This window comes from Notamacropus eugenii, chromosome 1, assembly GCF_028372415.1.
Source record: "Notamacropus eugenii isolate mMacEug1 chromosome 1, mMacEug1.pri_v2, whole genome shotgun sequence".
In the NCBI taxonomy this organism is placed as follows: Eukaryota; Metazoa; Chordata; class Mammalia; order Diprotodontia; family Macropodidae; genus Notamacropus; species Notamacropus eugenii.
In genome coordinates this window covers 433,195,636-433,267,724 of record NC_092872.1, presented here as the reverse complement: position 1 = coordinate 433,267,724, position 72,089 = coordinate 433,195,636, and the positions used below count along the sequence as shown (strand labels likewise).

The 72,089-nt window shown below is 40.4% G+C and overlaps 1 protein-coding gene across 1 annotated transcript; it reads left to right on the top strand.

Moving 5' to 3' along the window:
• Nucleotides 1-32,239: 32,239 nt before the first annotated feature.
• On the top strand, nucleotides 32,240-71,066 carry NSFL1C (NSFL1 cofactor). The gene is made up of 9 exons (XM_072631711.1): nucleotides 32,240-32,695; nucleotides 34,614-34,711; nucleotides 39,716-39,790; nucleotides 43,265-43,430; nucleotides 44,549-44,641; nucleotides 46,637-46,746; nucleotides 50,215-50,352; nucleotides 67,718-67,882; nucleotides 70,646-71,066. Exons 1-9 carry the CDS (start codon nucleotides 32,255-32,257, stop codon nucleotides 70,806-70,808), a joined length of 1,449 nt encoding a protein of 482 aa, XP_072487812.1. The 5' UTR covers nucleotides 32,240-32,254; the 3' UTR covers nucleotides 70,809-71,066.
• Nucleotides 71,067-72,089: the final 1,023 nt, after the last annotated feature.

Genomic DNA, 72,089 nt, shown 5'->3' with positions numbered 1-72,089 from the left:
TTTATAGTTCAGAAATCAGCAATATGACAAAGTGAAGCCCTGATTTATTGCTGTGTTAAATGTTTGGACTTAAGAAACTGATGGAGAATGTTAATAATACAGATTACACTTCAAAATGTATATTGTGTATACATTTTTTTTTTCAGAAAGCCGGTTGTTAAACAATGACCAGCACACCACTGGCTCAACCCCACTGGCTACTGAGAGTATCTGAGATTTCTGGGGTCAGCGGATACAATGGAGAAAAAAGCATAGGTATTAGAATGGAGACCAGGGTTTATATTCTGGTTACTTATTACCTGTGTAATCTTGCACATCTCATATCTACAGTTTGGGCTAATTTGTAAAACAAGGATGTTGGACTACATGATTTCTATGAACTTTCTATTTCTAAATCCAATGAAATTTCCAAAACAGATATAAAGAAATGACCCTGTCTGGAAGTGATAAGAAACACATGTGGGTTCATTCATTCATTGTTGTCCTTCATAATCAAACAGAACCAAAATGACATCATGATGTCAGGGTCGATATATAGTGTGTCTAACTGTGACTGATCAAAACAGTATAAGCTCAGCAGGCTCTACCTACCGCAAGTCAAGCTCAAACAGTCCAAATGAACATTTGGAGTGAAAATGTCTCTAAATTTGCTCATCTCACATTTCTTTTGAGCTATTGCAGTTCTGCTTTGCTCACAGAGCACAGTGCCTTCTTTGATGTGGCAATCATCAAAGGCAGTCCTGTGCCAGTGTACGTGGGTAAGACTATACTGGGGGGAGGCACCAAAAACATCATAGGAATTGTCAAGGAGACATAATGTCGAGGAGAGAACATCAGACTCAAAGTAAAAAAAGCAAGGGTTTGAGTTCTGACTCTGACTTATAGAATTCTAAATTTAGAACTGCAGGAGACCTTAAATGGCAAAGGAATGAACTCCTTTATTTTACAAATTAGGAAACTGAGGCACCAAGATGTTAAGTGACTTGCCCAGAGTCACACAGAAATATGGCAGGTCTTCCTCTGTAACCCTGACCAAGTTATTTCCCTGCTCTGAGTTTGTTTCCCCATCTATAAATTGAGGGTGGTAATCCTTACGCTATCTACTTCACAGGATTGTGTTAAGGAAAGCTTCACTAGGCTATAAAAATGTGAACTATGACACATTTCAGCTCAATATGAGAAAAAAAACTTCTAACAATAGAGCAATCCTAGAATGCAATAGGCTGACTCTGGAGGTAGGAATTAAGCCTGGAAGCCTTTAAGCAGGGGCCAGAAGACTACTTGTCAGGTTATTGTAGACTTGCCCTGCTCTTTTATGAATGGATTGAACTGCTTGGCTTCTGAGGCTTCTTCCTGTCCTTTGGGATGACAATTCTATGATTGTAGAATCTCTCACTAGGTCCACTGACCACAGCTGCCCCAGAACCATTCCCAGCTAAGGAAATCCAACCATGCCACCTCTTCTTGACTGCAGTCTTTCTGGGGTGGAAGATCCTGCTTCTGATGGCCCTTTGTGCCCACTGCATCTTCAGAAGATTGGTGTGACTGGTGAGAAGGGGCAGGAGCTTTTGGAAAGGATGACCTTTGTGATGAAACTCCACAGAGGAGGAATTTGACCTCAACCTTAGAATGTTTTACACATGCATACACACACACACACACACACACACACACATATACCACTTCTGCCATTAGAAGCAAAGACAGCCTAGACATGTCCTCCCTAGTCCTCATCCAACCAAAATAAAATAAGCAAATAAACTAAAGTGGATATTTCAGTCACGCATTACTAAGTCGTTATCATTTTCCTCCCTTTCCTTCCCCACTTCTTTTCAATTTCCAATTTGACTGTGAGGAGCTAACAATTTCTAGTTTCCCAACCAGAATAAAATTCTTTCCTTAGGATGAATAATATCACCTGGGCCTTCCTTCAAGTCCAAGCAAAAAATCTCCCTTTCTACAGGAAACCTTTCCTAATCCCCCTTAATTCTGGTGGCTTCCCTCTGTTGATGATTTCCTCTTTATCCTGTACATAGTTTGTAGAGTTGCATGATATCTCCCCTGTTAGATGTCAAGCTCCTTGTGGACAGGGACTGTCTTTTGCCTTTCCTTGTAACTCCACTGTTTAGCATGGTACCTGACATACAGTAGGCCCTTAATAAGTGTTCATTGACTGATTATGTTACTAACATAGGGAGCCAGAGAGACATAAAATTTCTGTACTGGAACCAATCATTTATCGGACATTTATTAAATATTTACAATGTGCTGGGCATCGTGCTAACCTTTGAGGAAAGAAAGAAAATCAGGGGGAAAAAATCCGTCCCCTCCCTGAAGTTCACTTTCTAATATAGAGATAACATATATGCATATATATACACACATACAAAATACATACAGGAGATAGAAGAGAGCTTTGAACATAGGACACAGAATGCTATAAGAGATGCACAGACATAAAAAGTCAGAAACAGCAGAATATGAAACATAGGATATTAAAGGTGCCCTTCCTCTTTCCAAAGTAGATCTATACTGGAAAGGGTATGATCCATGGGGTGCAGTCTAACCAGAACCCATGGAGAGGTTGGTCTGATTATATCCATTACGTGGAATATACAAATTTGTAGATAGCATGTAGGTGCCCCTCACTACACAAAAATTAGTTTTCCAGGATAGTTTTATGCGAACGGATTTTTGACAATTTGGTAATTTTAAATAGAGTAGGAAGACTTTGCCCCTCAAAGGAATACTATAATGAATTATTTTGTAAAACTAAAAAAGATTTTTTAAAGTAAAAAATAAAATACATTACTGATAATATACAAAGAAAGTGGCAATGCTACATTCCGCCTCCATGAATATTGCAATAAAATATTTTAGAACATATAGGTTCTTTTTCTTTCTCTCTAGTCATCTTAGGAAATAGACCAAGTAGTGGCATTGTTGGGTCAAAGGGCATAGGTAGTTTAATAACCCTTCGGGCATAATTCCAGATTTCTCTCCAAAATGTTTAGATCAGTTCACAGTTCCACCAACAAAGAATTAATGTCCCAATTTTTCCACATCCACTCCAACATTTGTCACTTTCTCCTTCTATACTTTTAGCCAATCTGGTAGGTGTAAAATGGTACCTCAAGGTTTTAATTTGCTTTTCTTTAACCAATAATGATTTAGAGCATCTTTTCATATGACTATAAATTATTTTGATTTCTTCATTGGAAAACTGCCCATTCATATCCTCTAACTATTTATCAATTGGAGAATGACCCATTTCTTTATATATTCATATTGTTCTTTATATATTTTAGATACGAGACCTTTATCTGATAAACTATAAAAAATTTTTCCCAATTTTCTGTTTTCCTTCTGATCTTGGCTATATTTGTACAGAAACTTTTTTAATTTAATGTAATCAAATTATTCATTTCATACCTAAAAACAAAAAGTCAAGAACAAAGGAAATAATTTTCAAAAGTGTAAAGTAAGGATATTTAACAGTACACCAGAACTTAAACTATATTATAAGGCAGTAATTATCAAAACTATCTGGTACTCGCTAAGAAATAGAAAGGTAGATCAATGGAACAGAGTAGACTGGCAAGTTACAACAGCAAATAAACATATTAACCTTATATTTGACAAGTATAAAAATTTAAGATTTGGGGATAAGAATTCATTATTTGGTAAAAATCTTGAGAAAACTCGAAAATAGTATGGCAGAAACTGGGCACTGACCAATATCTCACACCATTTACCAAGATAAGGTCAAAATGGATACATGACCTAGACATAAAGATAGAATTTACAAAAAAAAAAATTAGAGGGGGTTGGAGCCAAGATAGCAAAGTGACAGCACAGATTTTCTAGCAGGCTCCCACCAAGCCCAGTCAAATACCTGTAAAAAAATGGCTCTAAACAAATTCTGGAGCTGCAGAAGCTACAAAATCACAGAGTGAAGCAAATCTCCAGCCCAAGACAGTCTGAAAGGTCACCAGGAAGTGTCTATCTCACCATGCTGGGGGTAAAGTGCAGTTTAGTGTGGGCAGCAAGTGTACAGACCTGAGCAGGCCTTGGGGAGACTGAATCTCTCACACCTGTGGAGGTTTCCAGACTTCACAACTCCAAAATGCTGAGGATAAATTGGAAGGTCAGTGGGAAAAGCCTGTGGGACCAGTGTAGGAGAGTGGAGTGGCCTGGCCCCAGCCCCAGGGCAGCAGAGGAGGGAGGGGGCAGAGGAACCTGCAGCAGCCACAGCAGCAGCAGGGGCAGCTGCAGTCACTCCTTCTGGAGCTCCAGGCCCACAGGTTGTGGGGGGATCTAGTGGCTGACAGTACACCCCCCCACTCCCACTGGAAGCTGAGAACTACCTTGACAAAGAGTTCAAAAGTCAAGTAAATGACTGGAGAAATGAGCAAAAATGGGAAAAAGAATTAGACTATAGAATCTTACTTTAGTGACAAGGAAGACCAAAGCATGCAAACAGAAGAAAACAAAGTCAAAGCTCCTCCATCCAAAGCCTCCAAGAAAAACATAAATTTGTCTCAAGACACAGAAGAGCTCAAAAAGGATTTTGAAAATCAAGTAAGAGAAGTAGAGCAAAAATTGGAAACAGAAATGAGAGGGATGCAAGAAACTCATGAAAATGAGTCAACTGCTTGCTAAAGGAGACCCAAAAAATGCTGAAAAAAATAATACTTTAAAAAATAGACTAACTCAAACGACAAAGAGATCCAAAAAGCCAATGAGGAGAAGAATGCTCTAAAAAGCAGAATTGGCCAGATGGAAAAGGAGGTTCAAAAGCTCACTGAAGAAAATAATTCCTTAAAGATTAGAATCGAGCAGATGGAAGCTAATGACTTTATGAAAAATCAAGAAATTATAAAACAAATCAAAGGAATGAAAAAATAGCAGACAACATGAAATATCTCATTGGAAAAACAGCTGACCTGGAAAATAGATCCAGGAGAGACAATTTAAAAATTATGGGCCTACCTGAAGCCATAATCAAAAAACAAAGAGCCTAGACATCATCTTTCATGAAATTATCAAGGAAAACTGCCCTGATATTCTAGAACCAGAGGGCAAAATAAGTATTGAAAGAATGCACTGATCACCTCCTGAAAGAGATCCCAAAAGAAGAACTCCTAGGAATATTATAGCCAAACTCCAGAGCTCACACGTCAAGGAGAAAATATTGCAAGCGGCCAGAAAAAAACAATTCGAGTATTGTGGAAATACAATCAGGATAACACAAGATCTAGCAGCTTCTGCATTAAGGGATCGAAGGGCTTGAAATATGATATTCCAGAACTCAAAGGAACTAGGATTAAAACCAAGAAGCACCTACCCAGAAAAACTGAGTATAATACTTCAGGGGGAAAAAAATGGTCATTCACTGAAATAGAGGACTTTCAAGCATTCTTGATCAAAAGACCAGAGCTGAATAGAAAATCTGACTTTCAAACACATGAATCAAGAGAAGCATGAAAAGGTAAACAGGAAAGAGAAATACTAAGGGACTTACTAAAGTTGAACTGTTTACATTCCTATATGGAAAGATAATATTTGTAACTCTTGAGACTTTTCTCAATATTTGTGTAGTTGGAGGGATTTTATATATATATATATATATATATATACAGAGGGCACAGGGTGAGTTGAATAGGAAGGGATGATATCTAAAAAATAAAATTAAGGGGTGAGAGAGGAATATATTGGGAGGAGAAAGGGAGAAATGGAATGAGGAAAATTATCTCATAAAAGAGGCAAGAAAAAACTTTTTCAATAGAGGGGAAAGGAGGGGAGGTGAGAGGGAAAAAGTCTTATTCTCATCACATTTGGCTTAAGGAGGGAATGACATGTACACTCAATTTGGTATGGAAATATATCTCACACTACAGGAAAGTAGGGGAGAAATAGGGTGTGGGGGGAATGATAGAAGGGAGGGCAAATGGGACGAGGGGGTAATTAGAAGTAAATACTTTTGGGGAGTGAAAAAGTCAAAAGAGAACAGAATAAATGGAGGGCACGATAGGATAGATGGAAATATAGTCTTTCACAACATGACTTTTATGGAAGTCTTTTGCATAATTACACATGCATAACCTGTATTGAAGTGCTTGCCTTCTCAGTGGGGATAGGTGGTGAGGGATGAAGGGAGAGAAGTTGAAACTCAAAGTTTTAAAAACGAAGGTTAAAATTTATTTTTACATGCAACTGGGAAATAAGAAATACAGGTAATGGGGTATAGAAATCTATCTTGTCCTACAAGAAAACAGAGAAGATGGGGATAAGGGAATGGAGGGGTGTGATCGAAGAGAGAGTAGATTGGGGAAAGGGATAATCAGAATGTACAGTGTCTTGGGGTGGGGGAGGGGAAAGATGGGGAGAAAATTTGGAACTCAAAATCTTGTGGAACTGAATTTTGAAAACTAAAAATAAATAAATTTTAAAAAATAAGAATGCAAAAAAAAATTAGAGCATGGAACATATTACTTATCAGACTTATGGATAGGTGAACAAATTATGAATAAACAAGAGAAAGAGAGAGCAAAGTTAGGTGTAAAATGTGTATTTCTTCCTGGGTCTAAAAGAAGGGATGAATGAATAAATGAAAAATTAATGAATGCTAAGGAATTTATTAAGCACCTGCTATATGTCCGATACTGTATGCCAGGAGCTAGAGATGTAAATATAAAAGTGAAAATGTCTTAAACTTCAAGAAGCTTACATTCTAATACAGGAGACAAAATGGAATAGGAGGCAGGAGAAAGAGTTTTGGTCTGGAAAGTCATGGGGATAGTGAGTAGAGTCATGGCACAGTCCATTGTCAGGCCAGAAATAATGGTAGAATTGATTACTGATCCCAGAGCAAGAGGTAGAATCATGGGAGAAAGGGCCCATGAAGGAGTCCAAGGTAGACGGATTCAAATGTATCTGAGACAAAAGTCCCTTACATCACTCTGAGAGTTTGTTTATGTGTCTCAGTGGGGATGAAAAGATTCATAGGCTTTGGCTTATTAAGTAGCAAATAAAAGCTAGCTTTAACTCATTCTGTTGCTTTCTATCGGTATATATTTTAAGGCTTCCCCAGAGCCCACGAGCAATAGAATAACGAGAGCAGACACCTTCCCCTCAGAGTCCTACTCACTCAGCTGCCTTCTTTCTCCCTCTGTGGTGAAGTTGGCCAGGTTAACCTCTCACCTCCTAAACACTGACAGTATAAAGCAATGCCTGGGATAGGTGCCAGGAATCCACTCTGAGTGGCCAGAAGGGAAAGAGGCAATGAGATTTAGTGAAAAGTGTGTAGAGTTGGAGTTCAGACACCTAGGGTTCAAGTCCTGACATCTACTAGCTATGTGACCCTGGGGAAAAAAATCAAGTGAGAAAATATATGTAAAGTGCTCTGAAAACTTTAAAGCTCTTTATAAAGGAGTTATTAGCAAGTACCTTCATTTCTCTTGAACTGTCTCCTCATCTATAAAATGGGAATAAAAATACAGCCACTACCTAACTCATAGGATTATTGTATGGAAAGTGCTTTGCAGACCTTAAGGTGTTATAGAAACACAAGTTATTATTATCATGTTCATTATTTATGTTCATTCACTGGGCATCTGGTAGCTATGGAGGGAGGAGAGGGGATATCAGAAAGCAGGAAAGGAGGCAGAAAACATTACCTCATTTTAATCTCACAACAACCTTGGTAAGAAGGTACTATTACAATCTCCATTTTACATATGAGGTAACTGAGGCAAACAGTTGTAACTTGTCTAGGGTCATACAACTAGTAAGCAGCTGAGATCAAATTTGAACTTAGGTCTTCTTGACTCCAGGCCCAGCTCTCTATCCACTGAGCCCTCTATTGAGCTATCTCTTGAGCCCAGTCCTTCTTGGTTCAGAAGCCATCTCCCTATCCACTAAGCCATATTACCTTTCTGGCATCATTTCCCATTAACCCTTTCCACATACCCCCTGTTTCAGCTGGTCTGGCCTATTAGTTGTTCCAATCTCATTCGGTACTCTCTTGCCTCTGCTGCATTTACCCACACATCTACTCCTGTTCTATCTCTGTCTGTTGAAAGCCACCTCATTTCCTTCAAGATTCATTTCAGACACCAGGAATTTTTTTACTGATATACCCCACATACACATGCACACACATACACACGCACACACATACACACACACACACACACATCCCTCCCTAATATTCCCACATACATACACATACACATACACATATGCACACACTCCTACACACCCCTTTCCCCAAATCTCCTCCCTCCAACAGCACCAAGGCCAACAGAAAGAAAAATCTCTCTTCTCAATTTTCTTAGTTTGGACCAGCTGTGTACTGTCTGAACTGGCTGTGTAACTGGGTCATAATGACATTTATTACTCACTGACCAATTTTATGTATCCTAGACTTAGATATGCAGGCAGCCAGGTGGTGCAGTGCATGCAGCACCATTGCAGGAGTCAGGAGGACCTGAGTTCAATTTTTATCTCAGACACTTGACACTCACTAGCTGTGTGACCTTGAGCAAATTACTTAACCCCAATTGCCTTATCCTGGGTCATCTCCAGTCATCCTGATGAATATCTGATCACTGCATTCAGATGGCTCTGGAGGAGAGGTGAGGCTGGTGACCTGCACAGTACTCCCTCACTCAAAACAAAGTCAAGGGCAAGTCATGTCATCATTTCTCTGATGGCATGGTCTTCTTTGGCAATGAAGGACAAACATACACACAGACTTAGACATATGTACCTTACGTTTATCTTGTCTAACAAGACATTGATGAGAGCAACCTGGTATTACTTAGTTAGTCCTGACTGTTAGTTGACTTAGTGTTTCAGGCCTAAAACCACACCTCTATGCCCCCTCACTTTGGGCTATTTCCCAATGAACTCTGTGTAAAATACCTTAGCAGTAGATACTAAAAGTGCATGTTCTTTTAGGAACTAAGCACTCCCTAATCATGCCTTGAATCACCTAGGTAGCATGTTTGGCACATATCTTACTACAGAATATCCTATATAAACTTTAACTATACCCCTCTAAGTTTGCAGGTTCCCTTAAGAACTCTTGCCTGCTGAAAAGTGTAATAAATCTTTACCACCTTGACCTCAAGAGTGCTTGAGTCTGTGAATTCTTTTCCTGGTGGCCCAGACATCTTGGGTTCAGTCTTTGGGTTCATCTATCTTTCCAGCATTCATTAGAATGGATACAAGAATTTGGGCTTAATGCTTTGGGGGTGGAATTCACCTAGATTTGATTCTGTTTACACTTTATACTGAGGTAAAGTCTCCTACTTGGGTGGGTCCCACATGCACCATGCTCAAAAATTCAAACACAATAGGTCCCAGTCCAACCACTACTTAATGGCTCTCTTTTGGGCCCTCCTGCCTCAGGGTGAATGTCAGTAGTAACTGTTTCTCTTTTGACCACCAAACCTATGAGTCTTCCCCTCCCAGCCTGATTTTTTTTAATTAAAGGGGCCCCTTGAGTCACTTCTTAAAGAGGCCTATTCACTGAATGGGTGTTACCTCACTCAAAGTGAGAACCTGAAAAGCCCTGAGCCTAAAAGGGCCAGGGTCTCCCATTGTACCCTGGGCCATCTACAGTTGTCCTCAAAGATCTGACCACTGGATCCAGATGGCTCTGGAGGGGAAAGTGAGGCTGGTGACCTTGCACAACCCTCCCTCATTCAAATCAAAGTCAACTGCAAGTCAGGTCATCATTTCCCTCAGTGATGGTCCTCTTTGAAAATGAAGGACAAACACAACATGCTCCAGAAGCATGTTCCTGGAGAATTTGTGGCAATCTCATCTATCAGCCTTGTCCTTCAGAGATTAGCTGACTGAACTACAGGGGCTGGTCCCTGAATGAAGAAATAAAGAGAAAGAGTCTTAATCCTAATTTAATAATTGGTTATTAATATAGTAGAAAAATAATCACTTCTCTTGCCTTTAAGCTCTTTGAGGACAAAGACTAATGACCTTTTTCATCTTTGCATTGTCACCAGTTCTTAAGTAGTTCAATGAATAAAGCAGGCCTGGAGTCAGGGAGACCTAACCTTGTACACTGACCAGCTGTGAGCCTCTGGGCAAGTCACTCGACCTCTGTCTGCCTCAGTTTCTTCCTCTATAAAATGAGGATGATAACTGCACCTACCTCCTAGGGTTGTTGTGAAGATCAACTGAGATATTTATAAAGCACTTTGCAAACTTTGAATTATTACGTACCAGCTAGCTATTATTATATTAGCAGGTACTCATAAAACACATTTATTGGTTGAATTTTATGCACAGAATGGAGAACAGGGAAGGTGTACAGATAAACATAAGACACCCACTAGATTGTAAGTTGTTTGGGTATAAGGATAATGTCTTATCTTTCCTTGCCTCTTCCTGCCACTAAGGATAGTGTCTTATGTTACATGTGGGGCTCTCAAACTACCTTCAAGGATGATAGGGTGAAGTCTCAGACAGATGGCACATTAGTTTCAATTCTAGATTGTTTCAGGAATTTTACATATATGTGTGTGTATACGTATATATGTATGTATCTGTATGCATATGTGTATGTATATTATATGTGTTATATGTGTGTATACACACACATAAATACATATAGCCTCACCTAATATGGAAAGACAGATCTCTAAGCAATAGAGACATCCCACACATAGCTACAGTACACAAGATTCAGAGAGGTGTTCAAGAAACATATATGCATGTGGACACCCCCCAGAGCAATCATCCCAAGGGTCAGTATCTCAGGAAATACACATAATGACTCACTCCTGTCTGGGTAGTCTTCTAAGGATGCCAATAATGCAAAAACACCTATCCCAAACTCCTAAAGCTGAAATGAGTCTGTGTCACTGTGGTGGGTAACTGCTAACAGCTTTCCTAACTTTGGGCATCAGGTGATGTAAATGACTGGCATATCATAGACAAGGAATATAAAAGGAGGTTTATTTAGAGTACAAGGAGATAGTTATCAAACACAAGGTAAAGGAGCATGTTGGGAAGACTGGCTCTGATTCAGCTGAGTTCAGCTGAGCACCAAGACCTTCCCTTGCCTCCCTTTTTCTCCACGGAGATGACACTGGAGTATGGGGGGGGGGGGGAGGGGAGGGGGACATCTCATGGTGTAGAGAATCTACCAGGTCTGAGAAGGCAGGAAGCTGCCTAGTTGGGTGTTTGTTTGTTTGTTCATAGCATCAGGCAAATACCAGGAAGCACATCACTGGTGCAAAGCTACCTATGTGCTGGGGGCTACTGGTAAGCAGCATTCCCTGATTCCCGTGGAGTTTGTAACCCTCGCTGCTCCACAACCTACAACCGTCTTCCTTAAGACACCTTCTGCATCACAGCACCTGCTCAGCTCCAGGTAATGCAAACAGGTCTGGCTGTGGCCAACCACAAAGGTCACCCTCCAAAGACAAGCCCAACTGCTACAAGACTCTATAATGGTAGCAAGTCTATAATCACCTGCAGTGAATTTTTATTCTTCTTGAAACCCGTGGCGACCATGTCACACTTTTCCCCCAATAAACTCCACTGGTTCTTTATTCCCTCCAGGATCAAAGATAATGCCTTGGTTTGTTTGACCTTTACAGCCCTTTATAACTTGGGCCCTTCTTTCTTACACATTGCTCCTTTCCACATACTCTGATCCATGAACACTGGCTTGCTCGCTTTTCTCAAACAAGATACTCCATGTCTGGACTCCAAGCTGAGGTCTCTCTTTCTCTCCTCATCTCCTCCTCCTGGCTTCCCTGGCTTTCTTCAAATCTCAGCTAAAGTTCCACCTTCTGCAAAAAGACTTTTCTAATCCCACTTGATATCCCAGTGCCTTCCCTATGAGATTATCTTCAATTTATCATAGACAGATAGATAGATACAAAGATATAGTTATATACATATATAAAGATATATCAGAGGTATATATCTCTGTATATATGTATATTTAGATATGTATGTAAGTATGTATAGACATAGATATATATATATATAGGCCTATAGATATATCTGTAGAGAGAGACATATAGAGAGATATAGATAGATCTTTGTCCATCGCTATCTGCATATTGCCTCTCTCATTACACTGTAAACTCCTTGAAAGAAAAAAACTGTTTTGCCTTAGTTTTTATCCCCAGCACTTAGAGAGTTGCCTGTGGGTACAGAGAGGTTCAGTGACTTGCCCAAGGTCTCAAAGCCAATATATGTCAGAGGCAGGACTTGAATTCAGATCTTCTTTGCTCTATGGTCAGCTCTCTATTCACTATGCCATGACGCTTCTGATAACAGTTTTTTTTTAAAGAAGTGAATGAAGAAAGGTCAGACATGATCTGGCCCTGGCAACTGTAAAATCTGGTTGAGAATTAACTCAGATTTTGAAAGTCAAACTAATCCAGTTTTGTCCTCACATCTAGGTTCATAAGGGAAATTGATTAGTTTCTGCAAACTGTTGTTCTCCATTAACCACAATGAGTTTTTGAGGCCAAAGCACTGATGTTTCTCCCTTCTTCATTTTCATTGGGATTGGCAAATTGAGTTATTGAGGTGAGCATGCTGTGAGTAATCCTTTTTCTATTTTTCTCCAAGCGTTGCTGATAGACTTCTGGAAGTTTTCTCCCTTGCCAGTTCATGATAGACACAAGGAAATTTGTTTTGTTTCTAGTCCTATGATGTAAATAAAAGCTTGTAATTGTTTAAAAATAAATGTTTGTTGACTTGGCAGTGTCACTCTCTTTCCATAATGGAAGCATAATATAACTCATCTGCATGTCCCTTGCATTTGTGCTGGCTCAGCTCAGTCCTCACCCAACTCATCTCCCCTGGTCCAAGCAATTATGTTTTTTAAAGCTGATCTGTGATTTTCTTGTTGTAGAGGAAACGCTGTACACTTGCACATCAGCACCTGTTTTGAGAGTCATGGTCTTAGAGAATTGCCTGGAAGCACAAAGAAGTTCAGTGATTTGTCCAAGGTCTCACAGCCAATATATGTCAGAGGCAGAACTCGAATCTAGGTCTTCCTTTCTCTGTGGCCAGCTATCTATTCACTATGCCATGATGCCTCTGAAAACAGTTATTGTTATTATTATAATTCTAACTACCTGTGATTTCATTGATGAGATTACTCTATCCCTCAACACAGACCTCAGCCTCATCACACCTAACAAGACTGTTCAATGAATTTTTAGTAACAACAAATTCATCTTTGATGACCAGTGAGGAGCCTTTCCACACTTTGGTCCCTGATCAGCAGACAGCCCTTCAGTGGTCCTGTATGAGAAGTTTTTCTGACTTTTGCCTCCTAAAGCCCACATTCCACTGGCTGAAGTTGTGAAATCCATGGATTTCTTCAGGCAGAGGCCTGAAGACCATTTGTTCAATATGTAATAGTCAGGCTTCCTTTCTGCAAGAAATGAACTAGATGGTTCCTGAGTTCCTTCCAACCCTCAAATTCCAAAGTTCTATGACTTGAATTCTCCATTCAATTCAACAAATGTATTCAGTGTTAGATACAAATTTACTACCTTCCCTAGGCTGTCCTTGGGGAATTCAGAGGCCAAAGATGGGTGGGGGGAGTTTGGTTGCAAAGAAAGCCTCTCTTAGATGCCACAGGGGTATAGACTCTATGGGCTTCACCTCATCCTTCCAACTCCTTTTAGAAGCTTAGGTGAATGTGTTGAGGTATTAAGTTTTCCCTGATGAGGAAGAAGCATCTTCATTCTCTCTTCCCTGTCACTAATTATGCCCACACTTTGGGTGGGCATAACCTCTCAAATAGTTATGAGGCACATAAAAATGCAGGGGGATGGCAGGACCAAGGATAAGCAGAAAGGGAAGTTTTCTCATCTATAAAGTAAGAGGAAGGGTAGGACTAAATGATATCTTAAGGTCTCATTTCTACCTCTAAGCCCTATGAATCCATTCTTCTCCCTCTTACCATCAATACCAATGGTTTACTGACCTCTCTCCAGTATTCAGCCAGTCATAAGTGGTTTTGTTTGGTTATTATGTTACTTACTGACAGCTCCACCAGCCAATGCCAGAGGATTCAGGGACACTGGAACTGTCATCTTCCACCTCCATCTCTCAACCCATGAAGAAGAAGAATACAGGCAGGTGTGAAGAAAAGAAATATTCACAGATGGCAGGAAGTATTCAAAAAGTGGCAGAGTGAAAAACATCCACAACCAAATCATCAGGCCATAGGCCACAGCTCAGTATCACCTTTGTCACCTCATAACTGGACCAACTGCTAATCCCCAAATAGGAGAACTCCCTAGATTAGTTATAGCTATGCAGTTCTAATCTTCCTGTTTGATGGTCAACATTCTGATGGGAATAGCTGACCTAGCAGAGGAAGCTGTAGTATAGTGAAACCTTGGGTTTTAAATCAGAAGACCTGGGTTTGAATCTTGTCTTGGCCATTGACTATTTCTCCTCTGCAACATGAGGAGAATGGGCTAAATTACTTTGAAGTCCCATCCAATTCTAGAATTCTGTGTTCTAAGGTACCTTCCTGAAAATCTCATGACCTTCATCAGCCTGACCATACCCTCCTTACAACACAAATCAAGCCATCCTGAAGGGGCTTTATAGCAATCCTTCCCATTTCCATACCCCACATACATTCCAGAAATGGTATTAATGGTAATTAAATCAATCAAGAAAACAATAAAATTATGTAAGAAACAGTTTTTCATTTATCTTAGATGCTGGTGCCAAAGGAAAATTAGATAATCAATTAGAGAAAGCTGATGGAGACTTCTATGAAGAATGTAAGAGAATTCTGAGAATCAGAGAAGGATAGCATTGCTTATCTACTACATCCATTATTCTTAAGAACTCACCTTCTTTTACCTTAATACTAGTTTATCAGTAATTCTACTCTGATGCATTTAGCCACAATTAGGATTGTTTGCAGGGGTAACAAATGGAAGAAAGAGATCCAGGAAGATTTACCTGAAGTAATTGGAAAACAATTAAGAGAACACATGGAAACAATAGCAGAGCTGAATGGGGCCATAGGATATGGAATGACAGAGGCAGGATGAATCTGAGAACATAGAATACACAATGTAAGATCTGAAAGAGACCTTAGAACATTAGGGCATGCAGAGCCAAGACAGAGGAGTAAAGGCAGAGATTCGTCTGAGCTCTCCCCCAAACCTCTCCAAACACCTTTAAATAATGGTGCTAAACAAATTCTGGAGTGTCAGAACCCACAAAAAGACTAAGTGAAACAATTTTCCAGCCCAAGACAACTTACAAGGTTGGCAGAAAAGGCCCGTTGTACCTGGGTGAGAGAGGAGCACAATCCAGCACAGGCCACACCAGCATAGACCAGGTCCCAGCAAACCAGGACAAGCCTGGGGCAATTGAATCAGTTGTAGCACTGGTGGTTTCCAGACCTCTCAGCCCACAGACATTAAGGGCATTGGACTACTGGTCAAAAGGAGATTTACAGAAGTCCCTTTGCTGGCACCAGGCAGGACTATATTACATTGCCTATATTTGGTTCTGGGTTGCAGTCCTGGGTCTTAGTCCCAGAGCAAGAAGGAGCACTAGCACAGCACAGTTTGCCACCACAGGGGAGCAGGGAAACACACTTCTCCCTAGATCAAAACAACTTGGAAGAGCCAAAAAACTTACAGGTCCCTAGAATTACCTGTGAAAATAGATGCGCAGAAAACCTAAAGCTTAGGATAGTGCCTCCCCTTGACTAAGAAAGCAGAACCCACACTTTGGAGTTAAAAGTCAAGAAATTGTCTGGAAAATGAACAAACAACAAAGAAATCCTGACCACAGAAAATCACTATGGTAACAAGAAAGATCAAAACACATACTCAGAAGAAAATAAAAAAGTCAAACTCCAGCATCCAAAGCCTCCAAGAAAAATATGAATTGGTCTCAGGCCATAGAAGAGCTCAAAATAATTTTAAAAATCAAGTAAGACAGGTAGAGGAAAAATTGGGGAAAGAAATGAAAGGGATGCAAGAAAATTATGAAAAAAGAGTTAACACCTTGGTAAAGGAGACACACAAAAAAATACTGAAGAAAAATAACACCTTAAGAAACAGAATAGGTCAAATGGTAAAAGAAGTACAGAAAAAAGCCAATGAAGAGAAGAATGCTTTGAAAAGCAGAATTGGCCAAATGAGAAACAATATACAAAAATTCACTGAAGAGAACTCTTTAAAAAGTAGAATTAGCCAAACGGGAAAAAAAAGATACAAAAACTCACTGAAGAAACTAATTCCTTAAAAGTTATTGGGCAATTCCTTAAAAGGATTGGGCAAGTGGAAGTTAATGACTTTATGAGACATCAAGAAACAATCAAACAAACTCAAAAGAAAGAAAAAATAGAGGAAAATGTGAAATATCTCATTGGAAAAACAACTGACCTGGAAAATAAAGATGAAATAATTTAAGAATTATTGGACTACCTGAAAGTCAAGCTCAAAAAAAAGAGCCTAGACATCATCTTTCAAGAAATTATGAAGGAAAACTGCCCTGATATTCTAGAGCCAGAAGGTAAAATAGAAATGGAAAAAATTCACCAATTACTCCTGAAAGAGATCCCCAAAGGAAATCTCCCAGGAATATTATGGCCAAATTCCAAACCTCCCAGATCAAGGGGAAAATACTGCAAGCAGCCAAAAAGAAACAATTCAAATGTTGTGGAGTCACTGTCAGAAAACAAAATTTAGCAACTTCCACATTAAAGAATTGGAGGGCTTGGAATATGATATTCCAGAGGGCAAAAGAGCTCACCTACCCAGAAAAACTGAGTATAATCCTTCAAGGGGGAAAATGGATATTCAGTGAAATAAAGGAGTTTCAAGCATTCCTGATGAAAAGAACAGAGGTGAATAGGAAATCTGACTTTCAGATACAAGATGCAAAAGAAGCATCAAAAGGTAAATATGGAAGAGAAATCATAAAGGATTAGATAAAGTTAAGATGTTTATATTCCTACATGGGAAAATTATATTTATAACTCCTAAAAGCTTTCTAATTATTAGGTCAGTTAGAAGGAGTATACATAGACAGAAAGTGGAAGTGTGAGTTGAATGTGATAGCATAATTATCAAAAAATAAAATTAAGGAGTGTAAAAGAAGAATGCACAGGGAGAAAGGGAAAGGGAGAGGTAGAATGGGATACATTATCAGATATAAAAGAGACCTGAGGAGATTTTACAGGGGAAGGGAAAATGGGGGAAGCAGGGAGGTGAGTACATGAACTTTACTCTCATTGGAACTGATTCATAGAGGGTATAATATATACCTGGTTGTAGAAATTTATCTTACCATACAAGAAAGTAGGAAGGGAAAGAGATAAGAGAAGGGGAAGGAGAGGTGATGGAAGGGAGGGCAGCTTGGAGGGAGGTAAGAGTCAAAAGGAAAACACTTTTGAGAATGCACAGGGGAAAAGAAGAGGGCAAGTAGGACAAAAGAAGGAAATGAAATGGAGGAAAGTGCATAGTCTGTAATTCTTTCTGCGAAAAAAATATTTTTACAGTTAGTTTCTCTGATAAAGACTTCATTTCTCAAATGTGGAAAACTGAATCAAATTCATAGAAATAAGAGCCATTCCTCAATTGATAAATGGCCAAAGGATATGAAGAGGTGGTTTTCAGACAAAGTAATCAAAACTATCTATAGTCATATAAAAAAATGCTCTAAATCACTATTGATGAAAAAAATGCAAATTAAAACAACTCTGAGCTACTATTTCACATCTGTCAATAGGCTAATTTGACAGAGAAGGAGAATGACAAATGTTGGAAGAGATGTAGGAAAATTGAAACACTAATATACTATTGGTGAAGTTGTATTCCAATTCAGCCATTCTGGGGAGCAACTTGGAACTATGCCCAAAGGCTATAAAGCCATGCATACCCTATGACTAAGCAATACCACTACTAGGTCTATATCCCAAAGAGATTTTAAAAATAAAAAGGAAAAGAACCTATGTGTACAAAAATATTTATAGTAACTCCTCATGGTGGCAAAGAATTGGAAACTGAAGGAATTAGGGAATGGCTGAATAAGTTGTTGTATATGATTGTGATGGAATACTATTGTGCTTTAAGAAATGATGAGCAGGATGCTCTCAGAAAAACCACTTGCATGAACTGATGCAGAGTAAGGCGAGCAGAACCAGGAGAACACTACGCAGTAATGGCAATGTTCTATAATCCACTGCGAAAGACTCAGCTATTCTCAGCAATACAATGATCTAAGATAACTCTGTGGAACTTATGATGAAATGTTCTGTCTCTCTCTAGAGAAATAACTGGTAGAGCCTGGGTGCAGATCAAAAATAATTTTTCTTTACTATTTTTTTCTTGGATTTTTTTTGTCTGCTTTCTTTCACAGAATGACTTACATAGAAATGTGTTTGGCATGACTATACATGTATAACCTATGTCAAATTGCTTGCCTTCTCAATGAGGAGTGGGGAGGAGAGAGAATTTGAAACTCAAAATTTGAAGAAAAAATAAAGAATGTTGAAATTGTTTTTATTTGTAATTGGGAAAAATAAAATATTAAAAAAGATCCTCATGGCAGCATAATATCATAGAAAGAACACTGAAATTTGAGGGTTTACCAAAAGAGGGTGGGGTTGGTTACTTGACTCTCTCAACCCTGAGTACTTCCTCCTTGTGACATAAGAGTACTCAGCTCTAATGTAAGACAGTAAGTCTAGAGTACTAGGGTGGAAGACTCTTCAGCAACTTCAAGAGTTTTCCCTTTCTAGGGAGGCCTCAACTCTAGAGTACATACTTTAAATGTAGAGGCATTCTGAATGCACAAAGAATCAATACAGATGAGAAGAAAAAGTAGAAGTTGTCTAAAGTGACCAATGTAACTGTAGGAAATGAATCAAATTTTAGATTTTTATGAAACATATATAGAGGAGATGGAATTGTGGCCAAGTAATAACAGATGAATACAGAAGCATTGCATGGTCTTTTAAGAATAGTGTCAGGTGTGTTGAATCTCAAAATGAACTGAAGTTAGTGAAGAACATGAAAGGGAATAAAAATAGCTTTTTTTTTTCAAAGTTATAACTGAGGAATCAAAGAAGCCTTACGTCTGCTTCTCAGGGTGAATAGGACACCGATTACAGACAATGGGGAGAAAGCAAAGCTGCTCAACTTCTTTTGATTTTGTTTTCCATGCCAAAACAAATGATCATTGGCCTGGAAAGAACAAAGTAAACACGGGTAAATATGAGTTGGCGTTCAAAATAAATCAGGAGAATACAACACCTTTCTGCCCTTGTTAGATTCAAGCCCAAGTCAACTACATTCCAAGGGACCAAAAGAGTTGGCAGATGTGGTTATTGAGCTATCATCAGTGATTTCTGAAAAACTGAAGATGATGGGAGAGAAGTACCACAGGACAGAAGTAGGTAAATGTCCCAATTTTCAGAAAAGAAAGGAAAGTCTGCAAAACCACAGGCCCATGAGCTTGACTTGGATTCCTGGCAAAATTCTGTAACACATTATTAAGAGGAGAGTAAATTGACCACTTAAAATGGAAGTGGGGGTGATCACAAAAAGCCAACAGACTTTCATCAAGAAGAGGTCCCATGCCACCCTAAACTCATTAAATGAGAGCAAGTCAATTTCTCTGGACCTGAACTTCCTTCTCAATGATTAATCTGTGTGAATTTATTAAATACTTACCATGTGCCAGGCACTGTTCTAGGAGCTAGAGATACAAATACAAAAGTGAGAGAATCCCTGTCCTTAAGGAGTTCGCCATCTATTTTACTGGGGGTGATACAATATGTTCACAAATAAGGAAATACTAAATATATACAAAATAAATAAAAAGTGATTAAGAAGAGGCACTAACTAATCAGGAAAAGCCTATTAAAGGAAGTAGCATCGAAACTGAGCCTTTAAAAAGCCTTTCCAAGAGACAGAGATCTGAAGGACAGGATTCCAGGCATACAACAGGCTCTGCAGAGAAGAAGTATGGAATGCTGTCCAAAGGCAACAGACAGTAGGAGCATATTTGGCTGAAGCACAGAGTGTGTGAAAAGAGGGAATCATATGGCATCAATCTGAGAAGATAGGGTGGAACCAGTTTGTTACTATTGTCACCAATTTAACAGCTGTGTGGGGAACACCCTGGGAAAAAAGAGAAAATGGATACAGGGACGCTAATTAAGAGACTATTACAATAGTTCATAAAGGTTTGTGAACAACCAGAAAACAACCAATGGACAAGGGAAGTCTGAAAATTAGGGAGAGAAAAGGGGAAGATCAGATGCAACCCTCTGGAGGAGACAGAAGGGAATGGGATTAAGGGCATAAGCAGAAAGCCTGACATTAGTGAAAAGAAGGGCCACCTCATCTTCTGAGACCGGAACAGTAATGGAGAAGGTGGGAAATGATGCTGAGGACTTCTGAAATGTGGAACTGGGCAGTTGAGTCATCTTGCAGCAGTTGGCCTCAATTTTTTTTGCTCTGTAAAATATATCTCTACCAGAACCTAGTCCAGCACTCTACATCCCCATTCTCTGAAAAACAGTAGGTGCTAAATAAATCCTTGAAGTAAATATTAATAAATAAATATTCATTGACTTTTTGTTATTCATTCTATTGAATGCCTTTATCGAGTACCCGTTTATGTGCCAGGGGTTATGCTAGACTCTGGAGACACAAAGACAAAAACAAAACTGTCCCTACCTTCAATCAGCTTATATTCAATTGGAAAACAACACACATACATAGATATAAATAAATGACAAAACATATACAAAATAATTTTCCTGGGAAAGAAACTATGAAAGGGGGGAAACGTGACAAGTTTCTCGTAGGAAATACCTACTGAGCTGAGCTTTGAAGAAAACTACAGAATTTTGAAAGGAAAGGTAAAGAGGATATACACTCTAGGCACTGAGGGACAACCAGAAAAAGTCATGCAGACCTGAGATGGAAGGTCCTATATAGAGAAATGCAAACAGGCCAGTTTGGAAGGAGCATAGTAGGCATGGAGGGTAATGTACAAGTAGCTCAAGTCAGATTGTAAAATTACACTTTAAATGCTAAACAAGAGATCACATTTTATTCTAAGAGCAAGAGAGAACCCATTGGAGTTTCTTGAGCAGAGACATGGTTGGGCCTGTGCTTTAGCAATATCAATTTGGCTGCTGTGTGGAGTACTGAGTGGAGGAAGAAAAGGCAAGAAACTAATTAGAAAGCTATTGCAGCAACTTAAAACACAGATGTTAATGATGGGTATGTGATTAGAGAGAAGCGGCAAGAGATGGAGAGGTAGAATGTGATAGATGTTATGGGGGTAGAATCTACAATATTTGGTGTAAGATTAGATATGTAGATGAGGGAAGAATGAAGAATAAAAGATGACTTGAGGTTGCAAATATGGGTAAATGGAATAATGGTGGTGGCATCAACAGATATAGGAAAGCTAGGATGAGCAGTGAGTTCTGAGGGGAAAGTTAATGGGTTTTGGTTTAGACTGTTAAATTTAAGATATATCCAGGGCATCCAGTGGGTGATGTCTAATACTCAGTTGACAAGCTTATATCAAATGCCAGGCACTGTACTAAGTAAGCACTGAGGATACAAAGAAAGGCAAAGGCAGAGAGAAATAATGAGCTTGAAGATCTTAGAAAACATGGATAGACTTGAATGAAATAATGAACAGTGAAATAAGCAGAACCAAGAGAATGTTGTATACAGTAACAATATTGTTTTAAGAACAACTTGGAGAGACTAAGTCATTTTGACTATTATAAATACCCAAAATGACTACAAAGGAACTGTGGGGGAAGATGCTATCTGCATCCAGAGAAAAACTGATAAATAGAAGTATGGATAGAATTGTTTTACATATAAATGCATATAAATGTACATATTTGCATCTAATGGTAGCCATCTCTGTGGGGAGGAGAGAAGGGAAGAAAAAAAGGGAAAAAAAGAAAGTTACCAGATAAGTTTATTATATATTTAAAAGAAGTAGCAAGTTCTACATAATAGATTTGCAGTTTCATGTGTAGTCAATCATCTTTTTTTCTATCCTACTATGTTATGGAAATGTTTGTTTTATTTCTTAAGTTCAAAATAAAATTAATTAATTTTTTTAAAAAGTCTCTACCTTGAAGAAGATTACATTTGAATGGAAGAGATACCATGTTAAAATCCTGCGCATACAAGTTATATACAAAATAAATCACATGAGAGGGGAACAGTGGTAGCAGCTGGGCGACCAGGATGGTTGATAATAAGCACTTGGAAATCAGGAAAGAGACTGGATCTGGAAATATAAATCTGGGAGTCATCTGCCTAGAGGTGAAAATTGAATCCTTGTGAGTTTATGAGATCACTGAGAGAGTGAGAAGAACAGAGCTCAGGACAGACCCTTGGGATATGACCATGCATAGAGTTCATGGGACAGAGATACTGATCCAGCAAAGAAGAATGAGAGGTAGCAGCAAATAGATAAGAGGAGAGCTAGAAAAGAGAAGAGCTAGGAAACCCAAAGGATGAGGGAGTGTCTATGAGAAAAGAGGGAAGCCAAGGGCATCAAATGGTCCAGAGAAGTCAATAAGGATGGGAAAGCAAAAAGGACAATTGGATGTGATCAGTCACTGGTAATTTTGGAGATAGCTGTTTCAATTGAGTGATGATATTAGAAGCCAGATGACAAAAGGCTAAGAGAGGGTGAAGTAAGTAAATAGAGAAAATGAGTATGGACAACTTTTTCTAGGAGTTGAGTTATAAAAGGGAGGAAAACTATAAAATGGTAAGTTTGTTGTCTGTTTTTAAATGAAAGGATTGGACTAGATAATCTCTGAAGACATCTGCAGCCCTGACATCATATACTCTTGTGTCATAAGGCATACCAAAGAGGTACGTATGTGGTACTGGCATTTATGTAGGCCTGAAGTTCAGGAGACAGATTATATCTGAACATTTAGATATGAGACTCACCTACCAAGAGGTGATAATTGGATCCAGGAGCGTTGATGAGATCATCCAAGCAGAGAGCACAGGATGGGAAGAAGGCCTAGGACAAAGCCTTGGGAAGCCTCCATATTTAGAAGACAGAAAATGACTGATGAGCCAACAAAGGAGATGGACAAGGAACAATATAGAAGTAGAAAGACAACCAAGAGGGAGCAGTGTCATTAAAAATAAGTCAGTAGAAAAGATATAAGCGGAAGAAGCGCCGAGTGGCAGTCAGTGGCAAAAGCTACCAAGCCAGTCAAGCAGAATGAGGACTCCATAAAGGTAACTAGATTTAGCATTTAGGAGATTACGTGTAAGCCTGAAAGCTATGTTTTAGTGGGATGCTGATTTCAAAACCAGATTGAAAAAAGAAAGAGGAATGAGGGTTAAGAGAATGGAGGCAGCCAGTGAAGATCTTCTTTCTAGTTCAGCAGTGAATGGGAGGAAAGGTATAAGATGCCGTTTGAGTGGTTGTCAGGGTCAAATTAAGTGTTTTTTAAAGATGGGGGAGACCTGAGCATGTGTGTGGGCAGTGGGGAAGAAGTCAATAAGAAGGAGGGAGGAAATAAACATTTAAATAATACCTATTGTGTGCCAGATACTGTGCTTAGTGCTTTTATTTTTTTACTTATTATTTATTTTTTCAATCACAAGTTGGTAAGAAAACACTGAAGGAGAGACAACAATAAAGCCAACTCCAAGAGTGTCCAAGGGAGGATTGGATCGGAGGCACAAATAGAGGGGGCAGCTTTGGCTAGGAGAAGGACTGACATGCTCTGAGACTGCAGTGAACGAAGAGAGGATGAATGAGGATAGAGGTTTTGAAGATTGTTATGAGAATCAAGTGAGATGATGTGTATATAACATATTGGAGATCTTAAGAATGTCAACTGTCCAATCGTTTAAAGGTTTCTACTAGCTCTAACTCTATGCTCTATGTTCTAAAGGTCCACTTAGTTCTAACATTCTATGTTCTAGGTCTCCTTCCAGCTCTGGCCTCTCATATTCTGAAAACCTCTCTGCACTGAGATTACTCTGATTCCATTAGGAGAAAGGGAAGGAAAATCAGAAGGGAAGGAAAAAAGAGAGGCCAGGAATAAAAATAAGAAGAAACTATAGAAAGTAAAATTGGTGCTTGCTTCTCCTCCCCCCAGCCTGGTTCTGAACTAGCCTGTTCATTTCCAAAGGTTTATTTAAAGTGCCACTGGCTCCAGAATGAATCCCCACTAGACCTCATTACCTGAGTCTTCATGCAAGCTGGGACTGCAGAGTCAAGTCTAATTTGGACCAAAGGAAATTTATTTGGACATCGCCTTTGGCCTTGACTTCATGAGACAGCATGATATAAGCAGAAAGAGTCCTGCTCTAGTTGTCAGAAGACCTAGGACAAAGTTCTGATTCTAGAAAGTCATGTGACCTTGGGGAAATTATTTAATATTTTGAGCCTCAGTTTCCTTTCTGTAAAATGAGTCATAATGTACTTTAAATGTTAGAATTTTCATTTCTAATATTCAATGTGTCTGGGATCTGCTTTCTTTCACATAAGGGTATGTGGAGTCCAAGAGCTCTGAGTTCAAGAAGAAAGCAGGATGTGAAAAAGTAAGCTTCTTCTGTGGCTATCGTCCCCAGGACACATTTAAAAGGCAAAAAGGTGACTCAGTGGATAGAGCACCAGGTCTGAGTTCAAACGTGACCTGTGACACTATGTTAATCTCTGTCAAAATTTCCTCATCTGTAAAATAGGGATGATAATAGCCAAGGGTTGTTGTGAGGATCAAAAGAGATACTATTTATAAAGCACTTAGCACAGTGCCCAGTAGATAATAGACACTATGTAAATACTGACTTTTTTTCCTTAAATTTTTGTTTCCATCATGACACTTGACATTCTTCCATGGCATGCAGCAGCTCTGAGTCCTTTTCATCACTCATTTCATCTTTCAGAGGAGATAATCAGGATAGAAAGTGATGGTAATATGCTGCCACCAACCAGTCACTGCCATCCTTCTAATTAGCACAGGCTCTACCCCCACCTCTAGGACCTGATAAGTGAATGTCTGGTGTCCAAGAAAGAGGCTTAAATTCCCTTCCCTTACGTAAAGGTCCTTCCCCAGCCTGGAATGCTGGCGACTCCCCCACAAAAAAAACTGCTCAGCTTTCATCCTAGGAATCATCCTACCCTAACCACACAATTTAGCACTTTGTTATAAACTGTCTTAGATTGTTCGCTAATTACTGAATGTGTGTAAACTAAACTGTGAGTTTCTTAATGGCAGGGAACAGAAAACTGCATGACTAGGAGGAACTTTAAGCAATACAGTTGCTGAAAGACTAACAGAATAGATGGAGTCAAAATCAATCAGTAGATCAGCAAACATTCATTAAGGTGCCCTGCAAAGCACTGGGGATACAAGGAGAGGCAAAAGAGGGTCTGTCCTCAAGGAGTTCCCCTTCTAATGAGGGAAATAACATGTAAACAAATATGTATAAACAATCCTTTGTCAAATAAATAGGAGACAGTAACAAAGGGAAGGCACTAGAGTTAAGAGGGGTTGGGAAAAGATTCCTGTAAACCATGGGATTTTAGTTGCGACTCAAAGGAAGCCAGGGAGGTCAGTAGTTAGAGCAGAGGAGGAAAAGCATTCCAGGCATTCCAGCCTGAGAAAATGCCCAGATCCAAGAAATGGAGTCTTATCTGTGGACCAGATAGAAAGCCAGTGTCACTGGTTGGAAAAGCACACAGTGGGGAGTAAGGGTGTAAGAAAACTGGAAAGGCAGGAGGGGAGTAGATTATGAAGGGCTTTGAATGCCAAACAGGACATTCTGTATTTGATCCTGAAGACAACCAAATGCCACTGGAGTTAATGGAGGAGGGCGGTGGGGAGTGGGGAGTGGGGCAGACAGTCAGGCATGTACTTTAGGCTGAATGGAGGATGATTTGGAGTGGAGAGGGATGTGAGGCAGGCAGATCCATCAACAGACTTGTAATGTTCTAATGTAATGTTCGAGCATGAAATGATGAGGACCCAAGTCAGAGTGGTGGCTTGAGTTGAGGATGACCTTGTGATTTTTAGCCCAAAGGACTAGGAGATTTGTATTTCCCTCTTCAGTAATAGGTAGAGTAGAACAGAGAAGGGTTTAGGGGGAAAGATAATGAGCTCCACTTCCAATATGTTGAATTTAAGATGTCTACTGGGCCTCCATTTCAAAATACCTGAAAGGCAATTGAACATGTGAGATTGACGGTCAGCAGACTCTGGGGCAGGATAGGTAGATTTGGGGACAGCTACATGGAACAGAGAATATTGCCCCAAGTCTGGAGTCAGGAAGAACCTGAGTTCAAGTCCAGCCTCAGACACATTAGCTGTGTGACCCTGAGCAAGTCACTTAATCCTGTTTGCCTCAGTTTCCTCATCTATAGAATGAGTTGGAGAAGGAAATGGCAAATCATTTCAGTATCTTTGCCAAGAAAACCCCAAACAGGACCACAAAGAGTCAAATACAACTGAAACTACTGAACAACTACCAGTAGATTTGAGTATCATCAGTATGAAGATGGTAATTAAATCCATCAGAGCAGGTGAGATCACCAAGTGAAGTAGTATAGAAAGAGAAGAGAAGAGGGCCCAGGACAGCACTCTGAGGGATACCTTTGCTTCGAAAACATGATCCAGATAAGCATTCAGCACAGGAGATAAGGAGCCTACAGAGCTTAGAATTTAACGTTTAGCTCATTCATTCACAGAATCACAGAATCTCCGAGTTAGATGGGAGCTAAGAAGTCACCTCATCCAACCCCTTCCTGAATCAGTCTATTTACTATTGCATACTCTCTAAATGTTTGTTTGATTTATTGGTTTCTTAAGCAGTTATCTAAAGTCCTCTAGAGGCCTGTTGGCTACAGACATTGTTCTTATTGTTGGTTAGTGTTCTGTCCCAAATGCGGTCATGAAGAATCAGACACAGCTGAAAAAGGACTTAACAACCACTGACCAAGGAAGGGAGTCTGGTGAGCCAATGGGAAAATACCAGAAATAACTGGGGGGGGCAATGACAAGATGGCCTGGCTAATCAGACAGCATGAAAAAGCAGCCGCTTCTGGAGCTAAATGGACTACTTAGCATTTCATCATCAATCAAGGGCAAAGAGTTCCAGAGATGAATGGATTAACTTCCCTCAAAGACTTAAGGTCATAGGAACAGAGCTGGACAGCTAGAAAGGGACCTTAGAGCTCCCCTGGTTCAACCCCGTCATTACACAGATGGGAAGGTTACACACAGAGACTGTAAATAGTAAAGGTATACTTCAAGAAAGAATGGACTGTAGTCTATATCAGATTGCACATCATCTTGGGTAGGGGGGAGGAGGGCAATTTAGAACTCAAAACCTTAGAAAAGTAAATGTTTAAAACTAAAAATAAATATTTTTAAATAAAATTTTAAAATACAAAAACAAGGCACATGCTGTCAGTCATAAAAAAAAAGGAATATACTTGTTTGCACATGTATAACCTATATCAGATTGCAATCTTGGGGACAGGGGAGGAGCAGGGAGGGAGAAAAATTTGGAACTCAAAATCTTTCCAAAAAAATGAATGTTGAGAATTGTCTTTACATGTAATTGTAAAAAATAAAATACTATTTTTTAAAAAAGGAATGTACTGCTGCTTCAGTGGGATTTGAGGAAATCCCACTAAAATGCTACTAAAAACAGCCAGTACTAATTTTTCCAAAGCTAGAAATATTATAAAAACTCATTTATGTAGTTCTATGTAGGCTTCAGAATCACAGAACTGAAAGGAACTTTAGAGGCACTCTCAACAGTCACTAAACTTGTTTAGTACAGTATATATAGGGTTGGAGGAGGGGAATGTAAATTGGCATAGGGACATTTAAAGCAGATTCTTGTTAGTTTTCAGCACAAATTTGTTATATATAAGGATGTAGGTCATTTTTATTTTCAGTTGCAGCATAAGAAAGAACTTGTTCTCTTATGGAGAAAGGAAAAAAAGAAAGAAAAAAACTTTTAACTTTTGTTGACATTTGGAATGCTTCTAAGTAATCTATTTTTTTTTATTTAAATAAAATCCTATGATCCTTATAGCCACTGTATTCATTCATTCATTTATTCCTACAAACATTGTCAGGCACTTGTGAGAGTTGTTCAGTTGTTTCCATCATGTCTAACTCTTCATGACCCCATTTGGGGTTTTCTTGGCAGAGATATTAGACATGCTCTATCCACTTAGCCACCTAGCTGCTCACTTGAGACAGACACAAATATGAACAAGACATAGCTACGATTCTCAAGAAGCTCACAGCTTAGTAGGAAGAAATAAAATATCTACATGAATCAAGTAAGCAAGCATTTATTAAGCACCTGCTGTATGTCAGGCACTGTGAATAAGGCCATAAAAAGAGCACCAAGTGCTTGGGGACAGTGGCAATAGATCAGGAAAAGCTATTGGAAAACGTACCTGAGTTGAAGCTTGAAGAATAGGTAGAAATTCAACAAATGGAAAGGGTGAGGAGGGATACTAAGCACAAGAAATGCCAGGAACATGGCACTTAGCCATAGGAAAATCCTTGCTGACTGATTAGTTAAAGTATAATGCTAGACTCTCAGTTGCTTTTCCCTGAAACCTTTTTTTTTTAATCTTGGGATCAACAGGTAAGAGAGAAAGGTACTCCGTGGGAAAGGTGGTGCTTTCATATCTCTCTCTTTCTCTCTCTCTCCCTCCTTCTCTCTCTTTCAGGGTGGGTGCTGGTCTCCTAAAGTAAAGCCTCTGTGTTTTCATCTATTCACCCAGGCTCCTGAGGAACTCTTGTCCCAGCCTCTGCTAGATAGAAGTCCCTTGCCCTCTCCCCTGGCGTTGGGAGTAGGTGCTGGGAATGGAAGCTCAATTCCATGTGGACAGTCTCGGGCGGGTAAAGGTGGGAACTTCTAAATCTTAGAGTTCTCACGAGGCCCCCCATAATAACAACAGGGAATCGAGGAGGAGACCAAGCTATCTTGTGTATTTCCGCCTCTTCCCGTGAGATACATGATGGGAGGAGCATCCCCGCTCTCGAGGCTGTCCCGGATCTGGGCACACCCATTGTTACCTAACAGGCACGGTATTCAGATGCAAACTATGCGGCTGAAGAGCTTAATTGGAGTCAGGAAAGCCTGAAAGCTCTCTTGGGCGGAGGGGCCACGTGTGAGGACAGAAGGCTCCGCTTTTCCTCTCTCCGCTCTCCCCTCCCCCTCTCTCCCCACTTACACTTCTGCTTCCAATCTCTTATTGTAAGATCTTTGCCTCCTTGGGAGATCTTTCTCTCTCCCTCCTAAGGAAGAATTCCCCCTGCACTTGTAACCAGAACCCTGAATAAAGCTCAACTCTTGTTCGACTCTGATAGGTCTCTTCTCTCATACGAGTATCCCGTTTGGCCAGCCGAAGACCTCCGATAGAGGTAAGGTAAGACTCGGGTAGCCCTCAGGCCTCTAGGCCTGGCAAGTAGGTATATAACTTCTGTGCTCAAACTCATTCTAAAACCAGACCATATCTTCCTCCTCCTTCTCCCTTCTCCTCTACCTTTTCTTTCTTTTTCCTCTCTCCCTCTTCCCTATCCTTTCCTTCCTCCCCACTCTGCTCCTCCCTTCTCCCTTAATATATTTAGAGATATAAGTATATTTAGAGACAGTGATGTAATGTTTGTTATAGTGAAGCACTGAACCTGGAGGCAGATGATCTAGGTTTAAAACCTGCTTTCTTTTATTTTCTACCTTGGGTGACCATGGACAAGTCATAATTCTCTGAGTCTCAATTTCCTCCACTGTCAAATGGAAAATAATAATACTTTTTCACTTACCTGGAAAGACTATTGAGAGGAAAGTCTGTACCATCAGTCAGTCAGTTGATCAATAAACATATATTAAGCACTACCATGTGCCAAACCCAGTATTAAGGGCTTGCTTGGTGACAGTCAGCTAAGTAGAACTCATTCTTGGATGCTACACCTGGAGTTCTTTCGTTGGAACAGTAAAGAGTTCTCTACTAATTGGGAGATTGTATTCTTAGTTAAAGATTCATTTAACTTTTACTTATTCTTCCGTGCATCCAACAAACATTTATGGTTTCCTGAGGCCTTTGCTGGTTACTGGGAGAGATATAAGATAGATATCTTAGATATACTGAGATCAGATATTGAGTGCAATAATATCAGGCAGGTAGATGGCACAGTGGACAGAGGGCCAGGCCTAGATTCAAGAAGACCTGACTTCAAATCTGACCTCAGACACTAGTGAATGGAATGAAGTTAGTGAAGACTTCTCAGTGCTTAACAAAAGGCTTTTAGTAAATGGTTAGGCCTAAGTTTCAGCTTCTCAGAAATCATGTGACGTTTGGGAATAAGAAACTTAAACTACCTGTCTTGGGTTGCCATATCAGCAAAATACAACCCTTTCTTGGGTTGCCACATCAACATCCACATCACCACAATGTCTGTTGGTTATTGGTTATTGCTACCTTGTCCCCTATTCACAGGGTAGACTGTCACATTTAGATTGTGAGCCTGTCTCCCAGCCAATGGACAGAAAAGGCCAGTGGGGAGGAGGGGGGGAGTCTGTGTTAGGGCTATATAATCTCTATTTTTGCCTTAATTGCCTCACTCTCCTGATTACTTATCAGAGAGGACATGCCCTTTCTCGGGAGATCATAATAAAATCTTGCTGCTTTGCTTCTACCTTGAGAAGTCTCTGATTTTATTTGAGTCAGTGGTCTCTGACCCACACACTAGCTATGTGATCCTGGGCAGCTCATGAAGAGTCTGAAACAACTAGATAACAACAAGAAAAGATCTGATCCGTGTTCATAAAGCCCATAGGGTAGGAGGAAAATAAACAGGAATACAATTCACCATAATATACAGTCTTTCTCATCTCACATATCTGATCTGTCTAGTGTACCTTCCTAACACCTCTCACATGCCCATTTTCTCCTCTGACACAGCCAACACCCTCCTGCAATCCCTTATCATTTCATGCTTGAGCTATTGATATAATCTCCTTTTTGATCTCCCTGCCTCAAGTCTTTTTCCACTCTAGTCTTTCCTCCACTCAGCTATTATTAGAAGAGTGATCTTCCTAAACTACAGGTCTAACCATGTCGCTCCCTTACTCAATACACTCCAATGGCTCCCTATTGCCCTCATGATCAAAGATAAAATCTTGTTTGGCTTTTATCCTCCTTCATATACCCTGCCCTCTTTCTACCTTTCAAGTCATGCTACTCCCCTCCACATAATCCATGTATGATCCATTAGCATTGGCCCCCACACGTTCTTCACACAAGAAGTTCCAGGCATTTTCAGTGGCTTTCTTCCATTCCTGAAATTCCCAGTTCTTCCTGCCTCCTGCCTTACTTCAAGCCTCAGCTAAAATCCCACCTTCTGCAGAAAGCCTTTGCTGGTCCCCGCTAATGGGAGCGCCTCCGCTGTGTCAATTACATCCTGAATGTATCTTGTTTGCATGTCTATATCATGTGTGTCTCTCCTCTGTTGTGAGCTCTGAAAGCGGGGGCAATTTTCGCCTTTCTTTGCATTTCCAGTGTGCTTAGCAAAGTGCCTGGCACATAACAGGTGCTGGATAAATGCTTTTTAACTGAAGACATACGACCTAAAGAGTTTATTAAATGTATGCCAGAGTTACGGAGGATGGGGTGGCTGTGTTGGGGCTCAGAGTGAGGTTCGGGGATCAGGATTTTCACTGTAAGGGAAAGAAAACTTGAGGGAAAAAATACTCTTTTGATTGACTTTGGAAAAGTACTTGAGCCAAGTCTGGAAAGTTTCTAGAACTGGGAGAGAGCTCCCAGGAATAAACGGACACCTCCCATTGCGATCGAGGGCAGAGCTCACTCTCCTTGATGCCTTAAGGGAGGGGACGGGAAGGACCTTCGAGGGAGGGGTCGCGCTGCGTCCTCGGTACTTCTCATTCGGAGACAGGCGAGAACCCCCTCACATGGCAGACTCCAGGAGTTCGGAGCGGACCAAACCTGGCTCACCCTCCCTGGCTCTGGGGCTGTCCACAGTCCCGCCTCTTTTCACACGTTAATGCTCGATGAGCAGGGTGAGTGCGGGCAGGATGCCACGCTTTAAGCACTTCCCGAAGCGCCCACAGAAACACTCCTCAGGAGGAGGAGAGGTTAACGCACGCAGCCTGAGCTGTCTCCTTCCATCGGCTCATGTTGTAAAATGCGGACAAAATCGCCGCCGCAGGAGCGAGCGGCATGCCCCAGCTCTTCTGACAGCCCGCGATCCCGGGACGCTGCCCGAAAGCGAGCCAAGCAGTGGCCAGCCCACGGGGCCATCAGCGCCGGAGCGGGCCGCGAAGCTGCGCCTACTCTCAGAGACCCACTAGGGGGCGCCGGGAGGTCCGAGCGGCCGCGGGCGTTTCCCACACGGAGGGCATTGTGTGGGACACCGCACGCGGCCCAGGGCGGGAGGGGGCGGGGCTGCGGCCGGAACGCCGCGGCGGGGGCGGGGGCAGCGCGGTGCCGGCCGGAGCGGTTTGGGCGGCGCACCGGGGGCAAGATGGCGGAGCGGCAGGAGGCGCTGAGGGAGTTCGTGGCGGTGACCGGGGCCGAGGAGGACCGGGCCCGCTTCTTCCTCGAGTCAGCCGGATGGGACCTGCAGGTAGCAGCGGGGCTGGCGCGGACGGGCGGGCGGGCGGACCCGGGGCCCCGGGAGGGCAGGAGAGGCCGTGGCGGCCGAAGCGCAGAGTCATCCGGGGGATGGGGGAGGCCGGGCCGGGCCGGGAGGAGGTGAGGCAGCCGGAGGCGGGGACCCTCGGCTCCGGTCCCAGGCCCCGCCCCCATCCTCGCCCCCCAGCCGGAACCCGCTCCGGGGTGGTGTCTCCCGGGGAGACGGCGGGACGCGCCTGCCTGCGGGAGGGCTTCTCCCGGCTTCGCCTCCGCCTAGGGACGAGCAGGCCTGACCCAGCCTGGGGACCCATACGTACACGCCCCGGCACGGCCACGGAGACGCCGTGTGCATGTGCGTGCGTGTGTGTGTGTCTGCCACGGACGCGGAGGGAGCCCGAGCCGTGCGCGAGTGGGCACTGCAGGGGCACGCACACACCCAGAGGTGGGCACTCCTGCAGCCGCCCACCGCACTCGGGCCCACGCAGGTGCTGACACACGGTGACCCCGTGACCACCACTGACGAAAATACAAACACGGACAGACAGGAAAGCCGCCTGACATTCCCCTGGGACGCTGACTTCCGCCTTGAGAGATCGGGGCTGAGTCTACACCCGCGATAATTACGCACATGCTGCGGTGCTTTAAAGTTGACCAGTCTATTTGCCGCAGCAACCCTGGGAAGGGATGGTGCAAGAATGAGCTCCGTTTTGCAGATGAGAAAACTTCGGCTGACGGATTATGACTCGCCCAAGCACATACAGCTACTATGTGGCAAGTGGAACCCACATTTCTGCCTGAGTCCACGACCACTGCTCAGGCTCCTATTTGTGGTGTTCCCCACCCCATCTTCCTTTTCTTTCCCACCTTTCACAACAGCCACACACACCTCTCCCAGAGGACTCAAACCAATTTCCAGGATAGAATTTCTCTGGTAAATCAAAAACCAGACTCCTGGAAGCAGACCCTCCCCCACTACCACCTCGCCAGCCCGGGCTGGGTTTAGGAGCTTTACCTCAGTAGTCTCTCCTCTATCCAGTTCAGGGCATTCCCATTGTCTTTTCTGCCTTTCTTGATAACTTCGAGTAAAGAGATAGGAAATTTCCTCCAGGGAGCAGAGTTAATGGGGAGAGCCGGCCCAGTTTAACTATCCACTGAAGGTGGTTTTAAATTGCGATGAGCCAAAATGTGTTCCTCCCCCATCGTGAACTTTTAACTGGGAATACAACACTGTTTAAGTGTGATCTGGCCCAGCTACTACCATCCTTGTGTCTTCTGCACAGTATTTACTTCCTCCTAGTCAGGGTTGATTAGCATTTATGTTTAGGATGATAGGAAAACAAACTTTGCTTGAACAAAACTTATAGACTGTCATGGATGATTAGGATCTTAGAGGCCGTCTATCTAGACTTTTACAGAAAAGAAAACTTGAAGCTACTTCTTATCCTCTTCAGTTGGGGCAACTAGGTGGTACAGTGGATAGAGCACCAGTGCAAGAGTCAGGAGGACCTGAGTTTAAGTCTCACCTCAGACACTTGACACTTACTAGCTGTGTGACCTTGGACAAGTCACAACCCCAATTGCCTCATCCTGGGTCATCTCCAGTCATCCTGATGAATATCTGGTCACTGGATGCAGATGGCTGTGGAAGAGAAGTGAGACTGGTGACCTGTACAGCCCTCCCTCACTCAAAACAAAGTTAAGTGCAAGTCATGTCATTAGTTCTCTGATGGCATGGCCTTCTTCAGCAACGAAGGACGAACAGACATTTCCTCTTAAGTTAATCTGTGCCTCCAGAATAAGAACTGTGTTTCTCTCTGGTGTTTGCTATTTACACACAGGTAAATGAAATGAAATGAAAATATCAGGTAAATGGACTAGTGTTTTCTAAGGGACCAGTGACTCTCTTTCAGATTGCCCTGGCCAGCTTTTATGAGGATGGAGGTGATGAAGACCTTGTTTCACTTTCCCAGCCAGCACCCAGTTCAGTGTCCAGAGGCACAGCTCCCAGGTAAGTAGCAGCTTCTGATCTTATCAGTCCACAGTAATGAATTCATTTTCCAGGGTTTCCATTATGTTCCTAATAAAGTCCAAATTCCCCAACCTAGTATGAAAGACTCTCTGTAACCTACCTGCAGCCATTTCCAGCATTTCTCTTTTAGGTAAATTCTGTGTCCCAGACAGACAGTGCTATTTGCCATTTTTAATATCTTCAGAGTTTTTCCACTCTTTCAAACTGCTGTCCTTTTCCAGGAGTCTATTACCACCATAAACTGCTCACTTTCCTGCCTCCAAACATAAACATTTTCACTACTGCCTATTGAAGTCTTACCCCTTCATAAAGTCCTAGCTCCCCTGACACTTCCTTCATGAAATCTTTGCTGTCTTCAGCATCCAGGTGTGATCTTTGCTTCTCTTATGGACCTTATCATTTTGCCATTTTTTATTTAACCTATTAAACTATAAGCTCTAAAGAGAGAGAATGTGTTGTGCCAGTCTTTATGTTTTATCCTCCCACCCCCACCTCAAGCACCTATCATAGACCCTTGCAAATACATCAGGTACTCAATAAATGTTTCTTAATTATATAGTTCAATTAATGCTCTTCAAAATTTGGTTTTTGCCTACATTATTGGAGGCACCTCTGTGGTTCAGTGTGTAAATCTCAGGCCCCGGAGTCAAGATGTTCAAATTATGCCTCCAATACTATTGGTGTAACTGAGCACGTCATTTAATATCACTCAGCCTTAGTTTTTCACCTGTAAAATGGGGATAATAATAGCACCTTCCTCCCTAAGATTCTTGTAACAAATGAGGTAAGGTACAAAATTGTCTTCAAGCCTTAAAGTGCTATATAAATGCTAGCTTTTTTTACTATTGGCATAGGCTTTAAAAAGTTTTATCCTTTTATTTGTATTGGAGTCAGTGATAAGGAATAAAAGCAGAAAAATCTAGGTGATCTCGAAGTTAACTGAGAAAAAAATCTTAATCTGGATAGAATTTTTCAAATCATATATTTCTTTTAAATGTATTTATGTGGAAAAGTCTACGTATTCAGATTCTGCCATTATAAAACATGGGAGAGATTAAATTCGCTATCAGAGGAAGTGTTACATCAGAGATTGGAGGACAGTCTAGTAACATACTGTATTGGGGATTCCTGCACTGACAGTATATCATTTCTAAGGTCCTTTTTACTTTGGGCTTCTCTGAAGTGTGGTATCCTTGCTTAGGGTCATCCCTAGAGTGAATGGGATCAAATTAAAAAGTGAACATCAAAATCATCCTTGAAGGGAGAGAAAAAAGGTCTCCAAACGGCACAGTTTGTGGCCTGAGAATGTGTGTGTGGAAAGAAAGCTCCAGGCATTACCTCCCTCTGCAGTGAAGTAGGGGGCTAGATTTATGAAGTAACTATATTTATGAGCTTTCGGATGTTTTGAAGTCATTAGTTGGCAGTGCTACTTTTGCCCATGTTTACTCTCTCATGAAGGTAATGTTCAGTAATCTGGTCTCCAAAGAAGTACAAAGGATGATTTGAGGAATACCTCTTGATTTCCTGATGGAAGGGAAAGAAAGGGTATGAGCATTTATATAGTACCTACTATGTGCCAAGCTCTGTGCTAAGTGCTTTTACAAATATTATTTCATTTGATCCTCCCAACAACTTGGAAAGTTAAGTGCTATTATTATCTACATTTTACCCCAATGGAGGAAACTGGGGTAAACAGGTTAAATGATTTCTCTCCTGGGTCATACAGCCAATTAATGTCTGAGGACAGATTTGAACTCAAGCCTTATGGACATCAGGCCTAGCACTTTATCTGCTGCTCCACCAGCAGGACCATAGACATTTTCAGTAGCTGTTTGGAAGAACAGACTAGTTGGAAGAAAAGTTCAACTTTGAAGTTTTGTTAGAAAATAATGCATGTGAAATAGAGTAATGTGAAATAAATCTGGAAAGCTAGGTTGGAGACAGATTGTGGCCTAAATGCTGGATCAGGGAGTTTGTATTTTCACCTCTTGGCAGTAAGAAGTCACTGGTGGTTTCTGAGCAGGCAGAATAACATCAACAGACAAGTGTGAAGGTTGAATTGAAGAGGGAGGGACTAGGAGCAGAAAGACCAGTCAGGAAGTATAGGCTGTTGGCAATTTGAATGGATTGATGATGTTGAAGTAAAATCAACAAGACAGTTCTGGGCAGTAAATTGAATATTGGAAGAGAGAGGTGAGAGATGGAAAAACCAAAGATGACAATGACATTTCAAGCACAAGTAGAGGTGGTGATAATAACAGAATTATAGAATGTGGGAGGAAGAACAGGATTTTTGTTAACAGCATTGACTTTGGACAGGTTGAGTTTGAAATGCTTCAGGTAAAGATGGACAGGAGCATTTGGAGATTTGGGACTGAAAGTTCAAGAAAAGGATTAGCACTACATACATAGAATTAAGAATCATCTCCATAGCAGTGATAACTGAGTGTGCTGAAATGGACCTCAAGGGAGGGAATGTAAAGGAAGAAGAGATGAACCTTAGCAGATGCCCACTCACTCACACTTAGCAGTAGTAGGAAGTTGATAAATAGGAGAACCTGGAGAGAGAACAATGATACAAGGCAAGGTAAAAGATAAGACACCCCAGGTGATTAGAGTGTCAGAAGTTGTTGAAAGTTGAATGAGAAAATACCTTTGGATTTAGCGATTAGGTTATTGGTAACTTTTGAGAGAACCCTTTCAGGTGTAGGGCTTGGGTTGCAAGCCCAGATTGCAGGAGATGCAAGTGAAAGGTGGTTAAATGTATGAAACAATTAGAGACCACTCTTTCTTTCTAGTTTCATAGTGACTGGGATAAAAGATAATATAGAATGATAATTTGAGGGAATAGCAGCATTGGGGAAGGAGCCAGTAGTTAAGAGTTGGAACTGGTTTTCTATTCATTTTAATACAAATACTGTTTTAAACCTCTTGATAAAAAATTCTGTCTTAAGGAATGTATTTAGGGAAGGAGACCATTGACCCAAGTAAATGGCTCTGGGAGAAAGAGGATTTGGAAGGCTTTACTATCACAGACACAAGATTTGTTCAGTCTTTTGAAGAGGGTTTGAGTTTTGAAGTCTAACAAAACTCCCTAATCATGAAATATGTTAGTGAAATTTATCTCTCATGAAAAGTCATAGAATCATCTTCATTGAAGTCAGTTGGGACTGTCGTGGATGCAAGTTCTGGGATACTCATCCAGCCCTGGCAGGGAGTCAATTTGCTGACTCAGTCCATCATTGTCCTCTTATTTCTAGGGGATAGAATCTCAGAGATTTCTGTCACCCAATTGTCCTCTTTGTTGTGAATGTTTGGTCTTTCCCTCCCCCCCCCCATTCAGCTTGAGATTTCTTTGTAGTGAAACAATTCTTTCCTCTGTATCTATCCTCATTGGTCTGCATGATTTGTTTTTTTCTTTTCCTGTGTTACAATGAAGCTGATTTTTTCGTTATTCCAAAATACCATGGAAAGATAGTATTTATCTGTAACTTGGCCGTATGAGAAACTCAGAAAAATACTTGAGGACAGGTTTGTACTAGGAAAACTGTCCCAGAATTATGGAAAGTGAATTAACCCTTCTTATGACTAGTCCAGCTTGGTTTTACATATATTAATAGTGGTATAGTAGAGTATATTTTTAAAAAGTACTAGTAAACAATTCCAGCACACTAGAAGTAAGTCTTTTACCTAATATAGACCCAGCTTTTGTGAGAGCTTAAATTAAAACTACATTTTGAAAAGGGGTAACATTGCTCCTCTAAACAGTACTTCTTCATTGGTTCTCTCACATATCCCTTGAGAAGAGAAATATAATGTTGTTTTAAACAGGATAGGGATGGAATCTGCCCTTTCATTGATAAAGACAACTCTCAGTTGAGGTAACTCCCTTTATTCCTGTAACTCAGCACCTTTAATGCAAATTATGGTCTTAGAGAGTTAGCTAGTGATGTCAAACTCAGATAGAAATGGGAACCGCTAAACCACATGCAAGGATCCTATAGGCCACATTTTGACTTAGAAGACCACATGTTAACATTATCCATGTTTTATTGTATTACTTATTTTGTTAAATAATTCCCGGTTATATTTTAATCAGGTATGAACTGGCAGGATCATGGGTTGCGTGTGTTAGACACCTCTGACCTAGAGAACTGAAAGGTTAAGTAGCTTGCCCAAAGTCACACAGCCAGTATGTTGGGGGTGAAATTTGAACCCATGTCTTCCTGACCTCAAGGCCAGGTCACTGTTTACCGCAGCACATTGCCTTTTTGAACTGATCCTATATATTGTTGATGCTTGGACACATAACACAAAAGTATTGTCAGATACTTGCATTGTATCTCTCAGCTAGAGGAAACATGTTGTAGCGTAAGGACTATTGATTGAAAGTTAGTTCCTGGGTTTGAATCCCTCTCCTTTTTCACTTAGGAGCTATGTGACCCTGGACAAGTTATTTAGTCTCTCTGAGCCTTATCTGTTAAATTAGGGATAATAGTTTTTGAACTACCTGACTCATAGGGTTTTTGTGAAGAAAGTGCTTTGTAAATGTGAGTAGTTGCTATTCTTTTTAGTAATAATATTATCTAAAATGCAGTCTCTAGACTACAAATTAATTTGTGTGTGTGTGTGCTATGGACTCCTTTTATGGTCAGGTCAAGCCTTTGAACCTCTTAACAGAAGAATATTTTTAAACAAACTATTTTTTTTAAAAAGCTTTCCCATCCCAAATTAAGAACCCACAACTAGGGGAGGCTAGGTGTCGCAGTGGATAGAGCTCCACCCCTAAAATCAGAAGGATCAGAATTCAAATCTGTCCTCAGACACTTACTAGCTGTGTGACCCTGGGTAAGTTAGTTAACCCCAAGTACCACCACCACCACCCCCCCAAAAAAAAAAGAAAAGAACCCACCTCTGCCCTAAAAGTTGGAGCTTGGCCCTCTTTGGTGTAGAAAATCATTTTATCTCCTTTTGATTCTCCAGTGATAACAGGGTAACATCATTCAGAGACCTTGTTCATGCCCAAGAAGATGATGAAGATGATGAAGAGGGTCAAAGGTGAGTGAATTTTTATTAAAATATGGTGCCAATCCTTTGAAAAGTACACACTTGTATTATGAGATCTACAGTTAATATGGTACCATTGATAGATCCATAAAGTAATCCAGTTAATTATCATTCAGTGTGTTAGATAACCCATCTCAGTCTCTGTTCCCCACAAGCTCCTATAACAGAGAAAGTCGTTTGTTGCTTGCAAATTGGTCAAAATCTCCTGTTTTTCATTTATAAGGGATTCCATAATCTAATAAACAGAACTTCTTAAAAAGGCACACTTTGCCTAGTGTTATTAATCAGTTCTGACAAGAGACAGTGTTGCTGAGGGGACAGTTCTGTACAAACAGTGCTGAAGCAGAAAAAGCAGGAGGAATGAGAGAGTAGATAGAAGGAGGGAGTCATTTAACCACCATCCTGAATCACATAGTGGGATTTAGTGTAGGGGATTAGTCTCAGCAATGTTATTGCAAAACACTGGTGGTTGTGGTACCATTAAACAAACATCCTATATTTGAATACAACAGTGAATTGATCAGATCACTTTTCATATACTTTGGTTAGCTCAATTTTTCAATAAACAGCAAACACCTACTACATGCAGAGAGCACTCCCTTGTGCTGGGGAAAATATAATATGATGGCTGTTAAGGAAATATTCTAACTCCATGGTTACTGCTTAATTGAAAAATAAAAGTAAAATAGCTTTAGATCTGGAAAGGACCTTAGATTCCACCTCCAGTTTCACAAGTGAAGAAGCAGACCTTGAAAGGTAGAAAGAAGTTAAATGACTTGGTCAAGGTTAAACAGGTAGCAGATGAAAGCCTGGGATCATATAGGATTTCTGATCATTCACTTTGTGATCTACAAGTTCATTGAAGAATCATAACCTTTTAAGGGTGGATGGAGGGGATCTTAGGGACTTAAGACCGTCTTATTCAGCCTTCTTCCCTTTAGAGATTAGAAAACTGGGGTCCCAAGAGGAGGGGAAAATACTTGTCCAAAGTCAGATACTGAATTAGTGGTAGTTTTGAAACTAAAATCTGAGGCTCTTGACTCCTACCTCTAGCACTTTTTCCGCGCTACTAGTTACTAAATCTGCTTAAGAACCTTCCTCTGTAACATGGTGGAATTGAAAGAACATTGGATATTGAGATAGAAGGCTTCTGTTTCTTATCTTCACTCTTCTATTTAATGCTTGTGGGACCTTGAGCAAGTCATATAACTTCTCTAGTCACAGTTTGCTCAGCTGTCAAATGAGCCAGTTTGAACTAGATTACCTCTAAGGTGATCTTGTCAACCATAAATCTTCTGGTCTTTCCTTTTAGGGATAGAGACTGGATCTGCTATCTTATTGGTGGAGGAAGTTTGCTGGGGATAACTGTCTACAAAATCAGTTTAGCATTTTCTCTGCAGCTTCTCATGTTGAAAATTGCCCTTGGAAGCACTGAGAGATCCAATGACTTTCCCAGGGTCACACGTGTCACAAGTGGGACTTAAAACAGTCTGTATCAGAAGGTTCTTATTCTGCCTTTGAGGTCAGCTTTCCCATTATTCTGTGCTCCCTCTCAAGCAGTCACATACTTTAGGTTAACAAGTGAGCATTTATACTAGGGCTTTTTGAGCTCTCTGAGTGAAAGCACAATGATTGCCAATACCTACTTTTCCATTCCTCTAGTCCACTTCTACACAGTATGCCTTCTCCAACCCAACCCCCCAAGAAACCTTCCCTCAATACTCTGATCCTGACATCTGCCTTGTAGCCTCAGTATTTCACATTGGAAGTGAAGCTGGTGCTTTTGTATTAGTCTGGCTGAGAGCTTTGGCCTCACATCCTCACCACTAAAGGAACAAGTCAGAAATAATTTAGCAGTTCAGGTTCCAAAGGCAGAACTGATTTTCATAGCTGGCCAGTGTGTGCTATTGACAGAATCACGGAGTGGAACAGGACACAGGAATGAAATGAGCTCTGACTATTGGCAAGCTGGCATCTTTACTTTCCAAGCCATGGCACAAGGTACTGCACAAACTCAAATTATACTGCGGCACTTGAATCTGCCCCAACTTCACATCATACTTTTTTTTTGCACCTCTAATGCACTTATTTGATGTATATTTAATCTATGTTGCTGTCTTATTTCCATTCTAGACTATGAGCTCTTTGAGGGGAAGAATTATATTTTATATAAATCTTACTGCTTCCAGTGCCTAGCGTGGTGCTCTGTATGCTAATGTCATTTAACAAATATGCATTGTCTTGTAAATAACAAGAGAGACCCTTATCCATTGAAAAGCTCTGAAAAAAAAATGTTTCTATATTATCCTGTCTTTGAGAATGAAGTAAATGAAATCAGGATATACCCCTAACCTCACTGATCCCTTCACTTCATAATATTTTGTGTCCATACTGACCAGAGTTAAGGACTGAGGTTAAAAAAAGGTATTACTATGTAACTTCTCTGAGCCTCAGTTTCTTCATCTGTAAAATGGGAATAATACTTGTGCTTCAGAGTTGTTGCAAGGATGAAAATGAGATAACACTAACAAATTCTTTTAATTTAGATTTCCAGCTTATTGAAGGCAAAGCTTGCATTTTTTTCATCTTTATGTCTCCCCCCCAGCACCCACCACAATTCTCTCTGCCCCTATGGTTTATTTGTTGCATTTATACAATGATTATAGCATGTATTTGTGTCATACTTTTCAGTTTTACAATGTCCTTTGTAATTAACAAGCCTGAATTTTAAGTCCTGACTGAGATGTTTACCAGCTCTGTGCCTTAGGCAAGTCATGTAACTTTTAAGCTTCAGTCCTCTCAATCTTGAGATTAAGGATTCAAAGTGCTTCCATCACAGGGTTAATATGAGAAAAGTTCTTTGTAATCTTTTTTTTGTAGTCTTTAAAGTTCTGTTTAGATGTTAGTTCTCGTTAGATTATTTCATTTGAGTCTTACACTCCTGTCAGATAAGTAGGACGCAGTATTTCTTCCCATTCTGCAAATGGAAAAAAATGAAACCCAAAGAGATATGACTTATCCAAGGTTACATAACTGTTCAGTGGTTCCTATTTCTCTTATGCCATATAACCTCCCCCCATATTTAGCATTACTAGTATAAAGTTGTTTTAAAGTTCTGAATCTAATTCCTAACAGTTATTTGGTTCCCACACTATACTCCCTACTAACTCAGCCCTGTAGCTGTCTCCTGGAAGGTTATCGATCAAATGAATAACTAAATAATAACTTACATTTGCATAGTGATGGTTCAAAAGCACTTTTCATACACTATTTGATCCTCATAATTACCCTGTAAAGTAGGCAGGGAAGGGGTTGATATTATTCCTATTTTTGAAACTTGAGGTTCAGAGAAGTGAAGGAAGTTATCAGTAAGTGATAGAGCTGGAACTCAGACCCTGTTTATTCCAAGCCCAGTGCATGACCTAATCCCAAACCTTCAATATCAGAGTCTTTTCTTCTATGCAGGTTTTACGCTGGAGGCTCAGAGAGAAGTGGACAACAGATTGTTGGTCCCCCAAGAAAGAAAAGCCCCAATGAGTTGGTAGAAGATCTCTTCAAAGGTGCCAAGGAACATGGAGCAGTAGCTGTTGATCGAATGGCCAAGAGTCCTGGCGAGAGTAGCAAGCCAAAAGTGAGAAGTGGGGTCATGTTTGCTTCCTGCATTGAGCATTGTTTTCTTTTTGTAAAAGAGCTCTTCATGATAATAACTGTCACTTTTCTCATATTGTGTGACTGCACAACACTCTACGTCTCTCACCTCTCTTGATTCTCACAACAGTCCTATGGGGTAATGCAGGGCTAATTTTCTTAGCCTTGGTTTTCAGATGAGGAAATAGGAGGCTCAGAAAGATAACTTCTCCAAGTTAACTGTTTCCACCGCAGAAGTAGCTATTTTCCTTTTGTTCCTGACTAACTGCTAGGATTATCTTTTTTAAGTTACAGCCTTTTCCATCTTGGGGAAGAGTATTAGAAATAAAATCAGTAAACATTTATGAAGTGCCTTCTCTATGCTAGGCACTGTGCTAAGTACTGAGGAATCAAAGAAAGCCCCCAAAATAGTCTCTGCTCTCAAGGGGTTCACATTCTAATGAGGGAGACAACTTACAAACAACCGTACAAAAAAAGACATATACAACTGCTCCTCTAAAATGCATTGTTTTAGAATCACAGAATTGGAAGGGCCTTTAAATAGCTTAGAATTCAACTCTCTCCCTAATAAAGGAATCCTGTCTGTAGCATCCCTATCATGTGACCATCTAGGCTCTGCTTAAAGAAGCAAGATGGTATAATGGAAGGATCACTGAATTTGAAGTTAAGAGGATATGCTACTGTCCTTGCTACTTAAATTTTTTCAACCTTAGGGATGGTCGTAACCTCCATGGACCTTTCTTTTACCTGTAAACTGGATGATCGCTCATTTTACTCCAAGCTCTAAGTCCTTTGGTTGCATGACCTTAAATGACAGAAAAGCTATTTACCTCATTAAGATAATCTATTGTCAGACAATGCTAATTGTTAGAAAGTTCTTCCTTAGATCTTCCTCCTTTAACTTCTGATTGGACCTAGTTCTCTTCTCTGGCTGAATAAATCTAATTTCCCATCTCCGTGACAGCCTGTCAAATGTTCAAAGACATTATTCATGTTACTTCTAAGTCATTCTCTTTAATAAAATTCCTGCCATTGTTTAAGACTCTAAAATGATTTTTCACATTTCCTACTTGACTCATTTTGCTTATCCATCTCTTGCAGCCATTTGCAGGGGGTGGATACCGTCTTGGGGCAGCCCCAGAGGAGGAGTCTGCCTATGTAGCAGGAGAAAGACGACAATTTTCTGGCCAAGATGTGAGTATCCTCTCCTTTTTAAAGGAACACTCTTCAGTGTGGTCTGTTTTCTAGTAGAAGGAACCCAATTTGGAGGCAGTAATTCAGGTGAAAGGAGATGAGGGCCTAAACAGAGAGGGCAGTGACTAGAAGTAGAAAGAGATGGGCAGATGGGAGAGACGTGGTGATAATAATACCTAGCATTTACATGATGCTTTAAAGTTTGCCAAGTATTATCTCATTTAATGGTCACAACTTCTCTGGAAGGACAGTGCTATTATCATACCCCATTTTACAGATGAGGAAACTGAAGCTCAGAAAGCTTAAATCACTTGCCCAGGATTACACAGTTAGTATCTGGATTCAAACTCAAGTATTCCTGACTCAACTCCAACAGTGTGGTAAAGATAGAAACAATAAGATTTAGCAAATGAGTGGAGATATGGAGTGAGTATGAGTCGAGAGTGACACTGAGGTCATAAACCTGGGTAAATGGAACAAGAGTGGTGCCCTCCCCTCAGAAATGGGGAGGTTTGGAAAGGTTTCATGAAAGGATTCATACAGACAATCAGTTTTGAAATGTTCAGTGGATAGTTGATGATGCAAGACTGGCACTCAGGAGAAGAATTGGATATATAGATCTTGGAGTCATCTGTGTAGAGGTGATAAGATAGCCCCATAGAAACTTATGAGATCACTGAAGAGGAATGTGTAGAGAAGCAAGAAGATCCAAGACAAAGCCTTTATGGACACCCACAGATAGGAAGTTGGTTGGTTGGTTGTTGTCCTTCATCTTTGAAGAGGACCAAAATGAAATCACCATTGTAAAGAACAGTACGAGCTCAGAATGTTCTACCATAGGTTGGGCACAGATAGTCTATTTGAATATTTAGGGTAGATATACCAAATTTGCACATCCTGCGTTTACTTTGTGCTGTCTCAATTCTGCTTTGCTCAAAGAGCACAGCACCTTTTCTTATGTGGGCACACCATGCTGAGCGGTCCTGTGCCAGTGTCTCCCATGTTGCACAGTCAGATCCAAAGTTCTTGAGAGTGTCCTTGTATCGTTTCTTCTAGCCACCATGTGATCGCCTGCCCAGTGCAAGTTCTCCATAAAATAGTCTTTTTGGCAAGCGTGCATTTTGTGTCCGAACAACGTGGCCAGCCCATTGGAGTTGCGCTCTCTGAAGCATAGTTTGAATACTTGGCAGTTCAGCCCAAGCAAGGGCTTCAGTGTCTGATACCTTATCCTGCCATGTGATCCTCAAAATCTTCCTAAGACAGTTAAAATGGAAGCGATTCAGTTTCCTGGCATGGCGCTGGTAGACTGTCCATGTTTCACAATCATACAACAGTGAGGTCAGCACAATGGCTCTGTAGACCTTCAGTTTGGTAGTATAGATAGGAAGGTAGATATAGGTAGGAAGTATAATATTGTTGATGACCCAACGAAAGAGACTAAGGAAGAAGGCTAAGACAGATAGAAGGAAAACCCAAAACAGTCACAAAAGAAGAAGAGAATATCCAACAGGAGATATCAAAAAGGATGAGGAAAAAAGACCAGATTTGACTGTTTTAAGATCTTTGATGGCTTTGGAGAGGGCAGTTTTGTTGGAGAATTGAGATTGCAGATGGTCCTGTAGTGAAATTCTTGAGGAAAAAGGGGGGAATGACCTGGGAGCCCAGTATCTGGGTCCTAGTCTCAGCTCTGCTGTTCTTCATTATGTAATTCTTGGTGAGCCTTCATTTCTCCAACCCTCCATTTCCCCATCTCTAAAATGAAAGGTCAAATTCTTTCAGTCAATGAAGGATAGTTGGGAGCTTCTGATAAGGCAAAAAGATAGGGGACTGAATTAAACCAGTGTCAGGAAATTAGGAGCAGGGTGGCTGTGAAAGCACTGGGAAGAAAAGATAATTTTGGCAGATTGATAATAAATTTCTAATAGTAATTTGGATAAGGGAATTGGCTTACTACTGAATTCTTCTAAATGTGCTGATGTCATCTTAAAATTCCAGGTGCATATAGTATTGAAGCTCTGGAAGAGTGGATTCAGCCTGGACAGTGGTGAGCTGAGAAGCTACCAAGACCCATCTAATGCCCAGTTTCTGGAGTCTATCCGCAGAGGGTAGGCGGCAGCAGCCTTTGTGCCCAAGGGTGGTGGTGGTGATGGAAATCTAGCTGTTTTCCTTACACATTCTTCTGCAAGGCAGTTCCTATCACCTTGTGTTTATATAATTATTGGGATTTTTCCTCAGGCATTTTACACAAAGATATATAAGATTAACCACTTTGATTTCTTCATAAATCCACCCCTGGGGCTTACTTTCTTTCCACCTAAGATATCTATAAGACCAAACTGATCAATGTCTAACATAATACTTTACATGTTAGATTGGTTTATGGGTGACAAATCCCATTGGAAGTTTGAATGAATTTTGATTGAACCAGTTACAAAAAGGAATTTTTTGATAAAAATGCTACCTCCCCACTTTGCCACCAAACCATAGTCTATGTCTTCTAAAAAGAGCAGAAGGGAGGTTGGGCATGGTAGAAGGATTCTGGCTAGGGGGTTTTGTCTTTTTAGTTGATCCACTAGGGAGGTACTGTCTTTGCAGAACTGTTTGTGACCTTGGATAATTCACTTGCCACAGTTGTCTTCCTGTATAAGTTAAAAGTTTGAACTAGATCATCTCTAAAGTCTCTTCTAGTTCTAACGTTAACTAGAGGTCTAGCAACCTTGCTTCTCCTAGTAAGATCACTCATGGTAGTGGGAAGGGGGAGGAAAGGAGAGACTGATTCTGAATATAGAGAAGTAGTAAGTTTAGGCAATCAACAAATATTTGTTAAACACCTAGTATGTGTCATATGCTGTGCTAAGTACTGAGGGTACAAAAGGAGGCAAAAGAACAGTCCCTGTCCTCAAGGAGCCTAAAAGCTAACGGTGAGCAGGGAACAACATGCAAACATGTACAAACAAGCTTTATAAAGAATAAATAGGAAATAATTAAGGAGGAAAGCACTAGAATTAAGAGGGATTGGGAAAGGCATCATGTAAAAAAAATGGGATTTTAGTTGAACTTAAAGGAAGCCAGGGAGGTCAGTAGTGCAGCAGAGGAGAGAGAGCATTCCAGGCATGGAGGACAGGCAGAAAAATGCCCAGAGCCAAGAATATCGAGTGTTTTATTCATGGAATAGTCAAGAGACCAGTGTCACTGCATGGAAAAGTACACAGTGTAGAGGAGAGTAAGGTGTAGGAAGACTGGAAAGTTAGGAGGGGGATAGATTATGAAGGGCTTTGAATGCCAAACAGGACATCTGTATTTGATTCTGGAGGTATGGGAAGCTGCTGGAGTTTATTGGAGGAGGGAGGGAGGTGGCATGCTCAGTCCTGAGCTTTAGGAAAATCACTTGAGGGACTTAATGAGGATGTATTAAAGTGAGGAGAGCCTTGAGGCAGGCAGACATACCAAGAAGCTGTTCAGTAATTCAGACTTGAGGTGTTAAGGGCCTTCAGTAGAGTGGTGGCAGTGTCATAGGGGAGAAGGGAGCTATTCAGGAGATGTTGCAAAGGTGAAATTGACAGGTCTTGGCAGCAGCTTGGACATGGGATGATGGATTGAGGATGACACCTATATTGCAAGCCTGAGGAATTAGGAAGATGGTGTTGCCCTCTACTGTAATAGGGAAGGAGGGTTTGGGAGAAAGATATGTGTTCTGTCTTGGACATGTTTCATTTAAGATGTCTACTGGACATGTAGTTCAAAATGTCTGAAACGCAGGTGGAGATGCAAGATTAGAAGTCAAAAGAGAGCTTGAGGAAAGATAGGTAGATTTAAGAATTGTCAGCATAGAGATAATAACTAAATATTTGGGAGCTAATGAGATCACCAAGGGAAGAAATACAGAAGAAGAGAAGAAGAAAGCCCAGGACAAGAACCCTGAGGGACACCTATGGGCATGATCTGGATGAGTTCCAGCAATAGAGACAGCAAAAGGGTGGTCAGATAGGGAGAAGGAGGAGCAGGAGAGAGTGGTGTCATGCAAACCTAGAGAGAAGATAATATTAAGGAGGAGAGAGTGATCAACAATGTCAAAGGCAGCAGAGAGGTCAAGAATGAAGATTGAAGGGAAAAAGCCGTTAGGTTTGGTGATGAAGAGATCATTGGTAACTTTGGTGAGAACAGTTTCAGTGAAATGATAAAATCAGAAGGTAGATTGTAAGGGGTTAAGAAAGTGAGAGGAGACAAAGTGGAGGCATTTTTTGAAGCTGACCTTTTCAAGTTTTGCTACAAAGAGCAAAAAGAAATGAAGTATAAAAGTTAGCAGAAATAGAAGGATCAGTTGAGGGGTTTTTCAGGATGAAAGAGACATAGGTATCTTTGTAGGCATGCAAGTAAAGAGGGAGAGATGGCAAGTAAGGGAAAGAGTGGAGATAACGGGGCAATATGTTGAAAGAGACAGGATGAAATAGGATTGCTTGAGCAGAAGAGGGGTTAGCCTTAAGTAAGGAATAAGGCCACTCCATCATGTGAGATAGGGAAGCTCTGAATAATAGGATATGAAGAGGGAGCTCACTGTGAATGTCGTCATTTCTTTCTATGTAAAGTCAGGTTTGAAGCAAGGAAAGTAGAGTGAGGAAGAAGGGGTGTCATGAGAGGTTTGAGGAGGGATGAAAAGGTTTGGAGGATCTGCTGTGGAGAGTGGGATAGTAAGTTGATATGGCAGGTATAGAAGAAGTATCTTGCAGCAGTAAGGGCCCATTTGAGATTGTGTGACAAATTTGTAGTGGACCCAGTCAGAAAGATTGTATGGTTTTCTCCACCTTCATTCAACACATGTATAGGAGCAAAGATGGCAAAATGGTGGGAGTGATCCAGAGCTGAGGCTTGACTGGGGATAGTAAGAGGGGTAAGGATTAAAGAGAGGAAGATAGTGTGGACTTGAGTTGGTTCACCAAGGAATCAAAAGAGGGAAAAGAGAGAGTGGCTAGTACAGGAGAGATGGCCTAGCAAAGAATTCAATGTTTCAGGAGTTTGGAGGTCACAGTGCAGATCAAGAATAGGCTTTTGTAAGGGAAGTCAGAAGGAGAGGTAAAAAGCCAATAGATTATGGTCAGGTAAGGGGATTTCAGCATTCTTGAAGATGGAGGTTGTACATATGTGAATGATGGCAAGATCAAGGGTATGACCATCTTTGTGTGGCTGAAGTGGGGTGAAGGAGTAACTCATGGGAAATGAATAGGGGCCACATCAGTGACACTGAATAAACAAAAACAGTTCCTCTTGGACCTTACGTAATGCATTTTTTGTGTAGTATTACATACTATAATTTTCTGCATTTTTGTCTTATGCCCCTACTTGAGTGTAAGATCCATGAGAGCAAGAATTATTTAAATTTTGTCTCCTCCCAAGTACCAACTCACTATGTTTTACACACAGTAAGTACTGATTAATGTGTTACTAATTGAATGAAGGAAACACACCCTGTAAATACCTTTCACTGTTAACTGTATCTCTTCACCCCCTTATTCCTGCATTGCCAATACTACTAAGTTGCTTCCTTTTTGAATCTCACTGTTGCCTTTCTTTTCCAGCGAAGTACCTACAGAGCTACGAAGGTTATCACGTGGGGGACAGGTCAACTTGGACATGGAGGACCATAGAGATGAGGACTTTGTAAAGCCCAAGGGAACCTTCAAAGCATTCACTGGCGAAGGTCAGAAACTGGGCAGGTAAGAATAGTCTCAGCAGAGAAAGGAACCATAACCAGTCTTCCATTGGTACCATCTAGGCTCTCATTCAAGCATCAAAGTTTGAATCTTCAGTGAGCAAGCGCTGGTCAAGGCTCACTTTTAAAATTTGAGGAGGGAAAGAAAAGATGATTCCTCAGGTCTCTGCCACAGTTCAGAATAATTTCTGATAAAAAGATGAGGCCTGTGAGTGGGTGTAGGGAGTCAAATGTCTTTGGCTATAATGGACCGTTTATTTTTTTTAAATAACTTCTATATGTCATAGAAGGTTCTTTGCAGCTATTAGATTAGGACCTTAGAGAAAACAAGCAACATCGCTGAAGAATGAAAATTGTTCTTTCTTTTTTTCCCTTCCCTTTTTTTCCTCCCTTTGAGCCTAGCCTAGCTTTCCCATGGGTGAAATGCTGTCAGTACTAATATGAACCACCCTTTTAGAGGAACAGCTAGCTCACTTTAGACAGCACCAAGCTGCTCTTGAGTAAATGTACATGGCTGTTGGTAGTTCAGCATGATACTCTTTTGCAGAGTAAAGATTTTGAAAGTTGTGTACTGCTGGGAGCAATGCAATATAAGACTGACACTTAAAACCCCAAATACATTCTCCTTTTCTGACCTCCCTTGTCTTCCCTGTGGTAGTAAAATTGATAGAATTATGATAGTGATAGACTAAGTGACTCAGTCCCACACAAAAATTTGTATGTCTACATGAGTAAAATAAAATCCTAGGAAGTAACCCCTTGCTGAATAATAAAAAATTACTGTTATCTGGTTGATGTCCTTCCTTAGCAACATAAGACCATAGGCAAGCTTAGGAAGAGAATTATTGTGGTGTTTAAAGGACTGCGTTGCCAGTGCTCAGTGGGGGCTGCTTGGAAGCAACAGTCACTCAGTAGTCACTGCAAATGAGGGAATAGTGAAATTCACAGACCCTGCCAGGTGATTCTAGCCCTCATTAATATCCCCCTTCTCCTAACTTACAGAATACTAGGCTGCCTAAAATGGAGGCACCTTAAAATGTAAAAGACTTAGACTAGAAGAGACCTTAGAAAATAAAAACCCATGAGCAGATGGCTTGAAGGTAGAAGAGAACATAGAGATCATGTAGTACAACCAGATCCTAAATTGGATAAGGAAACTGAGGCCCACAGAGACTTCTTTAACTCAGGACAAGTAATAAGTTCCAGAGCTGAGATTCAAATGTAGGTCCTCTCTGGCTTCAGATCCATTGCTCTTTTTGCTGTGTACAGAATATTAGAACTAGGAAAAACCTTAAAACTTCGGTATTAGCAGAAAAGTTAAGGATCATCTAAGTTTAGCCTCCCAATATTACAAAAGGATCATTAGGCTCAGAGAAAGGGGAAGGGACTTTCCCGAAGTCATTCATACCTCCTTTGTGACAGTCCACTACACAATTCAGAATTTAATCTGAATTTTCTCCCCAAATAGACTGAAAGGTCTTTAAGGGTAGTGGCTATACATTATACTCATTTTGCATCATTTCAGTGCATAGTACATAGTAAGTGTTCAATAAATATCTGTTGAATAGATAAAAGTCATCCAGTAGATGCTAGTTAATTGTCCACGGTTTCATAGGACTGCCTATCATATAGTCCACTCAGCAGTACAGATAGGCAAAAAGTACTATTCAAAGATGGTATGGCTAAGTAAATCACATTGACAGTTATAAATTATAAGGAAACATGTATGAAAGATTTTTTTAAGATTTTATTCTTTCAAAGGTTGACAAAGTCAGAACCTAGGCATCTTTACCCTTTAGATGCCATTCACTCTTTAAAAACCTTTAAGAAGTTCAGTTCACTGAAACCAGCATTTCAGAAAGTCTGAATTTAGAAGTAATTTTTTGCTAAGCAGTAAAGTAGGATCATAAAATCATGAATTTAGAGCTGAACCTTGGCTGTCATTGACACCAACCTTCTCATTTTATGAATTAGAAAACTGAGGTCTACAGAGGTTTAAGTTGTCCATAGTCACACAGGTATTAAGTGACAGTGAGTATGCCAAACAAGGTCCTCTGGCTTTAAATCCAGTATTCCTTACACTGTGCCACACTGCTTTTATATTAAGTAGTGTGCAATGAAAAGTCAAGTCAAGCATTTATTAAGCTACTGACATTTGAAACCCCAAATATATAGTCTTTCCTGATTACCTTTCTAGCCTGTGGTAAATCAAATTGATAGAATTATAATAGTGATAAGCTTCTAAGTGACTATGTGCCACTCATTGGAGATGTAAAGACAAATAGTCACTGCCTTCAGGAAGCTTATAGTCTACTGGAGGAGACAACATCAAAAAAACTTTTTAAACAACTATATGTGAACAAGATCTATACAAGATAAATTGGAATTAATTACAGAGTGAAGGCATTGGCAGAGAGAAAGGCTTCTTTCAGAAGATGAAATTTTAGCTGAGACTTGAAGGCAGCCAGGAGGCAGAGATGAGAGAGTGTCAGGCATGGGGGGCAGATATTGAAGACACCTGGAGTTGGGAGGTGACAGCAGCCAAAAAGCCAGGGTTGCTGAATTGTAGAGTCTGAGGAAGGGAGTGAAGTGAAAGAATGGAAAGGTAAAAAGGCTCCATTGTGTGAAGAAGTTTAAAAGCCAAACAGAGGATTTTCCATTTGATTCTGGAGGTGATAGAGAGCCACTGGAGATATTGAATAGGGAAGATAGCATGGTCAGACCTGCAGTTTAGAAGTAAGGGGTTAGAACTTGCATCTCTTCATCCATGTGGTGAAACAAGGTCCATAGACAACATCATAGTAAGAAGTAAAGAACTTCAAAGCACCAAACTGAATTGGGGAACTTGTCTTCAAGTACTCAAACCACACCATCCCTGATTCATTTTATCATCTCAGGCAAATCACTTGCTTTCACTGGTCCTCATTTCCTTCCTCTACAAATGAAAGAGGATAAGGACTGCATGACTCTGTTTCCAACCCCATCTACGTTTGCTCCTTCAAAACCTTTGTCTTCTGATTATTGGTTGGAATTAGTATTCTGTGTTGTGTCCAATTTGTGGAAAGGCCTGCAGCAGTTAGAGTTTTATCACCTTTCTCAGGAAAGCACGGAAGCTAGACAGAGAGAGGGTTTAGTAAGTAGACTCTTCACCCCCACTCCATTTTGTTTTCACTGCTAATGTTCAATCATTAGCACATTGGTGAGTGGTTAAAGGCAAACAGTATATCCTACGACAGTTTGCAGGAGCAGGGTCATAAATTAGGCCAGTTTGGAAATGATGACTCTCCAGACAATTTACAGGCGTAGGCTACCAAAAAATTCAAGAGGAGGACCTTACGATGTAGTTGGGAGGCAAGACATACACATGAAACACAGGGAGCAATATAATAAAGTACTGCATTGTACAATACGCAATGAGCACAAAAGGAGTTAGAAAAGGAACACATCATTGTGAGCTCAGATCATTAGGAAGAATTTTCATAGACTTGGAATCTTAGTGCTGAAAGGGCCATTAGAATTCATCTGGTCCAAAGCTGTACCTGTCAACAGTCCTCTTTCAAGCATCCTTCCCCTCCCCCCCCAAAAAAAAGATTATTTATTTTCAGCAATCACTTCCATAAGTTTTAAATTTTCTCCTCCTCCCTCTCCAAGATGGCATGCAATCTTATATGGGTTCTACATATATGTTCTTATTAAACATATTTTCACATTAGTCATGTTGCATAGAAGAATAAAACAAATGAGAGAAAGTATGAGTAAAACTAAACATAACAAAAGAGAAAATAGTCTGCTTCATTCTGCATTCCAACTCCATGGTTCTTTCTCTGGATGTGGGTGGCGTTTTGTATCAAGAGTTCTTTGGAAACGTTTTAGGCCCTTGCATTGCTGTGAAGGGCTAAGTCTGTCAAAATCAGTCCTCACACACTGTGGCTGTTAACTGTGTATAGTGTTCTCTTGTCTCTGCTCATTTCATTCAGCATCAGTTCATGTAAGTCTTTCCAGATTTTTCTGAAGTCTTTCTGTTTGTCATTTCTTATAGCACAATAGCATTCCATTACATTCATATACCACAACTTGTTCAGCCTTTCCCCAATTGCTGGGCATTCCCTCGATTTCCAGTTCTTGGCCACTTTCAAGCATCCTTAGCAAGTGGTCATCTGGCTCTTATTTAAAACCTTTTCAAGCCATTCTGCTGTTTGTTAGCCCTGACTGCTAGGAAGTTTTTCTTACAGAATCAGTTTGGTGTAGTAGATTGAGAGCTGGCCTTTGGAGTCAGAAGGTCTGGATTCACATCCTACCTCTAACAACACATAGTAGATAAATGACTGTGGGCATGTCACTTGCCCTCTCAAGTATCTTATGCGTTTTTCCGGTTACAAAGAAGATTCCAGACTTCAACAGCAGAGTGTGTGAAGGGGCTCCCTAATACAGCCATTGAAGTAACAGGTCCAGTCACTGACTCTTTGCCTAGTGAGCCAAAATCTGCCTGCCTATAATTTCCATCCATTTTCCCTGTGGAACATACAGAAAAAGTCTGATGCTTCTTAAAGAGGCAGTGTGGCATAATGGAAAGAGTGCTGGACCTGTAGTTGAAACCACCTACATTTGACATCATAAGTACATTTGACAAATGAACTGGGCTCTCACACAGCTTACTCCATACACTCTACATTCCAAGCAAATTGGCTTATGTACTCTTCCTAGAATTCAGAACTCCCATTTCCTGCCTTTGCCTTTTTACAAAGTATTCTCCATTACTGGAATACACTCCCTCCTCATCTTTACCTTTAGAATCCCTAGCTTCCTGTGTGTGGATTAAATTGCATCCTAGTTTTGTGACTTTGGACGTACCACTTCTTAGTTATCAGATCTGTTAATGGGGATAATATTTATACTTCATATCCCACAGGGTTTTTGTGAATCTTAAAGCACTATAGAATTGTGAACAAATCATGACACCACCACCACCTCCCCTTGAATCTTCTCTTCTCCAGGCTAAACTTAGATTTAAATAATACTTTAAAGATTAAAAATTATTTTCCTGTTAATGACCCTGTGCAGTAAGCAGTGCAAGTGTTATAGTCCTCATCCTACAGATAAGGAAACTGAGACTCAGGGATGTTAAAAGCTTCCTTGTGGTCATATAGCTGCTAAGTGTCAGAACTTAGACATTCTTAGTATCTTCAGTGATATGATGTAACAAAGTGCAGCCTGTCAGAATCACAACTAAAATTTGATGCCCAGAAATAAAAGCTTTTCAGATGACATTTAGCCAGTGCAGAGAACCATAGGACCATCACCCCCCTCATTCTATACACTTTTGTTGTTGTCCAGTCATATCTGATTCTTTATGACCGCGTTTGGAGTTTTCTTGGCAAAAATACTGGAGTGGTTTGCCACTTCCTTCTCCAGGTTATTTTACAGATAAGGAAGCTGAGGTAAACATTGCCCTCATTTTGTGACTTGCCCATGGGTCACACAACTAGTAAGTGTTTGAGACTGAGTTTGCATTCATGAAGATGAGTCTTCCTGATGCCAGGCCAAGCACTCTATCCACTGTGCCATCTGGTTGCCCCATTCTACATACTAGACTTCTATTAATGTAGTCTAAAATTCAATTTGTATTTTGTCTTTCTGGTCATAGTTTTGTTCTTATTGACCCTGCAAATCAATTAAAATCCCTTGTTCTTAACTTTATTGTGGAGTAGGGACTTCAATAAATGGAAGAGAGACCAAATCTAGGCAGATATAAAGTTTTAGTTCCCCAGTGAGGAGAAGGTACAAAAAGATCTGACTGAGCCAGGTGGGGGTTGGATAAAGTTGGATAAGGTGGACCCAGATTATTGAGTCTTTTCTTGCAATTAGCACCTTTACATTGGATGTCCCAGGAGCAGGAAAATGACATGATAAAAGTGGTCACTGATTTTCTCTAGCTTTCAGTTTCCTCATCTATAAAAATTAGGGTATTGGATTAGACAATCTGTCTTAGCTTTTTTTTGTTTTTTAGTTAAGGAATTTATTTTGTTTTCAGTTTTTTATAGTCACTTCCATATGTCTTAGATCTTTTCTCCCTCCCCAAGACAGCATGCAATCTTATATAGGTTCTACACATACATTCTTATTAAATAGATTTTTCACCTTAGTTATGTTGCACAGAAGAATTAAAATGAATGGGAGAAACCATGAAAACAAAACATAACACAAGAAAAAATAGTCTGCTTCATTCTGCGATCCAATTCCATAGTTCTTTCTCTGAATGTGGATGGCATTTTGCCTCAAGAGTCCATTAGGAATTTTTTTAGGCCCTTGCATTGCTGTGAAGTGCCAAGTCTACCAGAAAAATTCTTCGCACACTGATTGTTGCTGTGTACAAAGTTCTGGTTCTGCTCCTTTCACTCAGCATCATTTCATATAGGTCCTCCCAGGCCTCTCTGAAGTTTTCCTGTTCATCATTTCTTATAGCACAGTAGTCTGTTTTAGCTTTTAACATGTTATTTTCCAAGGTCCTTTCCAGCTCTGATTTTGAAGTTGGATACACATAAAATGAAAAATATGTAACCCTTCTTTAGTATAAAGCATTGTACCTGTGTTTCAGTAATCACGGTATAATCAGAGCATTAAAAAATGAGCTAGCTGTTAAAACTTATGAGAGAAGTTTATTAACCTGTTGGATGACCAGTTTTCAGGGATACTGCAGAGCAGAGAAGTTTTTGTTCCAATAAAGACTGCAGCAGGTCTTCCAACTCCAAGATTCTAGGGTTGTGGATTGCTTGTTTATAACATACTATTGGCAAAAACATGATTCAGGGTGAAGGCTTTCAATTTAGAGCTGTGAAACATGGAGCTCTCCTTTTGGTGGTAAAGTACTTTCTTCACAGTGCTGTGAGGTAAGGAGCACAAACGTTACCATCATTCTACAGATGCAGAAACTTAGGATGAAAGAGAGGGAGTGACTTGCCCATAGTCAGACAGCTAATAAGCATCTGAACCAGAACTTGATTCCAGTTGGTCGTCTCCTAACTCACAAGCCAATGTCCTTTCCACTCTACCAGTCTGGAAACAGATTTGACTGGTGCCATACTTCATTGACCATCCTCACACGCTACATTGCCCTTCCAAAAGTGTAGCTATCCTAGACGTAGTATGTGTACCTGCAGATACCAGGCATGCGTTTTGAAAAGTCCAAGTAATTTTTCCCCTCTGTTAGATTTCCCACTCAAAGGCTCCTTTGTCTTTTGTACTACTCATGGCTTCACAACAATTATCTTTTGTCTTTTTCTCAAAGAAGCCTGATGAAATATGCCTCATTTGCTTTCTGTGCTACCGCATTCCAACTGTGGGTGCTATTTCTCTAGATGGAGTCATAGCTTTTAATCTCGCAGAATTAATGAGAACTTGACCAAATATACCCAGAAGGTTAGTTCCTGATCAGAAGAGAGAACTCTGTGTGGATTTCTGATAAAAATAAAATCTCAGTATGAGATTGCAGGTTCCAAGTCTACCTTAAGAAGTTAACCATACTGAAGTTTTAGAGCCTCCTTTTAAAAAACTTTCTAAAGTTTCTCACCAGTGGTCCTAGTTATGCCTTAACAGCTAAGAAATAATTGTGAGGTAGTGGCAGGAGTACTAAATTTTGAGCCAGGTACATTAAGATGATTTGGGTTCCAGATAAAAGGACTCTGTGTTGGACTTGAGTCATTGCGATAACTTCCTAATGGATATCCTGCCTACCATTCTATCCTACAGATGTTCCCAGAGCTAGCATCCTGATGCATCACTGTTAAGATTACTCCTTTGTTCAAGAACCTGCAGGGGTTCCCATTGCCAAAAAGACTCAAGTTTTCTTCAGCGCCACTCCAACAGTCATAGCTTGTATTTGTTGATAATTGTTGAACTTTATACTACAACGTACAGTAAATATGCCTGTATGGAGTACTGTGATGGACGTTGGGAGATTAGGTAATAGAAGACATCATGGTGTGGCATAATGGATTGAGGGGCAGACTTGAGACCAAGAAAACTCAGGTTCATATCCTACCTCAGATATTGCATGGGCAAGTCGCTTAGCATCAGTTGCCTCATTTATTAAATGTGGATAACAGTACTTATTAGCACCTACCTCATAAGGTTGTGATATTAGATCATGTTTGCACTTTGAAATCTTTAAAGCATTATATAGATGCCAGTAGTAAATAGGAGCAGTAGGGTGAGGCATCAATACAGGTAACTGATAGATCACATAAGAACATTGGAACAAAGATAAACCTTACCTCTCTCACTTTATCTCCCCTTGTTCCCCTATATAAACCCAGCCAATGCAAAGTGTTTTGTGAAGTCTTAAGATTAAAGCCAATTTAAACAAAAGAAATCAGGGAAGGTTTCACAGAAGCAGACTCAAAACTAAGCACTGGATAGAGTTCCAGAGGCCACTTATCTCAACTGGCTCCTGACTAGGAACTCTCTCTCAAAAATCCCTGACAAATGGTCATTCATCCTGTGCTTGAAGACCTCCAGTAAGGGGAAACTTACTACTTCCTGAGGCAGTTACATCCCACAGTTCTAATTGTTAGGAAGCTGAAACTTCTAGCCATACCTCCTAGCTCTGCCCTCTGGAGCCAAACAGAATAAGTCTAGACTGTTTCCCACAAGACAGCTTTTTAAATACTTGAAGACAACTATCATGTTCCCCCTAAATTTTCTCCAGGATAAAGATTCCTGGTTCATTCAACCTGCTTTTGTATGCCATAGTATCTAGTTACATCACAATTCTGAATCCTCCTCAAGTTGGTATTGGCTGGCATTGTCGAGGGACAGCTAGATGGCACAGTCCATAGAGCACCTGGCCTGGAGTTAGGAAGACTGAATTCAAGTTTAGTTTCAGACACTTACTAGCTGTGTGACCCTGGGCAAATCGTTTAATCCTGTTTGCCTCAGTTTCCTCAGCTGTCAAAGGCGCTGAAAAAGGAAACAACAAACCACTCCATTATCTTTGCCAAGAAAAACCCCAAAGGGGGTCACAGAGAGTCAGATGTAACTGAAACAACCGAACAATATTGGCTACCCAGTCATACTGTCAATTCATGTTAAACTCAAAATACAAGCTGTTTTCATAGTAACTGCTTTCTAGCCAAGAGGGCTAGTTAGGGGAAGCATGTCCATCTTGTGCTTGTAAAATTGATACTTTGAACCTAGCTATGTAGTTTTAAATTTATCCTTATTAAATAATCCTTATTGAGATCTTTTTTAGATACTGTCATCCAGTGTATGGGTTATGTCTCAGTTTTGTGTCGGTCATCTGATAATTTAATAAGAGTGCTATCTAGGACTCAGTTCGGAGCATTGATAAACATGTTAACCATAAACATGACAACTGGTAAGCAACCCCTGTGGAGATGTAAGCTGGCAGCTGCTTTTACAGGTGCTACATTCGTATCTATTAAAGACACAAAAAAAGAGTTCTTGCCACCACAGTCCTTAGCACTGTCAGATAGTTCAAAATCAGGAACTGATATGATTTTATCAGTAGAAATGACATTAAAGAAGAGGCAATACCATCTGCTTTGCTGTTGTACCCTGAGGATCATGGGATCTTTCCATCTTACTTGCTGCTGAAACCTTCCGTGTGTATTGTCTCCTCTATTAGAATTCAGTTAGAATTAGTTACTTGAGAGCAGAGACTTATCTTTTCTATGTGTATCTTCAGTGATTTTACACAGTGTTTAACAAATGTCTTATTCATTCTTTCTTGTTAAACAGCACAATCCCTAGAACATCTCCACTGAAGACCTGTAATAGTTCTATCCATTACTATTTCTAGTCCATTATTGTCATGTCATATAATGTAAGCAATGGTCCTATGTCATCTCTGATCTTCCTTTGAAGCATGGGTAATTTATCAGTACTCTAGTGTCACAGTTGGTTATTCCATTGTTCAGTTCCTAAGCCATTTAGAGTTGTTTGTCTTTACAGTATTAATGTTATTCTTCTCTTGGCTCTGCCCACTTCGATATGTATCAATTCTGAGAAGATTTCCCAGATTTCTCTGAAACTATTCTCTTCGTCATTTCTTACAGTATCAAGAGTATCCCCTTCCTCTCAAACATAGGCCTTTTTATTGTTCTTAGAATCTGTAAGCCTCATCAATTCATTCCGAGTTTTAACATGATCCTTACAACAGTCTTAACAGACTGCTACTCTTGTGTCTTCATTACCTGCTCATTCTTATCTTTTATATATGTCTCTTTAAAATATCAATTGGTCACTCCTTGTGTACCATTCTGTCTCTTTTGACCACTCCCCTTTTTCTTCCTCATTGGCATAGTTTTTGTTTGTGTCTTAAGAATTTAGTTCTTTTTTTAAATTTGATTTTTTTAGCTGATTTTTTTTTTCCTTTTTTTTTTTTTTTTTTTAATTTAGCTTTTAACATTCATTTTCACAAAATTTTGGGTTACAAATTTTCTCCCCTTTTCTCCCCTCCCCCCCCAAATGCCAAGCATTCTAATTGCCCCTATGACCAATCTGCTCTCTCTTCTATCATCCCTCTCTGCCCTTGTCTCTGTCTTCTCTTTTGTCCTGTAGGGCCAGATAGCTTTCTATACCCCTTTACCTGTATTTCTTATTTCCTAGTGGTAAGAACATTACAGTTGATCCTAACACTTTGAGTTCCAACTTCTTCAGCTCCCTCCCTCTCCACCCCTTCCCTTTGGAAGGCAAGCAATTCAATATAGGCCAAATCTGTGTAGTTTTGCAAATGACTTCCATAATAGTTGTGTTGTATAGGACTAACTATATTTCCCTCCATCCTATCCTGTCCCCCATTACTTCTATTCTCTTTTGATCCTATCCCTCCCCATGAGTGTTGACCTCAAATTGCACTCTCCTCCCCATGCCCTCCCTTCTATCATTCCCCCCCCACTCTGCTTATCCCCTTATCCTCCACTTTCCTGTATTGTAAGATAGGTTTTCATACCAAAATGAGTAGGCATTTTATTCTTTCCTTTAGTGGAATGTGATGAGAGTAGACTTCATGTTTTTCTCTCACCTCCCCTCTTTATCCCTCCACTAATGAGTTTTTTGCTTGCCTCTTTTATGAGAGATAATTTGCCCCATTCAATTCTCCCTTTCTCCTCCCAATATCTTTCTCTCTCACTGCTTGATTTCATTTTTTTTTTTTTAAGATATGATCCCATCCTCTTCAATTCACTCTGTGCACTCTGTCTCTATGTGTGTGTGCGTGTGTGCATGTGTGTGTGTGTACTCCCACCCAGTACCCAGATACTGAAATGTTTCAAGAGTTACAAATATTGTCTTTCCATGTAGGAATGTAAACAGTTCAACTTTAGTAAGTCCCTTATGACTTCTCTTTGCTGTTCACCTTTTCATGGTTCTCTTCATTCTTGTGTTTGAAAGTCAAATTTTCTTTTCAGCTCTGGTCTTTTCATCAAGAATGCTTGAAAATCCTCTATTTCATTGAAAGACCAATTTTTCCCCTGAAGTATTATACTCAGTTTTGCTGGGTAGGTGATTCTTGGTTTTAGTCCTAGTTCCTTTGACTTCTGGAATATCCTATTCCATGCCCTTCGATCCCTTAATGTAGAAGCTGCTAGATCTTGTGTTATCCTGATTGTATTTCCACAATACTTGAATTGTTTCTTTCTAGCTGCTTGCAATATTTTCTCTTTCACCTGGGAGTTCTGGAATTTGGCCACAATGTTCCTAGGAGTTTCTCTTTTTGGATCTCTTTCATGTGGTGTTCTGTGGATTCCTTGAATATTTATTTTGCCCTCTGGTTCTAGAATCTCAGGGCAGTTTTCATTGATAATTTCATGAAAGATGATGTCTAGGCTCTTCTTTTGATCATGGCTTTCAGGTAGTCCCATAATTTTTAAATTGTCTCTCCTGGATCTATTTTCAAGGTCAGTTGTTTTTCCAATGAGATATTTCACATTATCTTCCATTTTTCCATTCCTCTGGCTTTGTTCTGTGATTTCTTGCTTTCTCATAGAGTCCTTAGCCTCCATCTGTGCCATTCTAATTTTGAAAGAACTATTTTCTTCAGTGAGCTTTTGAATCTCCTTTTCCATTTGGCTAATTCTGCTTTTGAAAGCATTCTTCTCCTCATTGGCTTTTTGAACCTCTTTTGCCAATTGAGTTAGGCTAGTTTTCAAGGTGTTATTTTCTTCAACATTTTTTTGGGTCTCCTTTAGCAGGGAGCTGATTTGCTGTTCATGCTTTGACTTCATGTCTCTCATTTCTCTTCCCAGCTTTTCCTCCACCTCTCTAACTTGATTTTCAAAATTCTTTTTGAGCTCTTCCATGGCCTGAGCCCATTGAGTGGGCTGAGACACAGAAGCCTTGATTTCTGTGTCTTTGCCTGATGGTAAGCATTGTTCTTCCTCATCAGAAAGGAAGGGAGGAAATGCCTGTTCACCAAGAAAGTAACCTTCTATAGTCTTATTTCTTTTCCCTTTTCTGGGCATTTTCCCAGCCAGTGACTTGACCTCTGAATATTTTCCTCACACCCACCTCACCTCCTGATCCTCCCAGCCAGTGTTTGGGGTCTGAGATTCAAATGCTACTTCCAGCCTCAGGGCTTTGGGCGGGGGCAGGGCTGCTATTCAGTGTGAGATTAAATTCAGATGCTCAGGTGAGGGCAGGGCTGCCTCTCAGGCTCAGTTCCCTCAGGGAGTTTATGCACAGACCTTCAACAATGGATCCAGGCTCCTGCCTGCTTGGGGAGCCCTGGTCTGCCGCTGCCCCTCAGCTTCTGTCTCCCGAGGGGGCCCGAGCCATGGGGGCACCCCACTCCCCCCTCGACCCGCCAAAGGGACTCTCTCACCGACCCCCGTCACCTGTGGGTGGAGGTACTTGTGCGGCCGCTGGAGATCCCGTCCCTGAAGCCCGCTCGGATCTGTTCCTCTCGGTGCCGCAGCCACGGCAGGGCTGTACTCAGCTCCTAGTCCCGGCGCCCAGTCCGCAGCACGAAGGACCTTTTACGAGAGGTTTGCAGGTCTCTCCGGAACAGAAATCTCCCTCGCTCCAATGTTCTGTGGCCTCTGGGTGCAGAATTCGCCGTGAGTTACTTCTTTGTAGTTGTTCTATGGGTTGTGGGTTCGGAGCTATGTGTATGTGCGTCTTTCTACTACGCCATCTTGGCTCCGCCCCCCCCCCAGCTGATTTTTTAGTTTTCAACATTCCATTCCACAAGATTTTGAGTTCCAGATTTTCTCCCCATCTCTTCTCTTCCCTTTCCCCAAGACATCACACATTCTGATTACCCCTTCCCCAGTCTGCCCTCCCTTCTATCACAACCCCCCCCTTCCTTTATCCCCATCTTCTCTTTTCCTGTAGGGCAAGATAGATTTCTGTACCCCATTACCTGTATTTTATTTCACAGTTGTACGCAAAAACAATTCTCAACATTCATTCCTAAAACTTTGAGTTCCAACTTCTCTCCCTTCCCCCCTCCCCACCCATCCCCACTGAGAAGGCAAGCAATTCAATATAGGCTACATATGTGTAGTTGTGCAAAAGACTTCCACAATAGTCATGTTGTGAAAGACTTAACTGTGTTTCCCTTCATCCTATCCTGCCCCCCATTTTACTCTATTCTCTCTTTGGATGCCCTTCCTCAAAAGTGTTTACTTCTAATTACTCCCTCCTCCCATTTGCCTTCTCTTCTGTCATCCTCCCCACACTTCACTTATCCCCTTCTCCCCTACTTTCCTGTAGTGTAAGATGGATTTTCATACCAAATTGAGGGTGCATGTTATTCCCTCCTTAAGCCAGATGTGATGAGAGTATGCTTCACTTTTTTCCCCTCTCATCTCCCCCCTTTTCCCCTCCATTGAAAAAGCTTTTCTTGCCTTTTTTTATGAGAGATAATTTGCCCCATTATGTTTCTCCCTTTCTCCTCCCAATATATCTCTCTCATCCCTTAATTTTATTTTTTTAGATATCATCTTCCTATTCAGCTCATCCTGTGCTCTCTGTATGTATGTATATAATCCCTCCAACTACCCAAATACTGAGAAAAGTCTCAAGAGCTACAAATACTATCTTTCCATGTAGGAATGTAAACAGTTTAACTTTAATAAGTCCCTTATGACTTCTCTTTCCTGTTTACCTTTTCATGCTTCTCTTGATTCTTGTGTTTGAAAGTCAGATTTTCTATACAGTTATGGTCTTTTCATCAAGAATACTTGAAAGTCCATTATTTCATTGAATGACTATTTTTTCTCCTGAAGTGTTATACTCAGTTTTGCTGGGTAGGTGATTCTTGGTTTTAATCCTAGTTCCTTTGACTTCTGAAATATCATATTCCAAGCCCTTCAATCCCTTAACGTAGAAACTACTAGATCTTGTGTTATCCTGTTTGTATTTCTATAATACTCGAATTTTTTCTTTCTGGCTGCTTGCAATATTTTCTCCTTTACCTGCGAACTCTGGAATTTGGCTACAAGAATTTAGTTCTTGAGAGCTTACCATTTGACTTGGGCTATAGAATTTTAGATCATGGAATTCCACCTATCCCATCTCTGAAGCCTTTGAAATCTTTTCTCCAAAAATCTAGGATGCATGTGAAACTATACCCAACTTTCTTCTACTTCTCTATCATAAATTCTTAAAATGGAATAGCAACTTTCTCCAAGTATTTGCATCATTTTCACCTCAGGAACCAGTTCCACTTTGGTGATCAGAAAAACTTTGTTGATTTCATATTCTGAAGAATGAAATTTTCATTACACCAAGTCAGGATTTTGTCAGTTGTTCTGCTTTTAGTGTAGAACATTCCAAATAGAAGTTTGTATAATGGAAGGTCTCCATCACTATTAAGTATCTTATGCCTTCATGCTGGATTTGTTATGTGTTTGCTGAATAAAAAATACTTTGTTTCCTCATTCTGTGCAGTTCTTATGTAGTAGACTGCCACATCATCATTTCTTTTTTTCCTTTTGATCTTTAGCCAAATTCTGTCTGCAATACTTCCCAAGCCCTTTAGTTTCTGTGTTACCTCGTATTTCTTTTTAATGCTTAATGTTAGTCCTCTGCTCTTGTGCCCTTTTAATCTCTTCCTTTTTAATAAAATATAACCTTTCATTGCTTTTGTCTTGAGTGCCATTCTACTAAGTTTCAGTGATACCTGTGAGACTGAAATTGCTTCCCTACTTTAGTCTCTATAGTCAACCTTTTTATTTCTCATTTTTTGTGCATTTGTATATAGATGTCTCAAGCAACAGGTTTTTTATTGACTTTTCTTGAATATTATCTCCTACATACTTTTATTACTGGTCCTAGCTACTACTGTTTTTCTGTGTTATAGCCCCCATTAGAGCTATTCTATTCCTGACCAAGAGTCCCTCATTTTTATTTTTAAATTGTGTTCCAAGAAATTCCAGTCCCATTCTCATATATCATCTTCTTAAGCAGCTCTTCATTTCCCAAATCTGTCTTTCTCTTATTACAGTGATGCAAATACACATAATCTTCATAGGTCTCTTGCCCAAGACTTCCAATTCAAAATGTATAATAGGCAATTAGAGGTGCAATATTTGAATTCAGGTGAGAGCTGGGGTTGGCTAAACAGATATGGGAAACATCTGCTTTGGGTAATTGAACCCATTGGGTCCAATAAGATCACCAAAGGAGAGAGCATCTAGAGAAAGAGATAACTGTAGAATGGCAGGTCAACATGTAGCAGCCTCAGTAGAGCAGCACCAAGTCATTGCTGCTTGTCTCTTCTTTCTCTAACTATTGTATATCCTCTCCTGGTGATACCACATTTTATATGCACATCATCATTCCTTGAAGCTCAGAATGCCTGGCATGGCCCAACCTCCCACTCTAAGGGAAGATTTTCATATACCTGTTTTGTATCTCCAGGTGTTCAGTGATCTTTCTTCCCTTTCTTTTTCTTGTTACATTCCTGTAGCCCTTATCCTCCTAAAACAACTTATGGTTTCATTCTGCCTCTACAGAGCCTTCTTCTTCTTGAAACATTTATTCTCTTCCTTCAAGGAATACATCAAGAGAGATATTGTGATTATTTGGCACTGTCAGAAACATCCTGGCTTCCCACATTTTTTCTTTTTCTTTTTCACATTTTCTCCATAAGATGCTGACATGCTCAGCCACCTTTCACTTGGTGGTTGACAGCCAGCTACCAACCCCTGATGTGAGCTGTCCTAGAAGACTAAGCAAAACTGGATTCTAAATTGTGGGAGTGTGTATACAACAGGTGAAAAAGGGGATAGGCATTGCAGAGATAGGGAGTAGCATGAGCAAAAGCAATGAATCATGAGAACCTAGGGTATGTTTGGTGAGGGGCAGAGGAAAAGAGCCCAGTTTAATTGGAAGGTAGAGTACATGGAGGTATATAACATGAGGTAAGCCTGGAAAGACAGAGTGTTGATACATTGTGGAAGGTCTTGAATTCCAGACAAAAGTTTTAAAGCAAATTAGTGACACATCCAAATCTAAGGATGGGAAGGGTGTATTCTAATAGTGCTATGATTTATAAATTGAAGTTAGGCCTGGGAAGGAGCAGAGTAGATGTGGGAAGATCTCTAAAGAGACTCCTGTATAAGTGCAAGCAAATGGTAATGAAGGCCTGTTTTAGGTTGATGGCAGTGGGAATAGAGAAGAGTGAATACAAGAGTTGTTATAGAATTGGAATCAGTAGAATTTGGTAACTTTATATAAGAAGTAAGGAAGAAGAAAATCTAAGGTAACTTAAAGGTTATAAATGTGAGAGATTAGGTAAATTGTGTAGAAGCACAGGTAAAATTAGTAAATAAAGGAGCAAGTTTAGGAAAAATGGTAATGAGCTCATTCCAAGCAAAGTGCTTTATCACAACTCTGAGAAGTTAAGTTAATTTTTTCCGTTAATAGAAATTTATTTTTCTTCCTCCTTCCCATTGAAAAGAAAAATAAAACAAATATGTTTAATCAATCAAAACAAAATTTTAGACTAACTGTCATTGCCTTGTAGGGAATATTCATTTTTAACTCCTCAAAGACTAGTGTTCCATTACTAATAGCCATGCAACTTATATTTGTAATTATGGTCATTAGTAACCATAACAGTTATTCAAAATAAGCACAAAAGCTAAGTTGCCAAACGAATTAGCATGACCAGACCCAAAAGAAATAAGATTAGAAATTTAAAAAGAAATGACAAACAAATGCTAACTTGACCTTCAGCATAGGGATATTAGTTACTTAAATCCCCACTATCTGGGTCATTCTGAAAACTACAGAAAACATCTCTGTAGACCTAGTACATAACTTTGATAAGAACTAAAAGTGCATTATTATTCCAGAATGTGAATGTTATTGTTCATGATCCTGATGCCTGTCTCCTTCCTCAGCACTACCCCCCAGGTATTGAACACAAGCTCTCCAGCCCAGCAGGCAGAAAATGAAGCCAAAGCCAGTTCCTCCATCGCAATTGATGAGTCAGAGCCCACAACCAACATCCAAATCAGGCTCGCTGATGGCGGGAGACTGGTACAGAAGTTTAACCACCGTCACAGGTAAAGTAATGGTCTTCCTTACCCAGAAATTGCCTATGAGAGTGGAGACCACTTCTTTTCTTTCTTTTTCTTTTGTGTTTAAATTTTATTTCTAGTTCCGAGTTTTCTCCCTCCCTCTAGCTCTTGCCCCACCAGTTGAGAAGATAAGAAATACAATACCCCATTATACATATGAAATCATATAAAATTTAGTTCCCCATTAGCCTTGTTGAGAGGGGGGAAAAACAAGACAAATAGAGAAAAAATATGTTTCACTGGACTCAGAGTTCATCAGTTCCCTTTTTGGAAGTGGATAACATTTTTAATCATGAGTCCTTTGGAATTGTCATGGATCGTTTTATTGCCTCAGAGTAGCTAAGTCTCACAGTTGATCATCATTCAGTGTTGTTGTTACTGTGTAAAATATTCTCCCGGTTTTACTCACTTCACTTTGCTTCAGCTTATACAAGTCTTACCAGGTTTTTCTGAAACCATCCCCTTGATCATTTCTTACAGCACAATAGTATTCCATTACAGTTATATGATAAAATTCATTGAGCCATTACCTAATTCATCCCATCAGTTTCCAGTTGTTTGCCACCACAAAAAGAGCTGCTATAAATATTTTTGTACCACTTCTAATAGACTTAGGCAGGCATCCCAGTTCATTGATGGAGTTTGTATACAAGGGGATGCCAATCACAGCCTCAAAACAAGGCCAGCCTCACGACAGAGTGATGAGTTGGATGACCTCCTTTGGCCTCTTATTTCCTCAGATCTAGTGAACATTTCAACCCTAGGAAAAGGTACCTATGAATGTTGCCCTTCCTTCATGGGTTGGAACTGTTGAATCTCTGTCTCTTCAATCTGTGCTTTATATGTAGACATGTAAAAATTGATTCTTTGGACCAAAATAATGTGTGTGCTGGAAGGTTTTTATTTTTTTGAGCTTTAAAAACCTGAATGTGTAAAGCATATAAGTACTAGGAGTCATGGATTGTCTTTATATCTAAGTGAGTTAGCAAATATTTGTTAAGTACCTGCTCTGCTAAGAGTTACAGATTCAAGGAAAGGCAAAATCAGAACCTACTCTCAAGGAGCTCAAGGTTTAAGGGGGGAAAGATGACATTTATGCAAAGAGCTACATGCAAACAAGTTACATACAGACCATTGGAAATCATCTCAGAAGGAAAGCACTTGATATCTTAGCTATAATCCTATTATCTCTCTTTCACTTACAAGAGAACTAAAATGAGATTTAGGTCACCTGAATTCTAATACTAGTTCTGACACTTTGTCAGTTATAGTACATCGGGCAAATCATTTTTTTTCTATCTTTGAACCTCAATTTCCTCTTCTCTAAAAATATAATTTAATACTTTCTTTGCTGCTCTCAACAGGATTGTTTCAAGGCTCAAATGAGATAATTTATAGAAAGCACTTTGTAATTATGAAGCATTATAGAAATACCAAGTTGTTGTTATTACTGTTACTATTTTCCCTTCTCTGAGGCTCCACAATTCACATTTCTTTACTTTCACAATATCTTTAGAACTCTTGCCTCAGCTTATCCAGAAATGGTTACTGGTTTTTGTAGTACTTCACATTCTGAACACTTTCTTGGCTAGGTATCTCTCTAGTTGGAGCATTGACTTTTGGCTCCTAGGTTCTGCCTTTGGAAATGTTGCATATCAACAAGGTGTTAACCTTAACATACCACCCAGTACCAACTCATGTTTTCTGTCTGTGATCATAGCACCACAAGGACATTTGAGCTTGGGATATAAAAAGCTTCTAGTGGAAGCAGTATTAAGGTCAGCAAGTCCTACAGGATCCTTCTTTTTCCAAAGAGGAAACTTGAGACTAGAGAGATTTTTTTTCCCACTCTTCAACAGTATCGAATGCAAACTTTGCCATTTTCCTTGAAAATATTTTCAACCTTCCTGAACCATCACGTTCAGGTCAAAGGAACAGAAATTGCTTCACACTGTGGGACTCTTAGACCTTCCTCTAGTCCCACAAGACCTTGCCAGTGTTCCCACTGAACCTGAAATTGCTAGTTAACCCCTTCAGATATCTTCCTACTAATAGCTTACCTTAACTTTATGTATCTGAGCCAATCACATGAAGAAAAAGGAGTGTATTGAAAAGAGTACTGGATTTGAAGTTGTATACATGTTCAGGTCACTTCAGCCCTCTGAGATGGCACTTGTATCACCCTACTTCACAAGATTGTGAAGTAAATGGCCTGATGCCCATGTACTATGTTCTTCTGTAAGGTCAAAATATTTTAATAATGTAGATTCCAGTTTTCTTAAGTAGGAATCTGAAACATTTCTTCTAGAGGAGAGAAAAAGAGAGGGGAAGATTTACGACCACCAGGGTCTCCTTTGAGCCCAGGTAGTGTAAGACATGGAACACTGACCGAGGTCATGGTTTCAGTTCTACCAGTAACTCTTTATGTGACTTTGAGCACATCATGCTTAGCCTCTGTTCCCTCTTTCAAGATCCTTCCCAGGTCTAAAGCTATGATCCCATGGCTAGAAAAGCTCAAAGATTCTTCTGGCATTAATATTCTATGGTTTTTTAATTCCAAAGTTGCTGTCCGTGATAGTATTCATAGGTGATAGCCCCATGGGCCCTCCCTGTTTTCAGGCAGTAATATTGGTGGGAGGACCCTGGGAAATGGGGTCAAAGGATCTCTCCATTCTTTTATTGCCTCTCTTGCAGCATCACAAAGTGTACCAGGGTAACTGACATTCTTGTTTTTCTTTCTTGTACCAGGATCAGCGATATCCGGCTTTTCATTGCCGACGCCCGGCCAGCAATGGCAGCCATGAGCTTTGTTCTTATGACCACCTTTCCCAACAAAGAACTGGCTGATGAGAACCAGACCTTGAAGGAGGCCAACCTGCTCAACGCTGTCATTGTCCAGCGGTTAATATAATACCTGCCCTCTCCCCCACCCCCCTACACACACTCTCTCTTTTTCCTCTTGTTTCTGTCCACAGCTGTCTGCTGCACACATGCGTCACTCTGCCCTATGTGCGCGCTGTGCAGTGCAGTGTCACGTCTCCCCTTAGCTCTGGGTTCTTAGATATTGGTTGGACATTTTGTTTTATCTTTAGTTGCATTTACTGGGTTTTTGTGATGATCAGTGAACTTTAAAAAAAATTTAATAAAAACAAACAAAAATTTGAAAGAATATCACCAGCCTGTTGTGGGAAAAGCTTTTCCCACTGCTTTAAGATTACAAAGTTCCATTTCAGAGGGAAAGTGAGTCTCCATTGTGCTGCATGGAAATTTTTGTCTCTGACATATTATATCTTTTCTTCCACTGTTCTGGGTATTAACAGCTAAGTTTTTCATCATCAGTCAATCAACAAACATGTATTAAGTGCCTACTATGTCTTTGGCCCTGAAGACACAGGTACAAAAACTGAAACAATCTCCCCTTAAAAGGTGCTTATATTCTGGAAAGGGACAGATAATAGCACAGATACATGTAGAAATATATACAGCATAAGTATAACATGAATAAATGCAAAGTAATTTAATACAAGGTAGTTTAGGAGGAAGGGAACTGGTAGTTAGGACAAGGATTGGGAAAAGCTTCGTGCAAAAGATAATGCTTGAGCTATATCTTAGGAGAGGGACTTTGAGACAAAGGTAAAGAGAAAGAGCGTTACCGACATGTGGGGTGGTTGGTACAAAGGCAGTGTTGTATCTGAGAATCCAAGAGAAAGCCAGTTTGACTGGATCCCAGAGTGCAAGAGGGAGTAACGCCCAGTGAGAATGGAAAGATATGTTGGGACAAGTCTGTGCAGGTCTTTAAAGGATAAATGGTTTATATTTTATTCTAGAAGAAATAGAAGTTGATTAAGGGAGTCACATTAGTCAGATTTCCTCTTAAAAGAAAATCACTTGGACGGCAGTACCTAGCGAGGGTGAGACCTAAGCTAAGTATACCAATTAAGAGGCCTTTACAGTAATATAGGTGGGAATCAATAGAAGCCTAAACATAGGTCACAATTTTTTCGTCCCAGCAGAATCTGATCCTCTACTGCTTTTCTATCAGAATCATCAGACCCATTTCCTACATTCAACAGGTTCCAAAATACAGATAACAATGTAAACATAAGGTAAAAAGGTGTGTCAGTCACAGACTTCTATGGATGATCCTAAGGGCTTAGGAAGGACATAGAATTAGAATCCTAGACATAAGAGG

Bases quoted from the DNA above. Each gene is read 5' to 3' on its own strand.
- NSFL1C (XM_072631711.1), top strand. From the start codon at position 32,255: ATGCGGACAAAATCGCCGCCGCAGGAGCGAGCGGCATGCCCCAGCTCT. The intron at 32,696-34,613 runs GTAGCAGCGGGG...ACTCTCTTTCAG, and splicing joins CAGCCGGATGGGACCTGCAG to ATTGCCCTGGCCAGCTTTTA. The intron at 44,642-46,636 runs GTGAGTATCCTC...TTAAAATTCCAG, and splicing joins GACAATTTTCTGGCCAAGAT to GTGCATATAGTATTGAAGCT.